Here is a 72,089-nt window from a genome sequence, read left to right on the forward strand (position 1 = left end):
GTATATTAAGAATAATTGCCACTCAAGTTTCTGATCACCTGTTTCCATCCACCTCCTCCTGTTAGTCTGCTTTGTATCCCTAAGTAGATCCATTACTTTCATGATATATATGTGGGTGTGTTTTGTACATACTCATGTGTGTCCATGTGTTTGTGGATTGGTATTTACTTGTGTAGGTTATTGGTTAATATCTTCTTTCATTGCTTATCATTTTAATTTTTTTCTTCCCTCCCTTCTTTCTTCCTTCTTTTCCTCTTTCCTGCCTTCTTTGATATTGTCTCTACTAAGCTCATCGATTCTGCTAGGCTGTCTGACAAACTCAAAGGATTTTCTGTACCTTTCCCTACCCTGTTCCTGAATACTCTAGCTGCAAAAATGTACCACTGTGTCTGATTTTTGCATGCATGCTAAGGACTTGACTCTGAACCATATGTTCTCAAAACAGAAATTCTCAACTGAACCATCAACATGTTCCACATATAGAATTTAATCTTTTTGATGACATTCTCTTTATTCAATAATTTATAGATCAAGTGTTTTAATTTCTTGATCTCTGCATATTTTGGTAAACAAATTAGAAAAGTTTTTCCTTCCACCCTTTAGCCTGTCTTTTCAATGAATTATTTTTCTGCTTATGAAGATGTTCTTCATATTAAAAGAATTATTTAATTGCCAGATATTGACATTAATTCCTCAACAACGAGAATATTTTTATAGAATATTTGTTTCTGCTTATATATTGAGGAGTTTTCCCTACTTTGAGAGTTATACCTGATTTCATGTTAGGTTACAGAGACAGTATCAAACACAGCATGTTACTTGTACAAAAACAGATATTTAGATTAAAGAAGAGATGCAGTGTTTCAAAACATACATTTATACAACTCTAGTTATTTTTTACAAGGGTACTAAAAATAATATTCTCCAACTAATGGTGCCCACAAACCACACATGTAGAAAAGTAAAACTAGACCTTCATCCATTTCCCTGCATTAAAACAGCTCCATATAAGACAAAGACCTTAATGTGAGATTGTTTCTCAAATTTAAACAAATATTGTTGACTACAAATAATTTTACAATGGAATAAAATATATGAAAATTAATAAAACTAAAAATATATGTAGATTTTATTTTTACATTTTGCAAAGAGTTTGACTTGATCCGTATTCAGAATAATTAGCTCATCCAGCAGCATTAACATGTGAATTTGAAGTTGGTTTGTAAATTCCATAAACGGCACTGGTTTTAAAGGAATTTTTCTTATTTTCATGATTACTTTATTTTATTGTTTTTATCCTATTTTATACACATCTTACCCATCCTCTTATCAATTATCTCATTGAACATTAGAATTAATATCTCACATGCAAGTACTAACCAGGCCCGACTCTGCTTAGCTTCCAAGATCAGATGAGATCCAGAACATTCAGGGTGGTAACTCTAACCAAAAAAGTAGAAGACTTGTATGGCAAGAACTTTACATCTTTGAAGAAATAAATTGAAGAAGACACCAGAAAGTGGAAAGATCTCCTATGCTCTTGGTTACGTAGAATCAACATAATAAATATGGCAATCTTACCAAAAGCAGTCTGCAGATTCAATGCTATGCCCATCAAAGTCCAAGCAAAATTCTTCACAGACCTCAAAAGAATGGTACTCAACTTCATATGGAAAAAACACAAAACCCAGAATCGCCAAAACAATCCTATAGCATAAAAGAACTTCTGGATGCATCACAATCCCTGACTTTAAACTCTACTACAGAGCTACAGTACTGAAAACAGTTTGGCACTGGCATAAAAACAGACAGGAGGACCAAAGGAACTGAATCAAAGACCCGAATATTAATCCATACACCTCCGAACACCTGATTTTTGACAAAGAAGCAAAAAGTATCAAATGGAAAAAAGAAAGCATTTTTAACGAATGGTGCTGGCATAACTGGATATCAACATGTAGAAGAATGAAAATAGACCTATATCTATCACCATACACAAAACTAAGTCCAAATGGATGAAAGACCTCAACATAAAGCCAGTCACACTGAACCTCATAGAAGAGAAAGTGGGAAGTACACTTGAATGCCTTGGCACAGGAGACAACTTCCTAAATATATCCCCAGAAGCACAGACACTGAGAGAAACAATTAATAATTGGGATCTCCTGAAACTGAAAAGCTTCTGTAAAGCAAAGGACATGGTCAACAAGACAAAACGACAGCCTACAGAACGGAAAAAATGATCTTAACTAAACCCATATCAGACAGAGGTTTGATATCAAAAATATACAAAGTTCTCAAGAAATTTGTCATCAAAAAAACAAATAATCCATTGAAAATAAATGGAGTACAGACCCAAACAGAGAATGCTCAACTGAGGAACCCAAAATGGCTGAAAGACACTTAAGCAAATGTTCAGCTTCCTTAGTCATTAGAAAAATGCAAATCAAAACAACTCTGAGATTCCATTTTACATTTGTAAGAATGGCCAAGATCAACAACACTGATGACAACTTATGCTGGAAAGGTTATGGAATAAAGGGAACACTCCTGCATTGCTGGTGGGAATGAAAGCTAGTACAGCCTCTTTGGATGTTAGTGTGGTAATTTTTCAGAAAATTAGGAAGCAACCTTCCTCAAGACCCAGTAATACCACTTTGGGCTATATATCCAAAGGATGCTCAATCTGCCACAAGGGCATGTGCTCAACCATGTTCATAGCAGCATTGTTTGTCACAGCCATAACCCGGAAACAACCTAAATGCTCACCGACCAAAGAATGGATAAGGAAAATGTACATTTACACAATGGAGTACTACACAGCAGAAAAAAATAACATCTTCAATTTTGCAGGCAAATGGATGGAGCTAGACAATATTATTTTGAAGGAGGTAACCCAGACCCAGAAAGACAATTATCACATGTACTTACTCATAAGTGGTTCTTAAACATAAAACAATGAAAACAAGCCCAAAAATCACAATCCCAGAGTACCTACACAACAATGCTGAAGCAAAGAGAAACATACATAGATCTTATCTACATGGGAAGTAAAAAAAGACAAGATCTCCTAAGTAAATTGGGAACATGGGGACTTGGGAGAGGGTTATAAGGGAGGGGAGAGACAGAGGGGAGCAGAGAAAAATGTAGAGCTCAATAAAAATAAAAAAAATAATAAAAAAGAATTAATATCTAGTAGTTTAATCCTTATTCAACACTTTTCTATACCTTTCTACTTATGAGTCATCATTCTTTCTAGCAATTTTCATTTCAATATTGCAGACCCTGTCATAGTTTTATGTTCTAAAACAAAGCACGGTGTTTGTGTTCTTTTGTAACTTGATTTAATTAACGTTCTTTAGCATGAGCTTTATTATTATCTTGAGTCTATTTTCAATTTTAATTTTCCCAGCTAATACAGGGATCCAAGAAACATTATAGAAATGTTTATCTCGAATGTTACTCAAAAGTATTTGAGATGAAATAATTTATATAAAAATAATATACATTTGCCTCAAAATCCTAAAGACCAATGAGGGAATTGTCTTTAAGGGACAATAAAATATATGTAGCAGTTTTACCATTTCTGAAAAAAAATTTGGAAACTTTCTGAATGATTGCTACTCATGAAAAATTAATAATAATGTTTAGGAGATACAGTCTTAGACTTTTGACAGCAATGAGGTTTGAAAAAGAGAAATCACAAGGAGTAAAATGCTCCCTAGAGGCTCCCAGGGTTGTTTAGATGCACATGGGTAGGACTCTCAATCACAGAGCTTACTTAAGAGCGTTTAGAACACAAAAATGTTCCTCTGAAAACTAAATGTATATTCTTAGTTATAGTTTATTCTTTGGTCAGCCAAACATTTCAGAATATTGACAGACAAGTTTCAGATGTTTTCCACTTAGTTTAAATGACTTTAAAAACTAGAAAATTTGATAAAATCTGGCATACAAGAAATTTAGAGGCCACATGCAATGAATCATGCTTAAATTTATGAGACTTGGTATTACTTATATTCCTGTTATTACCATTACCAAATGAAATTTAGAGAAAATGTTCTTATATTGCCTTATAGCTCAGGAAGGATAAACTACATCATGGTACAGAAGGCATGGCAACAGACTGAGAAAGCATTGTGGCAGGAACAGAAAATCAGCTGATCATATTTTCATCTGTACAGTGAGAGTGGGTGGATCAAGGGACAAAACTCTGAAACCCAGCCAGAGTGACCCTCTCCTCCAGCAAAATTCCAGCTCCCTAAGTCATTATTACCTTCCTAGGCAGTGCCATTAGCTGCTGACCACTTGTATCTAAGGGTCTTTTCTCATCCAAAGTACCCCAACTTTAGAAGCTGAGGAGGTAGAATTATGAGTTTGAGTAAGGACAGACTAGACTAAAAGAGACACAATCCCCAAATCCCAGACTAACAAACCAAATTTAAGGTACTAATTGTGCTCGAGAATACTAGATTAGTATTATTTGATTTAATGTTTTTATTTCTTAAGAAGCAATTCATTTATAGAGGTTAACCAAGATAAATTTAATATGCTTTTTATTTTAGTTGGGAATAATGTTGAAAAAAGAAGTGGTACCAAAAAAAATGTATCATTATACATAGCACATATTTAAAGCAGCGAGTACATGCCTGAGAAGATTCAGAAAAAAATTATTGTTATCCATACGTTTTTGAGCTCTTGTTTTTTTTTATTTTTCATCAAACTTAGTTTTATCAAATTCAATTTATAAAAATTTATCTAAAATGATCTTGACCCATTTTCCAATATACATTCTATTAATGATATCTGGCATTGAACAAATAAGGAAAGGTTGATCAAGTGAGTGTTTAGTAATGCATTTTTCTCAGAAATAATTCACAAACAAAACTGTGGCTGTGTATGATAATCATATATCATGTCTGTTTTATTGTTATAACAAAATTTCACAGTAATTCAATTTTTAGTAATTAAAAAGATAAATGAAAGTGTGCTAATCTTAAATGATTTTGTATAAAACAGAACATAAATTTTTTTTCTTTCTTTTTTTCTTTTTTTTTTCCGAGACAAGGTTTCCCTGTAGTTTCTAGAGCCTGTCCTGGAACTAGCTCTTGTAGACCAGGCTGGCCTCAAACTCAGAGATCCGCCTGCCTCTGCCTCCCGAGTTCTGGGATAAAAGGTGTGCGCCACCACCGCCCGGTCAGAACATAAATTTTTGAAAAAATGTCATCTTGAACTTGCAACTATGACTCACTTATTGTATTATTGTTCCTTGTGTTCTAATCTAATTTCAAATGGAAATGCAGATTAAATTTTATATTACTAAACTGCTAAATGTAGGTGTACATTTCACCTTTCTATAATGAACTCTGTCAAATTCAGCTTACATTACTTTAAAACTGACTGTTTACTCTGGCTAGCAGTCACAATGTATTTCATTTTATGACACATAACAAAATTGATTTTATATTTAAAACAATTGTAGAAAAAGAAAAAGTTTGTTGTATTTAGAGTAGTAAATTGTCTTCTCAGCAAAAAAAAAAAACAATAAGTAGAACCTGTGTCCTTTTGCATCTTCTCAATAAATATAATATAGAGCAAATGAGACAGATCACAGAGAAACAATTAATTTTACACAGAAAAATTCTTGTAAAAATTAGTTGTCAAAATTACTTACAGATTAATTCTATCATTTGCTTTATCCCAGAACTAGATTTTTGAGGGATACAGGAGTCAAAGGTTTAATGTCCTTGATCATCTGTTTTAACACCTGTCATCAGTGATTAATAGTGATCAAAAAATCTTTGAACTGCTACACACATCCCAAGGTAGGTGTAATACTCATTGCTGTTATGAAGTGAAATGAATATGTTACATTCTAATAACAGAGATTAGGTGAGAATGTTAAGCCCTTTAGTAACCTTAAGAAAATTTAAAGATTATCTACTAGAGAATTTTAATTTGCTAGATTGATGAGAAAACAAACCAATGATAAATACACTAACTGACAATTTGTCTGTTAACTGTATAATTCAAATGGAAGAATTAACACATCATCCATAGTGTTCCAGTGATGAAAATATAGGCCTTGGGGTGAAGAACACAAGACACAAGTTCAGAGAGAAGTTGTTGAACTTTTCTAAACTTTAGGTAAAATTTTTTAATTTCAAGATTGGAGTGAGTCAAGATAAATTAATTTTTATCTATAATTTGTCTGAATTTTAAAGTTATATTGTATTTAGAATGTAGCCTCAAATTTAGATAGTTCAATCACGTTTCTTAAATTTTTTTATAGTTTACCAATTGTCTTAATAGTTTGACCTGAAATTTTCATAAATTCCAGAATAAGCTTTGTTGTTTATTTTTTATTTTATATTTCTGATAATAGAAATAGAGTGGTCTTAGTTTTTTTTGTGTGTGTGTGTTTATATACCAGGCATTTCCTCTTAAATGCTGAATCTTTTTAAACTATGTCTGTAAAAACTACCAAGTTCATGGATATCACCCTTATTCTTCTTTTCCTATTTACTTCTACTTCTTCACCTTTCTTTCTTCTTCTTCTTCTTCCCCTTATTACGTTTCTTCTCTGTGGCCTTTCACTTCACTTTTGTTCCTTGCTTGAAAAGTGAAGAACATGCAGAGATTACATATTTGATTTAATTTTTTACACTCAGATCCTTTTCTTTTTAAAAAAAACTTTATATTTGTTATTTATTTTATTTTACTTTTAAAACAATTTATTTATTTATTTATTATTTATTATGTATATAATATTCTGTCTACAGTCAGGAAGAGGGCACCAGATCTCATTACAGATGGTTGTGAGCCACCATGTGGTTGCTGGTAATTGAATTCAGGACCTCTAGAAGAGCAACTACTGCTCTTAACCTCTGATCCATCTCTCCAGCCGCTCTCAGATCCTTTTCTGCAATAGACATCCAATTCTGAGCTCTGCCAGGATACTGAGATTGGTACTCAAGGCCCCTGATATTCTGGTGCCTGAATACAGGGAATCAGAAAAGATAATTTAAAAGACTACCTGGAAAGAGGTAGCTCTTGTTGGAAACTGTACTAACAGAGACAGTGTTTCCTGGGAGAACATATTTTGTGGTCTCCCTAATCAATGGTCTATAGCAGGATCTTATCAAGGTTTCTGTAAGACCCACCATGCCAGAATCTTGTTGATGGTGAGTAAAGAAAAAATTCCTACACCTCCTTAAATGTTCTCTCTAGGTAACATACGCTCTTACTAAAAGTCAAACAATACCTACAATGCAACAGGTAATTGTTGAGATTAACAGTTCAAGAGAGAATACTTGTAGATGGAGGTTGCTTGTTCATTTCTGGCAGTTCACATAAAAACTATATTTATGACAGCTGCTTGGTCAATGACTTAGACATGTTCATGGCTCACTATTATATCTTAAATTAAGGCAATCCTATTATTTATATTTTACCACGAGGCTCGTGGTTAACCTGTAAGATTCTGGGGCATATGTCTCCTTCTGCAGGTAAATGGTATCTCTCAGCTCCACCTACTCTTTCTCTACATATCTGTTTGGATTTTCCCACTGTATTTACTCTGTTAAGCTGCTGGCCTGAAGCAACTTCTTTATTAAACAATGGCAATAAAACATATTCTTAGCATACAGAGGGGAATCCCACACCAACTCCCCTTTTCTGTCTAATTAAAAAGGAATGTTTTAACTTTAACTTAGTAAAATTACAAATACAAAACAGGTCTCAAGCAAAATTACAGTTACAATATTTATATCTACTTTATCTTTTATCATAATTAAGGAAAACTATAATTATAACTATTCATTTTTCAACACCATCAAAGACCTAAGAAAGATATATTACCTAAGTTTACAGGAAGCGCATTGTAAACAACTTTCAAAACTCTAGAATTGACAGAGACATCTCACTGCCTGGACAGTCAAACAAAGTTCTTCTGTAATATTTAGGGCATCCATTTTCAGGTTACAAGCCCATAGTATCCAGCAGAGTTTTCCACGAAGCAGAAAATTTGACTGTTTTGTATTTATTGGCAGTTTGTCAGTCACTTTCTTCTGTATCCTGTAGAATGACTGGCAGACTCTTTACGAATCAGGATCCCTGAAGTACTGTCTCATCTTTAGGCAAGTTAAACAGTCATTTTTATGTAGGTTCTGCATGTCTAGTTCTTACAACATACCATCAAGCAGTCCAGGCAAAAGCAGTTTCTTGCTCAAATGGCTAACCAGTTCCATAAGGAGCCTCTTTGATGCCCATCATCCTCTTGAAGTAGATTGTTGCTGCCAGGAGTAGATGTGTCTCATTGTCATTAAAAGTCTTAAGTTCTTAAAGCATTTTAAATACCATATTCTGTTAGTCTTTGAAAGGATTGAAGAATATTGAACCATCTGAAAAATATCTCTGTACACCTAGAAAACCTAACTAGCATGACTACAAGCTTGACTAATATAGACAAATATCTATTAATCTGCATTTTTAAATTATACATTATATGTTTAAATGAGCTGCACAAATGCAATACCTTAACCAAGAGAAGGAATATAAATATAACAAAATTGACCTTCAATTTGTATAAAAAAACCAAGGTCCATAAAAATACGAAGTATTCATCTCTATAGCATATTCCCTTTAAATGTAAACAAATATTTATAAACACTCACTTAAGGAATTTTGTGTCATTCTCTTGACTATTTCTTGCTGACTTGGTACACTGTTAATCAGGTCTTTCATTGGTTATCCTCAGCCAGCATTCCTGCTGTCTTGGATGTTGAACCATATGGGTTATTGCTTTAGGGGATCTTGTTTGATCAACCGTATTAGCCAGTTAAAAATCCACAGCTTTCTATCCTCCATGGAAACAAAAGCAGAACCTCTTATCTAAAGCAACATATTCCTAGACCTAAATTTTGAAGTCAAGATACCTTTAAAATATATGTGTTTGTTTAACTTAGCAGTCCATACAATGAAATATCTCTCTGTATTTAGCTCATTCGTAGTTTAAAAAATCAAAGAAAACACAAAGTATGCATAATCCAGACTCTTCATGTATATTATATCTTCACATGGCTTATTATCATTATTTTTTACTCTTTTAATCTATGACTGTTTTATTCTGTCTCCATAAAGACCTTGTTTAATTTAAAAAAACTATTTCCGTTTTTATATAACTGTCTATAATCTTTTTTTCTCTCTTTCCTAAGACAATGTATATCTTTTGAACACAGTGTGACCTATTTAGATTTTTTTTGTATCTGAATTTGTCTTTATTGTGTGCATATCTGTCTAATTATTTTTTGATCAGAAAAACTTTTTTAAAATGGTAAACAAGAGTGGCAAGACCAACTCTGCATCCCTGCCTATAGTCTCTGCCAAGTCCAACATGACAGAGGCATATTTGCTGCCTCTCAAAGGTATCCACACCACCCCAGCTTCAGGGTCACAGTGGGTCTATGCCACCATTAAACATTTTGTAAACTGCTGCTAACAGACCCCATGTAAGTGCTCGGGCTCCTGAAAGAGTCAGAGTTATTTGTACAACTAGCACCAATCAGGAAATCTTCCACTAAAGAAGTTGCCTGCCTTTGCTGCCAATGCTGAGTCAGGAATATCTCTCTTAAAGGAGCTGTGGTGCCCCTTTGCCACCAGAAAATGGAGCCCATCTGAAAAAATTTGGCTACCAAGAAGCTATGCTAAACTCTGTTTTTATGTGTGTAGAATTCCTTTTTAAAGCTCTCCCAGGTTTCTAACTAATTCTTATTTCTTACATTAACTCATCCCTAATATTTTATATTTTACCACGAGGCTTATGGTTTACTGATAATGTTCCAAAGGAGCATCTGTCTCCTTTGGCAGCTACATGGTATCCTTTGACTCTGCCTACTCTCTCTCTTTGTCTCTGTTGGGATTTTTCATCTGGCTTTACTCTGTTAAACCATTGGCTGAAAGCAATTTCTTTATTACCCAATGGTAATAAAACATATTCACAGTAATACAGAGTAGAATCACACATCAGATACAGATTAATCAGGCATAGAAAATTTACCTTAGAAGATATAACTTTAAGTCAAATTTTCAGACAAAAAAAAAGCACTACTATTTTACTCAGGGTCTAACTCCTAATTGTTGTTCTTTGTTACTTCTAATTAACCATTTTAAACAAGACGGGCTATGAACATAGACAAGGAGCTATAACATTTTTGCCACGTTCTCCCCAAGTCTTAAGGGCTGGCCATTCAGATACCAACCTATTCCAAATGGCGTTCTTTACTATGACTCCTAAAAACTAAATAGTTAAATTTTGCTCTAAAACTAAAACTTTCTTGCAGCCACTTATTACGTGTGCTTCTCATTTAAATGACAAATCAAGTTTTGCTAACAGGCCTACAGGTTTAGGCTCTGTAAAGAGACTTATTTTAGCTGCTTTAAAAAACTCAAATGGTGATCTCTCAATATTTCATAAAGTATTCTTACATATATAGTATAGTTATACTAAAAGTCTGTTCTTATGTACAGATGAGGCTAGTCCCGATCTTGATTTGTTTACAAAACCATGTGGCCATGTACAGGAGCTTCCAGTTAGCTCATCCAAAACCAAATTCTGGAGAGTAGATATTCTCTCAGCAATTTGTAAAATTCTATAAGATTTTTTCAATTCTTTTGGAGACTATAATTATCTGTTCTTTCCCTTTAATAGACAAGCCACACCCACTTATTTCTGCTTGCAGCCTTAGTCTCTCACTCTTCTCTCTCCCCATCTTCCTCTCTAGGAGGCAGTTTCTGCCTCTCCTCACTTCTCCCCTTCCCCCTTCCTCTCTCTCTCTTCTTCTCTCCTTTCCCCTTCCCCTCCATAACCCACCTAATAAATGTCCAACTTCACTCTGCATGTTGTGCCTATCTGTCTACTTGCCTGTCCTCTGCTGCCACATGACTGGCTGCCAGGGACCACCCAACTTTGGAGATCTGAGGCATGGTCTCGTGCCTCGAACCTGCCCCAGACTGACTGCTCTCAGGACCCACTGCCCTCTCCCTGCCGGGGATCCTGCAGCAATTTTTAATAATCATTACAGGGACATTCAAGAAAACTGAATAAATCTTTCTTTATAATGTTTATTAACTCTATGTCTCTGGCTCTAACTGCTCTTTTACTGCCCGTCTCAGATTCAGCAGCTTGCATTTCTCAGGACAGTCAAGAAAAAAAGCATGCTGTTCCTTGCCTTAAAATTGAAATCCTACAATCTTTATTTTAACTCTAAAAATCTCTCATACTAACACTAGGGACATTTCTTCAATTGTCAAATGTTATCTTATTAAATACCATCTGCCTTACAGGTAGAGATAAAAATATAGCCACAAATATCTGTCCTTTTAAACTGATTTTTTAAAAGTTATGAGCCCATATTTTCTCTGTTATCCTGTTAGCCACATAAGAGTTTCAAATACATTCTTCCCTTTTCCTCACCTATAGAGGAATTGTTTTGGTCTCTTTATTGTGCCTAATTTAACTTATGATACATTATAAGGATTCATAATTACCAATCTCCTTATATATTGTTTTCTTGCATCATAACTTTTGTTTCCATATTAAAATAACCTCATTACTACTTTTTAGGTTATATTTAACAGAGATAAAATATAAAGTTTCAAGTTTATAAGTCAATTATCTTATAAACTGTTAAGAATAACCTTTCTTAAGTAATAAATCATTAAAAATAAGAGATACAGCCTATTGATTACCTAAAAAGCTGTTTGGATAATTTAGTTATCATATTAATATATTATATATAAGTATATAATATAGTCATATAATATATTATATATAAATATACAATAATTAATAAACTTTCAAAATAAACTTCCTTTAATTGTAAACTATACAACTTACCAATAAAAATTCTTAATTTATCAGCTAAAAATTTTTACTTAATTTATAAGCTATTATTAGATGAATGTACACATTATTGCCTAATTTTATAAAAATTATTTAAATATATTCAAATAAATTTTGAATATATTCTCTTATATCTTTAGAAATATGCTTATACATATTTATAAACATATTATTGTTGATATAATCCCTTATAAGCAAAACTATTCCTTATTCTAGTTGTTACAAAAGCTTTTTTAAAATTATATATGCTTTAGATGCATTTGCATTCCTTTATCCTAAAAGACAGGGGAAATTCACCAAGTTACTGCTTTCCAAAAATAACTTCAAAATTTTAACATTTATAATAATTATCCTCTACAAAGCTATGGAAAGTATACCGCTTTAGCTATAATATTAATATTCTATGCATCAAAATTTATTTAAGTGTAAAAGTTACCTTAATTTATACATAAGATATTTTGTTTCAATCTATAAGGAAGACTGAAAAAGGGAAACATTGTATATATTGAACAAATTGTGTATATGTAAGTATTGCATATAAAATATACATAAAATACCTATTGTAGTATTGATGATGAAGTATAGAGAAAAAGAAAAAAGGATATTCCTGAAATGTTGAGGAACTGTCTTCTATAAGGAAATGTTCAGATTATTCTAATAAGAGACACACAGAAAAGAAGACAGATACCTGTCTCCCTAGGTGATGGAGGGTTGGTTTATCTGGTCATCAGTGTGAGCAAAGAAATGAGAAGCTACTACAGAAAATGATAAAGCTATTATCTTACATTTCTTTGTAGAAAAATTTAGAAAATGCTAAATAATCAATAAACATGCACTCTTAGATTTCCTTATCTATTGCCCTTTTGCTAACCTTGCCTTTTTAAACTCTATTTTCTTTCATATGTAATGAAAGACATTTTTATACATTTTCTCTATTAATTTATTTGTTACCTTGAAATGTTACTTATATTATTTTGTGCAGAAAAGCTTGACTGATAATCATAAAAATATATCAGTAATCATATGATATATTTACAAAATAATAATGGCTTTCTACTCTTTCAGGAAAATATTGCATATAAGATTATGTAAAATTGTGTAGCTAGGTTTTTCCAAATTTTAAATAATTTATACAATTGCTTATTTAATTTTAAAAGATATCTAGTAGACTAAACTAATCTCACTAAACTACTTACAGTAGTTACAAGCCTAATACACTTTGGTAGGTTCCACCTTCCCAACCTTCTAACAGTGCTATAAACCCTTCCTCATCTAGGTTTCAAAAGTCTCAAATTTTATTACCTATGGTCAATTTTGGTGTAAAATAATAGCTGAAAATGTCCAGATGTGATTAATTCATAAATTTTAAAGTGATTTTCAGTACACTGTTATATATTTTTATTTTTTCCATTTTGAATTTAGTCATTAACTAACTAGTTATAACTAGTTATTATTTATTTCTTTCTGTGAATATGAAACTGTATTTTATCATTGGTATGTGTATACAGGGAAAATACAGTATGTGATGTGATTCTATTGGGATTCCTGATCTTGATATCTTGGGATACATCTTCCATTAATGACTGTAAGCTACTCTCTCTGGTGTAAGGACAGAACTATGAGGAACACGACCTGCTCTCAGTTTTTTTTCCTGCTCTCAATTTTACATGAAGCACATTGACTTCAAACTGGTTTACAATTTAGATGATTATATAATACCTGTGAGATGGGAGCTTGCTGCTAGAACTTTGTTAATTCATAGAGCCTTATAATTCGTAGTATGAACTTGGTCAATAAAAATTTTGATAGCCATTCATAATAAAAACATATATAAATCCAAGGTATTGCTACTAAAATGGTAGAGATAAATATTAGCATTAAATTTTATGATTTTTAATATTGTATTGACTTTTCTATGAGTCACATCCAAAGCAAAAATAGCAATCTCTACTATAGCTTAATGAATAAATCAAGGCAACTATAATTTGTCATCGAATTTCAATTCAATAAAATAAAATAAAAATCTTCAGATTTAAATTATACTTGCTTAATCATATTAATGCCAAATTTTCCAACAAACTATGATATAGATTATTAAACAATTATGTAAAAGTGAGCATTAAAGTTCGATGGCAATGATGTCCAAAAGAAGTTTATCAGCCTTTCTTTTGGTTTTGAAATAAATTATTATTCTTGGACCTAATTTATAGTATTTCACCAAAGGATTCCTACATTTAATATCATTTTTATAGGACTGAAAGAATTCTGTCTTTACTGAAGATTATAATGGAACTGTAAGCACTTTGAATCTTATTTGATTTTGACATTATTTGACCTCATCTTGAAGATTCTTCACAACCCCAAGCAGACAAACCTCTTAGTACTTTAACTAGCAGTACCTTTCAGCAAATTCTGGTTAAATCAAAATAGTATTTCAAGGCATAAAACACTTGAAGATTTAATATATTGTTTTCCTATTGTTTACTGCCACTTCTCTATCAAGTAGAATAAAAAGAAAACCAGAAACCTCAGGTTACATTTTAGCAGTTTAATAAATATGTTATAGTAAATAAAATACTTTATAATTTCCAGAGGATGCCAAATTAATTATTTTTATGGCATTTATATTAAAAAAGCAAAGTTTCATCTTCATCCTAGCATATTTTAAAATTGGTACCATATTTTCTTTTAACAGGAAAGGCATTTTTTATAACTAACCCTTAAGAGTTTGAAAATTAAGGCCCTGTAACTGCAAAAGTTGTAATTACTAATCTTCAGTTTGTTTGAGGGTGTTCTAGGAAGTGGAGCTGATGTCACTGGTGTAAATATCAGTCAAATTCTCTTTTTCTCCAGTGTAGACAGCTGCACTGATTAAAGGCTCCTACAGTTTTGTTAAGCAATGTTACTTTACTTCTGCTTTGTTTTGAGACAGGGTCATGTGCATCCCATACTATTCTGAACTCATTATACAGCTGAAAATGTCTTTGAATTCTGACCCTCCTTTCTCCACCTTCCTAGAATTACAATTACAGACCAGATATGGATCACCATACACAGTTTATAATGTGTTGGGAACCAAACCCAAGGCCTTATGTCCACTAGGCAATTTCTCTACCCACTGACCTGCTTCCCCAGGACATTTTTCTATGTTTTTATAATAAGGAGAGTAGCAAATAAACAATATGTATCATTCATGACATAATTTTACAGTAGAGTACAAGTTCATATTCAAATGATTTCAATGCAGACATTCAATGTCTTTATTCCTTGTCATTTCTGTATCAGAAGAACTGTGAAGTTAATTACTTCATGGTTTAGGCATGATTTAGAACCAAGAGTCATCAAATACATTTGAAAAGAACAGCAGGCATAAATCACTGATTTGAGAGAAGATATTTTCAAAACAAACGGAACAAAATATCCCTGGGGTAATATTTCCTCGAACTTCACAGGAGATTATAAGTAGGAACAACATTCAAATAATAAAGGAAAGTTTTATTCAGCCATTGAAGTTGATTCCAAACAAATTTGGTGAGGAATATAGAGGTCTCCAGTGAAGAAGAAGGAGAAGAAGAGAAGAGGAATGAAAGGGAGGGAAGATGGGAGAAGGAAAGAGAGAAGATTACAAATTACTCCTTGGTCGCTGAATCAAAGAATAACAAGAAGAACATAATTTGAAGAAAGGAGAGACAAATAATCCCACAGTGAACATACAAATAAAATACATGGTCCTTCTAATTATTACTCTACCACTCTTCATTTGAATAAATCATTAGTATCCATTAGACCTCCAGCTTTCTTTCTTCAGGCACTAACTGACAAAAATTAGATAAGAAGCCAGACTTCAAATGATGACTCAGCAGGGCAGAAAAACAAAATAACAAATAAAATTCACCAAAAGAAACGCCATCTAGTTTACATAGTTTTGATATAGATCCCAGTAAATTAATTCAGTTGCTTAATATGTTATTGTTCAAGTGTCCAAGGATTGGGGGTGGATCCTGAAGCAATTCTTGGATGTAGTCTTTTACAAGGAGTGTTCTGATCAACTTGACTTTGTTTAACCAAAAGTTTTGACTACGTTAACACGCCAGGTGGATCATTGGCAGAGCCAATCTAGGATGCTGACCAATGGTTAACCAATCTGCTGCCTAATTAAAATATTTCCATGTGACTCAGGATTCACGTATCATAGCAAATGAATTTTGTGATTGAGAACCAAAATAAACGCAAGCCTTAGAATTGTGTGTGTCTTCTTCTGACACCACAGTGTTGTTTCTAACAACCTCTGATGTCCCAAATATAACTTCCATCATACTATTAGCAGTGAACAGTGATCCCTGAGTCAGTTTCTACTTGTCCACAATTCAAAAACAGATGACTTGGGTCTTCTGTAATTTACCATATGAGGCTATGCTTTTTAAATAAAAAAAATAATAATATGACCTAATTTTAAACATTTTAGTCCTATTTTTATTGTGTTTTATTCCATCAAACCTGTTTCAGAAATAAGTTACCTTGGTGACTTCATAGGTGCATCAGATTAAAATGTTCCTTCAAAATCTCAAAGTTTTTATACTGCATCACTGTTATATATTAATCTAATACTTAAAGCAGTCTTTCCTTTCCCTTCAATTGATATTGAACATGAAATATTCTGATTTAAAAAAAAAACAGTAACCAACTATCCATTACACACTGTATCAACCTGACCCATGACTTTTCGGTATTTTATGCATCAACTCTCCATATCAATTCCTTTTTGTTGACTATGGAAAGCATCACACCTGTCTGTGCTGTGGAAGGCATCACATCTGTGTGATATGGAAGGCATCACACCTGTCTGTGCTGTGGAAGGCATCACATCTGTGTGATATGGAAGGCATCACATCTGTCTGTGCTGTGGAAGGCACCACACCTGTCTGTGATATGGAAGTCAGCACACCTGTCTGTGCTATGGAAGGCATCACACCTTTCTGTGATATGGAAGGCAGCACACCTGTCTGTGATATGTAAGGTAGCACACCGTTCTGTGATATGAAAGGAAGCACACCTGTCTTTCTCTTCTATGAAAAGCAGCACACCTGTCTATGGCATGCAGTTGCAATTGTAGCTTGTCTTTTTTTCTTCTTCATTACTGGAATCTGATATTCAGAAGCATCAGCCCTTTCCTAATTGCCAGCTTCCAGAGGAAGAGCCTGTGACTAATTTCTATCCTACCCCCATTTCAAAACCCGAGTCCTCTGGGAATTCTGTTGAAATATAGTTCTTATGGATTCCTGACTACGTGCAACTTCATTCTAGACTCCTAAAAATAAAAATCTGTATACTCTGTTCTATTAATCTGTTAGTACTGGTGGAGGCATGAATCGAATAAATTCTTATCTTCTGTAGAGAGTAGAAGAGTAACAGAAGCTGTACCTCGCTGTTTAAAGTAATAGTAGAACTATTTAAAGGCAGAAGGTGTGAGGACACAGACTTCCTAATTTCTCGGGAGCTTTCTACTGCATTAAAATTTTCTGTCTGTCATCAGAACAGTAATTTACAGTATAATTTGAGAAAATAAAATCAGTCCTCAGCAAATTTTCACAAGACCTATTACGTTTAGTTGCCTGTATATACCTGTAACTTAATGATCTTCTCATCTCACTTGCTGCTTTGGATGAGCTCTCCACGTTCCGTGCTTATTTTGTCTTCCACTCATGCCTAAGAAGTTGCTTTCAATAGTGCACTCATGAAGACTTTTTTCAAATGTTTCCTGCTTTTAAAAAGCACCCTTAAGGTCTGAGGATATAATTCCATGTTAACATGCATGCTTATCATATACAGGATTCGGGGCTTTGTTCTTAGCACTGAAAGACAATTAAAAATGATATCATCATTTGTTCATACTCAAGATCCTTCCCATTGGCCTGCAAAGTTGCTTTCATTTTTGTTAAAGGTATAGACTTGTTTTGATTCCATCACTCGATGTTCTCTACAATTCTCTTTTACTCCTCTCATGAGGAAATTTCCCAGAATTGTTCAGTCCTAACCGCTTTGTCCTCAGTTTATTCTTGTTCTTTATTCAATCCAGCAAGTCTGAAATTGTTGCCAAGGTGAACATTATCCTGTACAAGCTGAAGCCAAGGATATATTTTAACTTCTTACCTTCCATGACCCATGCTTTGGTTTGAATGTGTTCTGTTCAAAATTTATATTAGAGCATTATGTCTTTCAGGTTCATGCTGAGAGGTGGGCTCTGCAGGGAAGTCAATATGTCATGATTGCTGCATCCTTACAAGTGGATTGGTGCCCTGCAAAAACCATAGAGGAAATCAGCTTAGATACTTCTGACAGCTTCACATTTCTGAACTCAGGAAGAAGGTCTTCACCAAACACTGGTATACCCCTGAACTAGGGCTTCCAAGCCTCCATAATGATGAGAAAATGAATTTTTTTCAGTATATGATTTATGTGGTATATGATTTATATACTCTATTACAGAAGTAAAAATTGACTATGATAACACAGCATGAGTCTGTTCAGAGAATGCCATCGTCTCTGCTTTTGAAATATCAGTTCACTTGTGTTTGCCTCCAATAGCTCCAGTTTTCTTTTTCCATGATTACCCATTACTCCTCAGAATACATTACTGTCTTTTGCTCAGACTCTCAATTCTGTTTATCACTGAGTGCAGGCAAAGTTGTAATCTTTTGCTTTTTATATTTTAAAGTCATTCACTTGTTAATCTCTTCATTTAGAGAAGTTTAAATGACATGGGTTTAAAGTCCTTGAATATACTTTGGAGAGGCAAAATAGTTATTCTTACAAGTTTATGCTTTCAGGCTTACACATTCAACACTGTATTATTCAGGCCCCTTAATCATCTCATAGATGTACTCGAAATTGGAGGTTTGCCTTCCCTGCACCCTGCTACTGTTCTACATATGTTATGATTCATTTCAATTATTGGCTAACTTTTAAGTTAGAAAACTCTCAAAAATGTCCTCATTTCCATTTTCTACACACACACACACACACACACTCACACACAGAAAATTACTTCCAAACCCATCTGAAGTTGCCATTGTCATCTGAGTTACCATCACCCTCCATGCTCTCCAGATTGGCCTCCTAAACTCATGTTTTCCCTTTCATTAACAATATATTATTTTCTCATATAATATATTATGATTACATTTTCTAATCTCTCTGCTCCTCCCAGTTCCTTTTCACTTCCTCTTCCATCTGAATTCACTCCCTTTCTGTTGCTCCTTAGAAATGAACAGACATGTAAGAGACAACAATCAAACATATAAAGTAAAACATAATAAGATAAAACAAAAACCATTACCTTAAAGTTGAACAAGGCTCCTGAATTCTTAAGTTCAGGCTCAACTCAACAGAGATATTTTCAAGTGAGACCTTCTGATTCTTTAGTTCAAACTTTACCACATCTTTCCTGTTCTCTTAAAATATGAAACAGTATTCTTTTCATTGTTTACAAGCTCTTAGTCTACTCCTTCAACACGTCAACATTCTTGAAATCTTCCTAAAGGTACTTCTTAACTTCCAAAGCATTGTACAAATTGGATTTCCCTTCCTGGTCTTCTTAGAATAACTCAAGGGTTGTTTAGAACTAATCCCATCTAACAAACTATGTTCTTGCATCCTAACCCAGAATGCTCTTTTGTTGATTGAATACCTTGATCAATCATTTGCCTATGTGTTTCCCCAACTTTCACCTCTTCAATTAATTCTTCCTTCTATAAAATTATATTTAAAATCTTACTTTACCACAAAAATAGTCCCTATTTTATATATACTTATCATATGGTGTGCCTAATACATTTGTTAATTATTAGTATATTGAGCAAAATTTACAACAGAGATAGATTGATTGTCTAGAATATGGCAGGTTCTGAATTTGATATCTATCACTGAAAAAGGATTCAGAAAAATCCCAGGAAACATAAAACTACTTCTGAATTGCACATGATGGTGATAGTGATGCACATATCTCAATTTCTAGTCTCTGGAATGGTAAAACAAAAGGATCATCTCAAGTCTGAAGACAGTCTGGGCTACTACATAAAGAACTGAAAATCATCTTATTCTATAGAATGAAATCCTATCACAAAATATATTGTAATATAATGTTTAGTATCACTATTAAAATTTAATTAGTATATATCCTTTCAGTATTTTTTCAGAAGTTCATGGTGGTAGTGATGTGTCTCTTCGCAGATGTGACTTCAGTTAAAAGAGTAGGCACTAATACATAGGTGGCACTTGTACTAGTAGGATTTTGTGATGGTTCCCACGATCTTCAGTCCTTAATGTATATATTTTGTGCTTCAACAATGACGACTCTGGGTTTAGAAGATGAGAAGAATTTTGAAGATGTAACTAAGGCCACAACTTTATTGTAATTTTAAAAAATTTCCTAGATAAACCTGACCTAGTAGGATGACCCTGGACTTTGGAGCAGGGGAAGTTGGAGAGTTTTGAAGCATGGGAGTTTGATGTAAGAGGCTGTGTCAGCTTTTGTCTTGGGGTTGTCTGGGATAGATTACAGAGGATGAAAATAACTGCCAGACAGACACTTAGATGATAGCTCCCAAGACTAACGAGATGTATTTCTCAGTCTTACAACACTAAAATACTAAATTATACCAATTTCAAGAAAAATTTGTCATGTAGATCCTTCTAAAGAGAAATTTCTGCCAAATAAATAACGAATGCTTTGGTTTCAGCCATTTTTTTGTTTTTTGTTTTTTCTTCATGTTTGATAGCTTTTTTTATATCATTAAAAATTTCTGCCTCCTCCCCGCCTCCCATTTACCCCCCCCCCTTCCACTCCCCCTCCCTCTCCTGTCCAGAGCTCAGTAAGGGTTCCCTGCCCTGAGGGAAGTCCAAGTTCCTCCTCCCCTCCATCCAGGTCTAGGAAGGTGAGCATCCAATCCGGTTAGGCCCCCCAAAGCCAGAAAGTGTAGTTGGAGCCAAATCCAGTGCCATTGTCCTTGGCTTCTCAGCAGCCCTCATTGTCCGCCATGTTCAGTGAGTCTGGTTTTATCCCATGCTTTTTCAGTCCCAGTCCAGCTGGCCTTGGTGAGCTCCTATTAGATCAGCCCCACCATCTCGGTAGGTGGGAGCACCCTTTGCAGTCCTGACTTCCTTGCTCATGTTCTCCCTCCTTCTGCTCCTCATTTGGATCTTGGGTGCTCTGTCCGGTGCACCAATGTGTGGCTCTGTCTCTGTTTCCATCCATCCCAGATGAAGGTTCTACGGTGATATGCAAGATATTCATCAGTATGACTATAGGATCTGGCCTTTTCCGGCTCCCTCTCCTCAGCTGCCCAAGGAAGTAGCTGGAGGCATCTCCCTGGATACCTGGGAACCCCTCTAGAGTCAAGTCTGTTTCAACCCTAAAATGGCTCCCTTAATTAAGATATATACCTCCCTGCTCCCATATCCACCCTTCCTGTATCCCAACCATGCCATTCACCCACGCTCTCCCCATCCTCCCCTTTTTCTGAGACAGGGTTTCTCTTCAGCTTTGGAGCCTTTCCTGGAACTCACTCTTGTAGACTAGGTTGGCCTCGAAATCATAGAGATCCACCTGCCTTCCGTGTGCTGGGATTAAAGGTGTGCACAACCACCACCCAGCTGGTTTCAGCCTTTAAATTTCTAAGCAGGGAACGCATACACCGCACCTTTTCTTCTGAGCGAACTATGTGAATATGAAGTGGTTGTTTGAAGCCATTATGTTTTCAGAAGTCAAACAGTTGTAGGACACTAATACAGCACTCACTGGAAATGACTATCTTATAGTTTTATATTTTGTCTTTGCCATGCACTTGATTTGTTTTGTGCCATGAATGCTGACTTTATATCAGACCTAAGAATTTATTTCTCTATAACATGAAACATCTCTTTTCTGTTACTTGCTGAATGTACATTATTATTTTGCAACCTCACATCATTAAAATATTTGATGATACTAGGCATCTGTTCATTGCTATAAATTTCATTAATTTTACTAGAAGTCTGCTAGTCATTAAGGTGTTGGAATTCTGATATTTAACTCGCAGTGATCGACTTAGAATTTACGTTTTTCTACCGCTGTGAGTCAAATGTATCTTTTATTTCTTTTATTAAAACTGCTGGAAAGTAATAAGAGCTGTTGCACTTTATATTAGGTGATCACACATTGAAAATGATTGAATGTGCTAAATGAGAAAGCTATGTGTTAGGTTATCACCCAGAACCACTTTCCAAGCCCGTGCCTCTTCTGCACTGTCTTGGCAATAGGCAAGTGTTACATTTCAATCACACTTTCAAACATGTACTTTTCTCATCTCTTAAAAAATAAACCAGGCCTTATACCCATCTGCACTTTCTGTGTAAGGACTATGATTTAGCTAATGGATGTTACCTTGATTTGAAATTATATGAATACTATTATTTTGAGAGTATTTTAATTTTTATAAAATATGTAAGAAATTATTTGCTGATTAATCACCTTTAAATTTTTTTCGATTCACCAATAAATAGAATACATATTTAGAGAATAGACTTAAATATTCATATTATATGAAAAAACCATGGAAAAATGTGATTATGTTGCTGTTGAATTTTGGATATCATCTTTCTCCAGAGACAGGAAAATTATTGTAATTTTCTACTTGTTTTCTTCTATTGGTAGAAAATAATTTAAGTAATTTTAAATATTCACATGTTTATGTTAGATATGATTACAGGCATACAGTATAGACCACATGGCCTTAAAATTAACACCATTCTCTTATTACTTTGTTAGCTAATATTTATTCTATATCATTGCTCATAATTCTTCTAGTTAGCTATCTTTGAAAACTGTATTTTCCCCCTCTGAGGAAATACTACTTGTCAATGTGAAATATTCTGTTTTTCACACTGAAAAAGTCGTAACATTTCAAAAACATTCATGGAGAGTCAGCAATATTTTCCCAGAGGTATGATCCAAAATAAAAATACCAGAAAGTTCAATTCAAAGAATATTGTTGGCTTGATTACTCAATAATCTGATTTGATTTTACCCATGGATGGGATAAATATGACAAAATTAAAGAAAATGGAAATGTCAGTTTTTGCTATCAACAGCAACAGTGAACTGAGTTGTGTTGAGGCCTGGATGCTGTGAAACTGAAAATCTTCATGGTGTGTCATCTCTTTCCTCTCCAAGCAGTTGTGCTTTCTTCCTTCTTACATGCTCTGTCTCCACAGTTCTCAGCAAACTGTCTTGATCTTTTTGGTAAGAAATATAATGAAATAGTCATCATCTCATCTGCCCAGCACAGACAGCAACAACGGAGAAAAAAATAATTGTTAATGTGTTACAAAGACTAAACATTCAAGGAGAACATAAAATCATGCTGCAGAATTAGCATTTTCTTTTAAATATAGGATGTCATCTGAAGCAAGCTTTCAGATAGTAGAACCTATGATTTTAGGTTTGTTTATATGGCATCAGAAGGGGTAACTCTGGTTTTTATTATCAAACTGATTTTTACAGATTATTTTATTTTTAAAATTATGTTCATTAAGGAAAAGTATATGTGCATATGAGGGCAAATGCTCACAGAAGCGAGAGCTCTCAGATGACCCTGCATTTGGGGTTACAGGAAGTCATGAACACAGAAAAAGGGTGGTGGGAACCAAATATGGGTTCTTTGCAATTGGAATACATGCATTCCAGTTCTGAGCCATCTGTCTGTTTCTGTTTTTCAAATTCCTGTGTCTTTTATTCATATTATATTATTTAATATAGTAAAAGTAAACTTCCCTAAGTAGTTCTAACAGCCTTAAGAAATTCTCTAAACCAAAGTATTTTTATAATGTCCATTCTTGAGAAATAAAAATGAAACTTTCATAATTATGCAGAGGAAAAAATGAAGTGCTCAGTGTTCCTGCTCATTGCTGTCCTGGATATGTCTACATCAATATAACAACAATAAAACAAAACTTTTGGGGAATTTCAAGACTCTTGTGCATAAAACTAGGACAGTGCCCCAAAATTTGGAGAAAGCAGATGTGCATGGAGTTAAGAAGAAACTGTAGGATGGATAGATAGATAGATAGATAGATAGATAGATAGATAGATAGATAGATAGACAGACAGATTAGTCTCTTTGGCTGATTAAAGTTTCTAGAGTCTGAAAAAAAAGCAAAAACAAACAAACGAAAAAAAAAACAGGCAAACAATAACAAAGCTATAAAGTCCAAAGTTAGCAACAGCAGTATCAAGGCTGGAGGAGTAAAGGGAGTAGGGCAGTGCAGGGGTGAAGTTACCCAGGGAGGTATCAAGTCTGGAGGAGTAATGAGGGTAGAGTTGTGCAGAGGTGAAGTAACCCAGGGAGGTATCAAGGCTAGAGGACTAAGGAGAGTAGGGCAGTGCAGGGGTGAAGTTACCAAGGGACGTAAGGAGAGTTGGGCAGTGTAGAGGTGTTTGAGATGAATGTGCCTAGTTAGATAAGGGGGCATGTCAAAATGCTGAAATGTTCCTGAATCTCCCTGCTCTCTGAATCCTAGGATCAAAAACTCTGGATGTTCTCCCAGGGTATTAGGTCACCTTTTTCAGCACTTGTGTTTATGTTGGAAAAAAATGATGATTTAGTGATTTTAGTTCTCAATTTAAAAAAGCAGTATTCATATTTGAAAGAAAACAACAGCTTTTCTTTGAAATCAATATAAGGATTAATTTGGCTTATTCAGATATAACAGTTCAAAGCAAAGCACTTCCTAGAACGTAAGCCACAGTGTTTGGGTGAAATAATGTAGCACCATTGAGAGTCTATTTTGAGAATATTTCCAAACCATGAAGGGCTCTTGAGTTAGGTATTTAGATAAAACTCCCTTAGTGTAATTAATGTATTCCAAACTGCTGAAATACCACTTTTGTAGAGTCTTTCCTAACAATGCTCTCACCTCAGCTGCTCTCCTGGCAGAAACAAATTCTAAAACTTTGCTGGTACTTAGTTCTCTAAAGTAGGATTGATTCATGTAGAACCAGCCTTAAAAGACTCTGGACTGTTTGAGTAACAGTAGATATAACTATGTAGCATCACCGTCTTTATTGTCCAAGCTTGATTTATGCTTTATGTAACAGCAAGATATTTAATAGTCACTGAATACAAAAATAAAATAGAAACTATGAGTAGTTCTTAGCCCAATTTATGTGAGTTACCTTGGGGTGGTTTGAAATAAAATTGCCAGAGTGGCACTATTAGAAGCTATGGCCTTGTTAGAGAAAGTATTTCACAGTGTGGGCAGGCTTTGAGGTCTTTGTTGTTCAAGCTTCCCTCAATGTGACAATCAGGCAACTTCTTCTTGCTTACCTGTCAAGTTGTGAGATTCTCAGTTTCAAGACCCCATGATGTAAGCAACCCCAATTAATTTTTTTCTTCTTTTATAAGAGTTTCTATGGTCATGGTGTCTATTTACAGCAATAGAAATCCTAAGACATAGTGCCATAGAATTTCTACTTGGTTTTGGATAAAATCCTAATAGACTCAATAAACCTTAGATACTTAACAAAAGTTTATAAGATCTTCAAATTTACTTATCTCCCAATATACATACTATAAATCTGAAATGTTTTCTCAGTATGATTTTTTTTAATATATACAGAGATCAAAGTACATATTTCAAAACCTGGATTTATTATCAACTTATGAAAGACCAACCTCTGATTTCATGTTTTAATTTTACCAACTTGTTCACTTAAAGAAATAAATTCATTTTGATAATATCCAGGAAAAACTCTACCTTCAAATTTAAATTATGTGAATTATAATAAATAACCCACTTTTGGTCACATAATTTGGAGGCCTATCAACTGATAACAATTTAATCTCATTTCACTAAAATGACTGCTTTACATTGCAAAGTGAAAGGTTGTAAGGTTGTAAGTTTTTAAAGATTCAATTTAATTATATGCCTGTGTCCCTATGTATATGTTGACATGAAAGTAAGTGCCCACAGAAATCGTCATAGGATGGTCAGTCTTCTGGACCTTGAGTTGCAGGAAGTCCTGAGCTAACTGATATAGATACTTGAAAATCAAAATCAGGTATTTTTAAAGAGAAGCACTTTTGTACTGTCTCTAGACCTACTGTTAGTGTTGAAAACTAAGCATCACAGAACTTAAGTTCAGGGCGTTATGCTATATAAATTTAGAGCAAGGGTTACATAAAAGTTCAGTCATACACTTATGTTCCTTTGTGCTTTTCCCTGCGAGAACTATGATTCTTTACCGCTGATTAACTTTTGTTGTTTTGAATTGTATTGATCTTGAAAGGCAAGAGAAAATATATTCTTTTTAAGATCAGAAGTAATAGAATGGAAAAGGTAACAGTATTTTAAGATTGCTGCTATTGTATTGCAGATCACAACTTTGTCACACTGAAAAATTTTTGACTATCTAAGACCTGGGATTTTGTTCTATTCATCTTATAGATAAAAAATTGTAGAATTGTTGTAAATAGTAAAAGAAATGACTATAAAAAACCTTCAAAAGTTATTGGATAAAGGGCCAGTGAAATGACTTTACAGCAAAAGTACTGTTGCCAAGCTTGTTGATCTAACTCAACCCCTGGAGCCTACATGGTAAGAGTAGAAAGTTCATACCTGTAAGCTGTCCTTTGACCTCTGTGCATGTTCTGTAGCAAAAGGCTGTGTGCACAAATATACACATGTACAAACAGATGTAAACAAACAAATATATCAAAATATTGACAAAACTGAATGGCATTATCATGCTACTCTTGTCTTTTATTCTTGCCTCTTGGTCTTTCTTCTACCAACTGGCTTTTTGTTTCTTATCATTTTTAGTCATTTTTAAATTCGGGGTTCTCAGTTCAGTTAATAAATGATTTGTGTTATTTGTTGGTATCATTCTGAAAAATCAGACTTGAGACTAAATATTTGACCAAAATGTGATACAAAAGTATAAAAGACAGAGAGTGCAACACTCTTCTTATATCGTCTATAATCAAAGCTCTCTCTCAATCTTTCTTTCTTTCCCTTACACTCCTGTCAATATTGCTAACCTGGAAAACACAATAAACATATGAAAGTCCAAATTTAAATGTAACAAGGATTCCATATTTCAGCACAAATGGATAATGCTGTAATAACCATCAAGTAGTGAATAGTTAAATGGAATGTGATATATTCATAATGAAAAAAATATTTCAACTGAGAGAGAATTAAATCCCACAGTTTTAGATTATGTGGATAGACCTAGAAGATATTAACTTAATTAAAATAATACACTCACAAAAAGACAAATACTATATTATTTCATATCTGAAATACTTGAGTCCATAGAAATAGAGAGAAAAATGGGGATTACTAATGAGGTTTGAGTGACAGGACATTAGGGAGATGTTGGCCAAATGCTCAAAGTTTCATTTAGATAAATTCACATCTCTTAATCAATATTTCAGTCATGACCATTAATGATGTTTTATATTGATAAAAAAGCTAAAATAAAGTAGATTGTAAATTTTAAATCCGTGAAAACATTTCTATTCATGGTAGCTTAGAAATGTAATTCTAACATTCAGAAGGCTGAGACAGAAAAATATGTTGTTCAAGGCCAACTTGGGCTATATTGTAAATCTAGAGCCCAGTGAGTTCACAAGAAAGTGTTTCAAATTTATGTAGATGAAGACCAAAATAATAGTTTCCAAAATATGCAATGAATATTTAAAATATTTAGAAGGCTTCAGAATTATCTTCATATTTTAATATATTTACGTTCTAGAAAAAAATAGTCCAATTCAATGCTGCAACAAAGATAGGCTCAATTGCCACCATAACAAATACAAAAGTCTTTAAAGTATAGTATCAGGGAGATCTTAAAATGGTGGGCATATCATTCTTGTTCATCAGAATCTCTTCATTGTTGTTTTAACTTCTATAATCCAGCCAAGACTCTTCTCTGGGTAACTTTCCTTCTGCTTTACAAAGCCACAATTGTGTCTGGTGAACCATGATGTTGCACTGTCTGTTTCCCTAAATCTTTGCTTCTTGTCTGTGGCTGGCTGAATCACAAAGATTCTTCTTTATTACATCTTTATTCCTCAGCATTTTTACAGAAATCATGTTGGATTTTATTACAATAGTAATTAAAAAAAGAAAGAAAAAATAAAAACGAAAATCAAGGAAACCAGAAAAGCCTGATTGATTGTAGCTATGTTATAATGGAAACCTTACGCTGGCTCAATTTGAGAAATTTTACTAAAACTAAAATTTGGGAGTTTCTTTTTAAGAATCCTAAATAAAACTAGAACACAAATTAAATAAATTAAATATTCTGAATTTTCAACTCATTGAGATAGGTTATTTTCTTTAAGTATGCTTTGAATTTACCAGCAAAGAGTTTGATGTGGAAACTGCATCTTCTAAGTGTCGTTTCAACTTGGAGAAGTGCTTAACTAATTCTCATTAAATCAACCCATATCATAAAACTTTACACTGCCACAGAATGTTGACTTTTCTATTCTCTGCAATGTAAAAGGTTGGTGACTTCTACAATTTCTATATTTTAGAGAAAAATTTTATTGCCTACATCTGTCACTACCAGTATTATGAAGATAGTTACAAGGGTAGAAGATTAAACTGTGATGTAAGCAAATGATGCACTTAAGTAAACATTTGTTGAAGAGAATTGTAGGGGATGAGGGGAAACAGCAAGCTTATAAAAGACAGCTATACTTTTTTTCCTCCAAATACTGACATTGGAGATGAATGAACACCGCAGCATAAGGAGACACTCTAGTTTTCTCAGTTCCTTAAAGTCATTGCAGTCATCCATGTACCAAATATAAAAAGGAGAGAAATAGAAGACTTCCCAAGTCTTCAGCTTTAGATGTGTAGTCCAAAAAGTTTAAAGACAATTTCTTTTGAAATACAGGTAATTCTTGAGAAGTTCAGAAGATATCAATATTAAAAACATGTGAGAACTCAAGTTTTGTTAATGGCATTTCTGGGAAGTTCTGAAAACTGCGAGAGCTGGAATGTAATTGAAATAAGTAGACATTCTGGAAAGCTCTATCTCATCATTAGACTTCCACTTTCCCTTCTCGTCCTCTTTTCCTCATTTTTTCTTTTCCCCCTCACTTTCCTCCTTTCTTCTAACATGATCTGAAACACTTTGCACCAACCATCTCCCTGCCAAATAATTTTTTCTCTACACGCATAGAAGCACAGTCAAAGAAACTAAGTACTGTAGACTGAACTTGGAACTATGAGTCACAGGAAATCTTTTATTATTTAAGCTGATTTTTTTAGGTATTTCGTCATGGTGATAGATACTGGATCAACAATCACTAGAGAAACAGAAGTAGAGTGTTTATGCATCCAAGGTAATAGACCTAAGAAACAGTGAAGTACATCTGAAATTAAGCAGGACATAAGTAAGAATTTTGCAAAAATAGATCCATAAAGAATGCTTTAAAACCAGTCAACAAAATATGGTGACAATATCCCCTGACCATTGAGGCTTTTGCCAATGTTATTGCTTCCTCTCCACAACAATAAGCCCCTATTGCTGAAGAAAACATTTACACAACTCCTTGAAAATGGAAATATGAAGTTGACAGCTACCTAGACCCTTTGCCCTACTGTTTAGTGTTCATGGTATTGGAAGGTACTCTGCATGCTACCAAAGGGGAAAGATAAATACCCACCCAGCTACAAACTTTGATCTATAATGATGACCTGATTACAAGATACACTAGTACAATAGTGTCACAAAGCTTATGTGAGTAATCAATACTGATTGGATTTAAGGCCCACTCCATGAAATGAAACACATTCCGAAAACAGCTAGGGTAGTCAAGGACCTGATTCAAGCCAGGGGCCTAGGAGAAAACTGAATGCAACTCTTCTGCTCAGGGACACAGCCATAAAAGAACTGCTAAAATATTATATTATATTATATTCATAGATCAGTGCCTTGCTCAGCTATCATCAGAGAAATTTCTTGCTGCAAGAAATCAGAACAAATATAGAGATCCACAGTCAGACAAAGCTCAAATAGTGAGAGAGTTTGGAATCCTCAGTACAAAAGGAAATGCCTCCGTCAAATCCTGGCCCTTCTCAGATCCATAGGACCAGAAAAGCCTATGGAAGAAGAAGCAGAGAGATTGTAAGAGTCAGAAGGGATGGAAGATAATAAGAAAACAAGGCTTTTGAACCCCAGCTGGACCTATGTTCTCACAGAGAAGACTGAGGCAGCATGCACAAGACCTGTATGGGACTATACCAAATGGAGTCCCTGAACTGAGAGGAAAAGCTTACAATAGGCCCCAGAAGCTATCGCCAATTGATAACCAGTCATAAAGGAACATTTATTCTCTTAAAGAGTCTCATTGGAAATACAACCATTCTTAATGCCAGGCCTCATACCCACTTGTAGATGGCCAACACAAAACAAACTTAACAGCATTTTTGAAGATTCTTTGTTTTGTAATGTTCTGTCAGTATTTACCTTATTTTGTTTTTTTACTTTATAGGTCCCCTTTGAGTATATGTAATGACTTACTCTTTGTATTTTAATGGGATTCCTGTGTGCAAGCATGTGTGTTTCTGTGTCTGTATGTGTTCTCATGTGTTTTGTTTTGGCTCTTTTTTAAACCCATATTTCTTAATTTCATCATATTGTAGTTTCTTTTTTATTTTATTTAATTATTAGATATCTGCTTGTTTTATAAGGAGGGACAGACGTGTTTATTTCGTGGGAGGAAAGAAGGGAAGGATCTAGGAGAAATTTGGGGGAGACCAAAATCAAAATATTGCACAAAAAATATTTTCAATAAAAATTAAATTAACCAATCATTAAATAAGCCAGATCAAACAGATCAAGCAGCAATAACTATAAAAAGTTTAAAATAAAAAGTGACAATTTTCTTTACAAGAGAAAATACCAACTAAACACCAGCATCTGTTAAATATGTTCAAAAAACATAGTGAAGGGAACCCTGATGGCTCTTTGTCTTGGAGAGGGGTGGAGAGGGGGTATGGGTGGGAGGGAGGGGAGGGAAGGGGGAGGAGGAGGGAAGAAGATGGAAATCTTTAATAAAAAAAATGAAGAAAAAAAAGAAAAAAAATATATAAACTAGAAGAGACAAACTTGATAAGGCTGTCCCCAAAGGGCTAGGAGAAATCTATTAGGATCTCGTAGTCTGGTGACGATTCCTATAGGCCTGCATGCACAATTGCTTACAAGTTCCCATGTGTACATGCATGTGTGTAAGTGTTTGTATGTATGAAAATGGCATTTTGTTGTTGGGAGAAGGTACCTACCAGGACCTGACCTAACCATGTATGTATAAGTAGTTGTAAGGGAAGAGATAAATACCAGAATCTGACCTTTGACTTGCATAAATGCGGCGGTGCTGTTTATGGATATTTGTTACGTGGCTGGATCCCCATTCCTCTCTTTGCAGCCACCTTAGCTTCTGCTTCTACACCCCATGAGCAGAGCTTCTGGGTGCTCAGGTCTCTGCAGAAACTGAAAGAGGAGAATAAAGTATCTATAACAGCTGATTCATAATTTCATCTAACAACAATTCTATGTTCTTTGGGCCATGATATGATTTATAACAGATGCAGTCCCATGTTGTACTACCAAATTATTTTTCATTAATATTTGGAACAAAATCATTATTTTCTAACCTTTACATGAGTAGGGAAGAATTAAAGAGTGAATTTCTCCCATTATTTTCAGAGAAGTACAAACCAAATTGTTTGTAGTTATTATTCATGTTTATTCAAGCTTGACATTCTATAGACAGAGAGAAAGAATAAGAATATAAAGTTGAGTAGGTAGAGAAGTGGAAAAATCTGAGAGAAATGGGAGGGTAAAATTATAATATATGTAACTTTAAAATAATTAATCAAAAAGAGAGATTTTGAAGATCCAAAGTTAACTCTATTAGTTTCACCTTTCCAGTAGCAATGATTTATAATTTATATATTGATAGTTTAAAACATTAGTGTTATAGTAGCTTTTAATGTGTATTTTACTTAGGACTTTCTTTTGTTTTATTGGTACTATAACTTAGTTTGCTCTGGTGCAAGTTATCCTTTGAAAAGGCATATTCTATCTTCTCCTTACAAGGGCAAGACTAGAAAGGTACTGTGAATGCTTTATTCCTGTCAATTTGATGATAGTAATTCTTTGCTCATACTTGGATAGTTGCAAAACATTAAGCATCTTATACAAATTTATCATCTCTGGTTTCTTGGATTGAGTTAATTGCTTAAGGGACAGGTTAGTTTGTCCTTTGTTCAGAGTTTCATGATACTTAGGGTATAGTTTCTGGGGTAATAATCATGTATAACACCCAAGCTCAGGAGATGACTTTAGTCGCCCAAAATAAAGGAAAATTCAACACAATGCAATGAATACCTCAACTAAATGTTATTCTTCTGGGAACAGTTTAAGGTTTACAAATAAGTAAATTAATAATAATAATAATAATAATAATCTGTTTTCGAATTCTTTCAGGTTGTTGGCAGAGATAACTTCTTCTGTGTGATGCAGTTTTCAAGACTCTTGCTGTTAACTCTAAGTCAGATGGTAGAGACAACCCAAAGGCCTTCTCCACTGACAGGACAAACAGTTGCTAAAACTGTTTTCTGCTTCCTCAGAATCACTAGCGAAGCCCCCCTTTTTTACCTCCTCCATCTCTACAGAGTCTTTCTCTTGTGTTAACATTGCACATTTCTCTTTGTTTTGTTTTTAATTGATTTTTTTGGGTCACTTCTTTTGAGACAATACTATAGTGGTGAGGAGAAGATATGACGGAACTGAAAGGTGAGAAGAATTGGGGTGTATGATGTAAAATTCCCAAAGAAACAATAAAGAATTATGTCATTAAAAAAACAAAGGAACAAACAAACAAAAGAGACACTGGTATCTAGAAAGTATTTGTTTGAGTGTTTAGTATTAATGGTTATAAAAAATTATTGCTCTAATGACTTAAAATAGATTGTATATTTCTAATGCTTACTTAGGACTGTCTAGAAAACAAAACCAACATGTACATAAGCTATAGGAGAAGTATATTATAGAAAATTTCTCTTGGTAATTTGGAGTTCCACAATAACCATTCTTCAGGCTAAAGAATCAGGGAAGTGAGAGGTCTAAATTAGTCAAAGTCTGAAATCATAATAAATGGGATACATTGGTTTAAGTGTGTATTCATATGCTATCTTGTAGAAATGTGATTATTGATATGGTGTTACTGGGATATGAGGTCTAATAGAGGGAATTTATGCATAATAATCTCACCCTTGAAAATGCTATTGTGCCAGTTGCCCTTGTAATATACCTGTGCCATTCCCACCCTCTGAAACGGGACTTGTGCCATTTTCACGAATGGGTTCTGTGCTGTAGATCCCTTTGGAAGGCGATTTGGACCTCTTTTTCTTTCTCCTGTTCTTTTCACCTTTCTGACATGGGATGATACAGGATGAAGTCCTTTACTAGATGTTGGTCCTTTGGTCTCAGATTTCAAATTTTTCAAAAAACTTCAATAATCTGTTTTCTCTGCAATTTCTGGGTATTTTGTTATTGAAGTACTAAAATACAAATTCAGGGCATTAGAGTAAATCTCAGAGTTTAGCAGTCCCATACTCAGAAACTCTTAAGCCTCAGACACAAAAATATAACCCAAAAGACTCAGCTCAATAATCACATAATTTATCCCTCCTCATGTTGTTAAAGGTCCTATTTGGGTCCTCAACATATTTGAATATGACCTCCCCATCTGAAACAGTGGATTCTTGTTTTTTTAAATTCAAACCCTTGAAGCCCTAACAAAAATAATTTTTGTTGTTGTTATCAGAGCATTCTGTAGTCCAGTGAAGTTTATATAGGGTTAACATATCAACACCATTTTGTGTAATAAACATGCATCATTTTGGGAGTCAAATTCTCTTGACTTAAAGGCCATGAGAGGTTTTTCCAGCCCTAACTGCGATGAAGCGATCACACAGTTTAAGACTCATACATAGAGTGCATATATTTATATGTGAACTAAGCTTATATTTTTAAATGTGTTATCCCATATACAAGTTTGATTTTTTTAATGGAACGTGTAAACATGTCACTTAAGTATTATAAAATAAGAAACTCTTATTTGATTACCACATTTTGTGAGAATTGCATTCCATTTGGCTCTCCGTTCTGGTTTTCTTTTTCCTTCTCTTATTTCCTGAAACAGGAAGCAAAATTGTAATATGATCCTTTTTGCATTTACTCATATCCTTTGGTCTAGGCATTTTGTGGTAACTCAATTTTCTAATCTTCAGAAATGGTTTCAGCTACAAACTGTCTGTGTTTTCCTAGTGAACGGGAAAGGGAGATATAGCTGTGACACTAGGAATAGCTACATTCAGCATAACAAAGTCAGGTCTTGAAAGACTTTCCTGGATTGACATCAATAGCAAAAACACAGCATTATTTATGAAGGCAGCCTGGCTACAACTTTCCAGTGGTCTTTTAGTTCACTGACTCACTCTCCTTTACTGTACACAGTTAATGAAAGCATTATGGAACCAAACCTCAACACAGTCAAATGCCAAACACAGTTACGTATTGCTTAACATGGTGGAAAATATTGTAAGAACAAATTAGAGTGACTGGGGTAGGAATGGAGGAGCTACCACTTGAACGTGACTTTGAGTTCAGAACTCTGCAAATCAGGTAAACAAAGCAGCAGCTTTTGCTTTTGTGCAACACGGAAAGCCATGCCTTTTCCTAATTGGAAAGCTAACACACTTCCCATTTCTATGAAGGCTGGAGCATTTGTTCTCCAAGGCTGTTTCCCTGTGGAAATTATCACAATGGACCAGACAGCTGAGATAATGATGTAACCAGGGTTACTGAACATTTCCCTGCTTGCATTAGCAAGAAGATTATAGAGTTAATCAATCCACAATACTTCCTGAGTTCCTATTAAATGCAAGACACACAGTGGCAAACCAACCACTATAATCAAATGAGATAATGCTAATGATAGCATGCTGTGAACTGCAAATCCTGTTGAAATGTGAGTTATGATAGTCTAAATGTCTCAGTGCAGTGATTCCCCCGTGGGAAAATTGTGCTCCCACCTGTTCTGGTAGGAAGTAACCCAAAGTCTCCAGTTAGAAGGACATGATTGATGCCAAGGGTTATAAAATGCAAATCTCATTTCTCCTATAGTGCCACCAAATAACCATTGTTTTCACAAGAAAACAAACCAATAACTTTGGCCTCTCAGTAAATAAAAAGATCTATGTGAGCTGAGATTGGGGCAAATCTCAATACCTAACATTCTAGACAAACATGTCTCTTCTAAATTATTATGTTTTTGCTGTGTAACATGTCTTTAAGTCAACGTGTTGTCACGTTTACTTCTGATTGGAAATACGTTGTTTGGCATAACTTTGGCACATTTTATACAGAGATCCAGGGAGAAATGCCATTTATTCATATCACTGCTAAGGAAAGGAAAGCTATACTTTAAACTTAAGCTAACATCCTGCCTTCAGCTCTTTGCAATTCATTTTCCTGTTTTCTATTGCTTTATTATTTAGAGAGTAACTTCTGTTATTCTTCATTTTGCTCCTACAGTTGGAGCCTGCATTCATGCTAGTTTTTATCAGAAAACATCTTTAATCTCAGCTACTTTTAAAGTGAGATTTGAATGTCCATCATTCAGTGTCATCTTTTAACTTATAAAGTTCAATGTTGCTCAAGGTCATGAATATGAAGCCTTCCCTTCTACCCCTTCTTTCTACTTTGTACTCAGGAACAGTAATTTCAGAATATAGGCAGCTAACAGCTCCCTTCCCAGATGGCTCTGGCTTGGGTTTCTTGTTCATAAGTGAAGGAGATGCGACTCAGCAAACCATTATAATATCTCTCCAATCTGCACAGTACCATTTTGATGCTAATGCAGCTTTCTTAAGAAAATTGTCTCCAGACTTTGAATTGTTTAACAGATACATTTTCCTTCATTCCTTTTCATTTCATAGGGAGTTTGAATTTTAAGACATACAGAAGAGTCTTCATGTAGGAAGGCGTTTGCTTCTATACTCAACAGCTAAAAGTACATACGTATAGGTAAAAGCTAATCTGTCTTGATTTTAAATTTAATTACTGTCTGTCATTAAATATATGAAATGAAGATACTATATAATTTGGTGTTTCATTAATTTAATTTATAGAGGTTTATTGTCTAGTTAATTTATACCTTATGATTCCTATGTGTAATTTGTGTGTACAATGCTAAAATATAAAGGGGATAACCCTTTAAAGTAGTTTTATAAAACTCAATAATCTCCGTTCCACAAAGTCGTTTCCCAGTATCCATAAATTCTTAAAAAGTAGCTTTGGTTTTCGGAAAGTTTCTTACTACATGGGCAATTTCATAGTCATCCACTGTTTTTGTTCACTGACTTGGAAACTCTTGATCAAAAGGAATACAGTTTAGATGCCACTATAAAATATATCATGCAAGACAATGGTGACTCCATCAACCTCAATAAAGAAAGACAACTGCCTTTAAGGAGAAACAGAGATTTATATGCTGTGCAAGACATGTCCAAAGTTGTAATAAGGGAATGAACGTCAAGGAGTATCAAACAATGACTGTATCAAAAAATATGATTGGATTTATAGCGCATTGCACAGAGTGAAACCCATACTTAGCACCTTTATCAAGCCAAGCAACTAGTGGTAGGCATATCATAGACCATAAAAACAAAAATGTCAAATAATAAGTAACTTTTCTATGTACTCTTAGATTAAAACATCTCTCCACCCTTATCAGATAAACTTCTGTTTGTAGTAAATTATGATTGGCACAGAGACTCACACCTGGACAAGATCTACAGAATAAGAGACCACAGAATGTTCAGTCATGGATGAAAGGTGTATACTGTACCCTCTCCTACAAAGACTCTGGAATTGTTTTGAAAGCTTTGGAAAGATTGTAAAAATGAGGTAACTGATGACCTCTGGGGTACAGTTACTTCTAGACACAGCAGAATAAGTTCACATATGAACTTACAACGGATATGATAGCACGCATATGATGTGCCCAAGACACATCATGGCCCAGCAGGGACAGTCAAGGTGCACATAAAATTTCACTTCTAGTTAATGAATTAATGACAAATGCCAAAAAAGGGGAACAGTTTTTTCTAATGTTAATGTCAATGATGAGCCAGTGGGAAAATATAAATACAAAAATATTTAGGCAGCACAAATTGGCTTTGAGGGGACAGAGACAAAAATCCCCACAGAGTTAGGAGGGAAAGGATAAGCAAGAAGAAGAATGGATCTATAACAACTTGAGAGATGGCTGGTCGATATGATTACAGAACATTGTACAAAATTCTTAAGTAACTATTAAAAATATTTAAGACAACAAATTTAGTGGTATTTTTTAAGAGAGTCCCTCCATTGTGCTACCAAACTATACATACCATTTTTAGTCAGAATAATATTAAGAACATAATTCTACTAATGTGTGTGACAAACCTGTTGGGAGATCTGGAACAATTCTTGATATAAGACTGGTTTATTTTTTACTAAACTGTTTGTAATAAATAAGTAAAAAATATAGCAGTCTATATTGCAAAAGTATTAATGAAGACTTTTTCCCTGAGATGAAAGTCAAATGTTAATTTTTAGTGATTATAGATTGAATATATTTGAGCTTCTTGCATATAAGTAGAAATTTTAAATTAACAAAAATAAATATTATGAGTGTTTGCCTGCACCTATATATGTGTATCATATTTATGTCTTGTGCTTAAGAATACCAGAAAATATAATTCCTAGAAATGCAGCTACAAACAGCAGAATATTGTATATTACTTATATATAAAAGTTGGTTGTTTGTACCCAAAACTAATTTTGAATGTGCTAATATCTAATATCATGCTTTTAATTTACTGACGAGCATATTTTTATTATGAGACAGAACTTCATATCCCTTTGAACTTAATTATTTGAATGAGAGATTCTTTTAAATAATTAGTAAAGTGATTCTTTTAAAATGACAAGACAGTTACATTGTTAGCAAATTACTCAATTTAAAACGATGTTACAAACATGTTATTGAAATTCTAAGATAATCTTAAGAAACAGTAATTTTTAGTAATTTTCACAACTATTTGGCATGAATGCTGTGGTAAAATTCATATTAATCAGATCTCAAATCATTAAAATAAAAAGTTCTGAGCCTGTGTATTGATATTAAAAAACAATGTATTTCAATCAATTGTTGAGATAATGAAAAAATATTGTAGCTATATAATAAACACAATGAATGCCATACATTCTTTCATTCCTTGACAAATTTATGCTTTGGTCTTTGAATATCTTGTCATGCCCTTTACCGCTTAGTGACTTGCACCAGCAGCATGAAGCAGCATCCTTAATCCAAGATCCTTGAAAAATATTTCCCTATCTGTAAGTTATTCATAATTCTATGCCATTTTGAGAATAGTAGCCCATGAGTCCTACTTTGCACTCTCTTTCATGTCCTTCCTGCCTTTTTTGGCTGCTTTCTATCACTGACATTTCCCCATCATTAATAATCAGAATCTAAAAGACGACTTCTTCTCCCCTCTTGCTTTATGCTGGATTCATGAATTGAATAATGTTCACAAAATGAAACCAATCACAAGTCCAACTCTGGGAAGGTGGTTTTTCAGAATAAATCCATTCAAATTTATGAATTCTCCATAATACTAATAATTATTTCCTCAATTTTTCTATGATTGATACAAATATTCCTTCCAAAATACTGTACTAACTTCCACCACTTGTCACTTGTCACTATCTATCTCAGGGCTTAACAGTGAGTTTTGTAGAATGTAAATAACTATCCATCACTCTCATGCTTAAACTACTTAAGCTGTTTTCAATTTTCACCAAGTCCTGCTGCTTCACTATCTTTAGGGTAACTTCAATATTCTAAAGCAGGTCTTTTCATTTGTTCAACTATGTTCATAGCACATTAGCCATAATAGTCAGAACCCAGAAACAACCTGTATATCAAGCTCAACTGAAGAAAGGATAAAGAAAATGTGGTATATTTATATGATGGCCTACTACTCAGCGGTAAAAACTGATGCCATCTTGAAATTTGCAGGCAAATGGATGGAACTAGAAAAAGTGATCCTGAGTGAGGTAATCCAGACAACTCCCTGAAATAATGGTATGTACTCACTCAAAAGTAGATATTGGATGTAAAGCAAAAAAGAACCATCCTATAGTCTACGACCCCAGAGAAACTACCTGGGAAGGGGAAACAGACAAGAACTCCTGAGAAAATTTGGAGTGTGTGTGTAGGAGAAGGGAGGGCAGAAGGGGAGGGGGAGGGAAGAAGGGAAGTGGGGAGGAGTGAAGAAGGTCATTGACCTGGCCTTCTCCTTTAAACATGTTGATGATTACCTTAATTGTCATCATAGGACCTTCATCCAGCAACTGATGGAATAAGATGCCAAGATCCATAACTAGCACTGGGTCTACCTTTGAGAGTCCAGTTAAAGAGAAGGAGGAGCAGTAATATGAGCAAAAGGGTGGAAGACCATGATTGGGATACCGGAAGAAACAGCTGACCTGAGCTACTGGGAGCTCACTGACTCTGGACTGACAGTGTGGGAACCTGCATAGGCCTAAATTAGGCCCTCTGAATGTAGGTGACAATTGTGTGGCTGGAGGAGTCTGTGGACCACTGCAGTGGGACCAGGATTTGTCCCTAGTACATAAATTGACCTTTTTGAGTCCATTTTCTTTGGAAGGATATCTTGCTCAGTCTAGATATAGTGGAGAGGCCTTGGATGTGCCAGACTTTGTTGACTCCCCCTGGGAAGCCTTACCCACTCTGAGGCGTGGATGGAGAGGTTGGAAGGCAGGGGGAGCAGGAGAATGGGGAGAGGAAACTGGGATTGGTATATAAAATGAGAAAGGACTGTTTTAAAAATAAATAGAACAATGTTAAAAAAAAATTTCCCACTCATGGTCTCTTTTCTCGAAACAATAATCTATATATAAGAGAAAATAAGTGGTGTTTATCTTTTAGGGGCTAGGTTAACTCATTTAGTACAATATTTTCCATTTTGATCAATTTTGTTTCAAATTTTATTATATATAAGCAAAATTCTTTTCTGTATACATTTATACCACATTTTCATTATTTATACATTAGCTGGTAGATATCTAGACTATTTCTTACCAATATCAATAGAACAACAATTAAAAATTCCAGGTAAGAACTCAAATAGTTCTTTTTTTTAACATTGTCAAACCAAACAATTCAGAGATAAGGTAATTTGATATTGGTTCAATATAGGTATACACACTTAACTGCAGGAAACAGGATAAATGTTTCTGTCTTCACAAATGTGTAATTTATTTAAAAAATAATTCTGTAAATTTTTTCTTTTCTTTTCATGTTTTCTATTTATTTTTACCTGATATACAGTAATATAATGATAAAAATTTTGAAGGTGATCCACATGATATTTTCATAAATGCTTACACTGTATAATATACAAATTAGTTTTAACATATCTATATCACAGGCATTTTTTAATGCTTAATGGTAAAATTTCAAAATAATTGTCTTTTATTTGTTGCTATATATAGTACATCATCATTGTGTATAGTCTGTAGCTCACATGAGCTATGATTTACTGTCTACTGATTAATGTCTCTTTATTGCTTCCTAGTAACACACAGTCTTGCAACAACCAGTTTATACTAAAATTATTAAGCTTTGTTCTTCATTTTCCTCTTCTTCCTCCTCCTGTTCTTTCTCTTCCTTTACATCCTCTCCCTCTGTCTGTCTGTCTGTCTGTCTGTCTGTCTGTGTGTCTGTTTCCTTTCTGTCTCTCTATGTATGTTTTCATCCTCTGCCCACAGCTACATGTGCCATAGCTTACCTAGATATAAAAGAAAACTTTGTAGAGCTCACTTTCTCCTTGTAGCTTTATATATGTATTATATATATCAGTATTCCCAACAACTTATATAAGTTGAGTCATCTTGCCCATCTATTTATATTCAAAGTCTGTATCATCAATTGTTTAAGTCCCATTTAATAATGAGATTACGAGGAACTTTTCCAAGCATACGTTGTTTAGCATATTTGTATTATTACATTTAATATTAAATGTATTATACATATTAATATTTGTGTAGCTTCCTTATCTTTCTTGCTATTTATTTCTAGTTTTGTTTCATTGTAAACAGAAAAAATACTTTTAAAGGACTTATTCATTTCTGAATTTAATGTCTTTTGATCACATTCAACCCACTTCCCCAAATTCTTTCCAGATCCACGTCTTTCTCCTGTCAGCCCAAGATTTTGTCCTTATTTTCTTTCTTTTTTTTTCTCATGGTTTATTTTTTTTTATATTAAAAAATTTCCATCTCCTTCCCTCCTCCTCCCCCCTCCCTCCGCTCCTCCTCCCCCTTCCCTCCCCTCCTTCTCCCCCTTCCCTCCCCTTCCCTCCTCCCATACCTCCCCTCCCTCCCTCTCAAGGCCAAGGAGCCATCAGGGTTCCCCACTCTATGCTAAGTCCAAGGTCCTCCCAACTCCCCCAGGAAAGAAAGTCAGGACTGTGAGGGAACCTCCAGCTGGCGACAGATGGGGAAGGTGACTGAGCCCCACATTGGAGCACTGGACTGAGCTCCCAAGGTCCTGATGAGGAGCAGAAGGAGCGAGAACATGAGGGAGAAAGTCAGGAACGTGAGGGGTGCGCTCACTCATGGAGACGGTGGGACAGAACTAAAGGGAGATCACCAAGTCCAGTTGGAATGGGACTGATGGATCATGCGACCAAACCCGTCTCTCTGAATGTGGCCAACAGCGGGGGCTGACTGAGAAGCAAAGGACAATGGTGCTGGGCTCTGATTCTTCTGCATGGACGGGCTCTGTGGGAGCCTTCTCAGCTTGGTCGATCACCTTCCTGTCCTTATTTTCTAAATCTATCAAATCCAACTGTGCTGTCCACAAATAACTTGATGTCCGATCTTCCATTGGAGCTTTGCTAACTTACCAAAAAACTGTTTTTTGCAGAAATTGTCTCCCTGTCACCCAACAGCTAACAATTATCAATAGCTTCTTATTTGTGGATGGAACTTCCAATCTACCTCCTTTCTTCATGAGGAAATTTGGACTGGCTTGAGTTTGCACTGGTCTTTTGCACTTGCACGTGCTGTCATAACTGTTGAAAGTCTGTATGTATGACTTCACTGCTTATTCAGAAGACGCTGCTCTCTTGTCATTCATGGTCTCTGCTCTTAAAATATTTCTTTCCCCTCTTTTATAGTGAAACCTGAGCCTTGTAGGAGAGAGTGCAATAGAAATGTCTCATTCACAGCTGAGCATATTGTAGTCTCTTTTTCTACACATTTTAGAAAATTGTGGATCTCTGTGTTAATCACCATCCACTGTAAATAGGAGCTTCTAAGGGCTCAGAGACACCTTACTCTATAAGTGTAGTTGTAAGTCATTAGGAGTTTGTAGGAGTTTGTTTAATACTGTGTCTGTTTTGCAGAATAATGATAGTGTGTTTTTTCCTGGGGTTTTTGATATATTTCTACATAATTTCTTGCCTTGATAAAGGTGTCAGGTACAGATTTCATTTTGTACTTTCATACGTGTTTGTGCATATGCATGCATATGTGTATATATTTCAGAAAGTTTTGGCAGCAGTATGTTCCACATGAAGTTTGTAAAATGTTTTGTTTATTTACTTTTTCCTGCATTCCTTCCTATATCATGACCTTTTCTCTCAAGTAAACATTTTCTGCATTATCATTCACTTACAATTATTTATAGTATGTGTTCTAGATCTCCTCTCTTGTAAGCCCCATCCATGGCTTATTATTAATTTCCTGACTTCTATGGATATCCTAATTGAATATAGTATGGATATTCTAACATCTGATATTTAAAACTAGATTCCCAAATGAGATAAAACCGTGTAAACTTCATCTTTGTGTGTTCAGATTACCTTACTCAGAATGTCTGTCTACCCCATCCATTTAATTGAAATTTTTCATAATTAAATTTTCTTAATATTTGAATTAACTTTCTCTCTCTTTACACACACACACAAACACACACACACAGAGTTTCATTATCTATTCATCAGTTGATGGAAATACAAGCTATTTTAATTTCCTGCTACCATGAGATAGCAACAATTAACATGAAAGTAGAAATACAAAGAGAAAAGGAAGAAGTAAAAATATTCTTATATTGTTTACATAAGACACTAAGAACTCCACCATGAAATATGTTTAATTTAAAATTATTCTTTATATCCTGATCATGATTTTTCATCCACATTCTCCTCCCTAATTCCCCACCCATTCAACTCTACTTATTTTTCTCCCTGTTTTAAAAACAAACATAAATTTTTAAAAAATTCAGAATAAATAATTTTTTTAAAATGACCAAGAAAACATGCACATAGCCAAGAGAGAAAGAGGGACAAAACAAAAAAATAAAAGCATAATTGGAAACCATAAGATATCATCTATTCTGGATAGATTTATGTCAACTTGAGATGAGCTGAAGCCATTTGAGAGGAAGGAACTTCAATTTTAAAAAAAATGACTCTATAAGGTCAGTTTAAGGACAGGTCTGCTAGCCATTTTTTTTTTACTTATTCTTTTTGTTTTTCAAATAATACATCTTGATTCCATTCACTTCCCATTCTTTAGTAACTGCCCACTACCTTTGCAACCTTCCCCCAAAATAAAATATTATAAGATTTAATAGAAATCAAAAGAATAAGAAGGAAAAAAGGAAAAACGTCATCATGAAAGTTGAAGTGTGATACAGTGAGTCACACAGTAAACCCTTTAACCAAATATCCTTACTTATATATCTCAATGAACACAGAAGAGACATCTGATGACTAACTAGAATCTTGACCCTAGCCTTGATCATTTTCTGAGTTGATTGCAGTTTCCATGGGGAATCTTTGGCTGACAACAAAATTAGTTGTAACCCACTTATAGCACTCGAGGTTTCACTTCGATGTATAAGATATGTAGTTGGAGACTAGTCACCCTAATTATTTGGTGACTCCATTTGTGTTTCTTGAACACATGTATACATTTTAAGAAGACTCTACAGTGATAGGTTTCCATGCAACCCCACATACGACTCTATTACTTTCCTCCCCGTGTTCCATCTCTCATTTCTTCTTGCCTCTTTCATGGTGTTAGCAAAAAAAACCAAACATACTGATCACAGAAAGGTGTTAAAGATCCAGAAGTATGCTCATATAGCTGTGAAAGCCTGGTTTTGAGAAAGAATCCAAACAAACAAAGAAACTGAAAATTACAAAACAAAACTGAATCTTCAAGACATAATACTGTCAAACTGAGAGTTCCAAGAGAGGACCGTAGATGGCTTAGGAACACTTACTCATCAACATCCTTACTCATCCTTACTCATCAGGTAAATACAAATGCACATCAAAACTACTTTGAGATTTCATTTTACACCAGTCAGAATTACCAAGATCATTGAAATAAATGATTACTCATTCTAGTGAAGATGTTGGAAAAAGAGAATTCATTAATTGCTTGTGAGGGTGGAAACTTGTACAGTCACTATGAAAATCAGTATGACAGTTCCTAGGAAGATGAGAATCAGTTACTTTAAGAACTAACTATACTACTCTCAGACATATACCCAAAGATTCCAGCCTCCCATATAGACATTTGCTTATCAATATTCATTGTTGCTCTATTCATAATAACTAGAAACTGGAAGCAACCTACATGCCTATCAATAGATGAATGGATAATTAAAATGTTGTATATTTACACAGTAGACTACTGTCTGGTAAATATGAAATTATTAAATTTCCTGGCAAATTAATGGAGTTTTAAAACATTATCCCAAGTGGCAGTATGAAAACTCAACGTTATTTTTCTTGGCTTCTCCCTGAAAGCTCAAGGTGATAAATATTTTTAATATTTTTATTGGACTTTATATTTCATCTTTTGACAACTGTTCATTTTATTATTACATTTATTGGCTGTTATGTTTGTGGGCTTTGGCATTTAGATGTTTGAGCTCTCTACATCGTCTATTTTGTTTTCTCTCTAGAATGCACACCTGACAAAAAAGTTCTAAATATTTCTTTTACTGATTGTTCATTCATTTAAATTTTCTTGCTTATAAAGAGTGTTTTTAAAATAATGTACTTATGTCTATATATATTCATGTATATGAGTGCTTATGAGTGGACACAGATGTCATGGTGTGTGTCTAGAGGGCAGAACCATCTGGATTCTTGGTCCTTATATTTCACACTCTTTTGAAGTAGGGTCTCTTGCTCACTGTATATATCCCAAGCTGTATATCTGATGTATTTCTGGGGCTACTTTGCCTCTGCCTCTCATGGATTAGAAGGGTATGTAAAAGAATTTGGCTCTATGTGGATTCTGGGAATTGGAACCTGTTGATGGAGGAGGGTCAATGGGTTGGACTGCTGAGTTCAGCTCCTGCCTGGAACTGTGCACAGCTCAGGGGCACCAAATGGCTCTGAGGCAGGAGTGGCTCTGCCATGCTGAACTGTGCTGAACTCAGGCAGGATTTATCATAATTACTATAGTAACAACGCAGTTAAGGTTTAGACTGGGCAGGAAACAGGCTGTATGGTTTACTTCTTCTCCAGAGTGGCACCCAACATGGGGCTAAATCCACTTAAAAACCTGAGAGAGCTTTAAAAGGGGGGGGGGGGAGAAGAGAGTTTAACACAGCTTTTTGCTGTTTGCTAGGATGTGCCATAGAGAGATTTCCCATTTCAGCAATAGCGGCAGAAAAAAAGCTGCTCATTTTCTTTTCTTTTTTTTCTTTTTATTTTTTTGGTTTTTTGAGACAGGGTTTCCCTGTAGTTTCTAGAGTCTGTCCTGGAACTAGCTCTTGTAGACCAGGCTGGCCTTGAACTCTGCCTCCCAAGTGCTGTGATTAAAGTTGTGTGCCACCACCGCCTGCTCATTTTAAAGTGGCTTCCTGGGGCTGTGCTGCCAGTGCAAACTCTGGCTTTAAAGAATTTCAATGGCTTTTATAGGACTGGATGTTTGTGTTCCCACTCGGGATGGGGAAGAAAGTACCCTGAGACCATGCCAATGGCTCAGTGCTCTCCGCCTGCACCTGGGCAGACTGTGGGATCAGGCTTGGGCAGGAGGGAGAGCATGGCGGATTCCTGCCGCCATACAGAGAAATGTTTCCAGGCGGTGCTCTGCCTGTCAGATTTGTCTGTAACTTGGATGAAAAGAGTTTCTGTGCCACATGTTCAGTCTCAGTTAAAGTGCTGAGTGCAGCTCCTACCTGGCAGCCCCAGAGCTAGTAGAAAATGGTACATCCTCTATTTTGAAATTGGAGATAGGTGGAGCCAACATCCAGAGCAGCCTACCACTCTGCAGCTCAGAGCTCAACTGATTCAGTCACAAGCGGCTCCTCCACAATGTTGGACTGGGTGGGGCAAGCTGACAGTACCTATTTTTGACCTAGGAATGTCACAGCTTAGATTCTTAAGGGCTTTGTGAATTAAAACTGCAAAACAAAAATGCTCCTGGATAGTAAAAAATTACAGATTCACAATAGGACAGATTCAGACATAGAAGACCTTTTAATGGGTCACAGTGTTGGATGAGTGTATGTAGGCTTGGGAGAGAGAAGAAAAAGAATATAGAGAATAAAGTTAATGCCTTAAAATAGAGTAAAGTCTTTAAAGAGAGAGTACAGATAGTTATAGATTAAAAGAAATAAAGAAAAATAAGCCATGTAAAAATGAAAAATTAACAGAGTGTTTGGATTCTGTATATTGTGTTTTCTTTAAATTTTTTGACTGTAAAGGAACTAAGTACAGAGAGACATTTCATTATATGGGGTACCAAGCTAGACCACAATGGATATCATAGGGGTATGACTTCAGAATTTGGATTAAGAACATGATGCTTTGGAAAAGAGGGTCTTCTTTTGTTTTCACAGAGGATAAGACCCTGTGGATTGCCTCTATCCCAATATGGTATGATAGACCACACCCTCCTGTAAAGTTGCTGTGAACATCCTCAAAAAATTACTTTGCTCAACTGCTGACTGAAATGAACATGGCACACAGGTTATACCATGAAAGATCTGATTAACAGCGCACCCATAGAGCAGGAAGCAGTTTGGAGAGAAATAACTGTGCCCATATTCCCAAATATTGCTTATAAATGTTCTTTTACATTTAAAGGGGGATATGATATTGATATGAATAATTTGCATTGATATGGATTTTGCTTTAGTGATTTCAATTTATGGTCAATTTTGTTATATGTATATGTATATCTGACCTTGATTAAGGTATTGTGATTGTGTAGTTCACTTAAAAATGTAATGTTTAATTAGGAAATATAGGTTGTTAATGGATAATCATCAATAATAGTCATGCTTGTAGTCATGTTAGTTAGAATTTCTAGATATATAGAGATATATTTCAGTTAGATAGGCATTCTTCATATCTTTCAAAGACTGCTGTATATGGCATTTAATGTTTTAATAACTTAGGGTTTTCATGACAATGAGACACATCTGCTCACGCAGCACCAATCTACTTCAAGAGAAAGATGGGCATCCAAGAGGCTCCTTATGGAGTTGGTTAGCCATTTGGGCAAGAAACTGTTCTTGCCTGGACTGTTGCATAAACTGGAAACAAAGAACCTGCAGAGAGAGGACTGCAGAACTTGCCTAAAGGTGAGATGATCTTTCGGGATTCCTGACTCATGAAAGAGTCTGTGAGACATTCTGCAGGACACATTAGATAGTGACAGTCTTTGAAATTTCCTGCTTCATGGAAATGTCTGATGGATTCTATGGGCCTGTAGGCCAAAGATGGATGCTCCAATGGTACAAAAGAACTTTGGGTGCTTGTCCAGGCAGCGAGATGCCTCTGTCATTTCTAGAGTAATATTTTATCCTTCTGGAGTCTTTGATGGAGTTGAAGAATAAATAGATAGTTATAGTTTTCCTTAGTTATGATAAAAGATGAAGTAGATACAAATATTGTAACTGTAATTCTTGCTTGATAACTTTTTTGTTATATGTAATTTTACTATGTTAAAGTGAAAGCCTTTCTTTTTTGTTTAAACAGAAAAAGGGGAAATGATGGAGGAGGGTCATTTGTCTATGTGTTACTTTCATTGGTTAATAAAGAAACTGCCTTGGCCCTTTAATAGGACAGAAAATTAGATAGTCAGAACAGAATTGTGGGAGAAGGAAAGCAGAGTCAGGCAGAGGCCTCAGGCAGTCGTCATGCCTCTCCTCTCTGAGTCGGTTGCAGGTTAAGATTTTTCTCGGTAAACCACCACCTCGTGGTGCTACACAGATTACGAAATATGGGTTAAAGACGTGAGAATTAGCCAATAAGATGTTGAAACTAATTGACCAGGCAGTGTTTAAAAGAATACAATTTGTGTGTTGTTATTTCGGGTATAAAGCTAGCCGTGCAGGAACCGGGTGGGAATGCAGCCCGCTGCTTCTTCTACAAGCTGTTCTTCATAATCACAGCGCAGACACTGTCCACTAAACCACCTTTCAAGCCCATTCTCAAAAGCTGTTAAAATTCAGCACTCCATTTGTTTATTTTTGGTGTTATTTTAAGATTGATTGGAGTCTTTTTCTAAAAGTCCTTATGTGTTTGCCTTTATGTCACACATCTGCAAAAACTGTTACTCCCTTGGAATACTGTTCAGTACATATTTGCCCTATGTAGTATGTATTGGGTTGGGATATTTTAGTTCATTTTTTGTTCTTTCTCAGATTTTATCATGACTTTATTATGGATTTTATCAATGTCTTATTTTTCAATTGCTTTGATAATTATGATTGTTAATCTTGCATCTATAAATGTGATATATTGAATTTATTCATTTCCCCTTGTTTACCCTTACTTACATGTTTGAAATACAACCAAAATGGTCACAGGAGGTGATCTTTATATAGGTAATTGAGTTAGTTTAACATGAGTTTTATCCTTTTGTGGGAAATGATTTTCAACCATGTTCTTCAAGCCAAATTCACCTAGAAATTTCTTTTTTATTGTCATGTCCTTATGAAGTTTTGATCAAGGAACAATAATGACTCTATTAAATTAGGTTGATAATATTTCTATCAATTTACTTTGAGTAATAAAATTTTGAGTTGAATTCACTTTACTTTCTTTAAAAGATGGCTAAAAGTCAGTATAAATATACTTGGGGCTTGGCTTTCTACAATTAATTCAATCACATTTTTATGAATTTCTTTATTTTTTATTTTTTATTTTCACTTTAATTTTACTAGGTGATACTTATATTCAAATTCGTCAATTTATTTTATGTCTTCTAATCTTCAATGACTCTGTGTCATTTGATTGAAGAATTACGATTATTGTTTTGCATTGTTGTACAATCTTTGTATTATTTCCTATCATTTTATAATTGCTGTGAATTTTGGCACTTTCCTCAACTTCATTTGATTATTTATTATTCTTCTGCATTCATTAAATGATTTTTTAAAAATATCATAATGATCTGATTTTTGCAAGTATCTTTTAGAGTGCTTAGATTTTGATCTATAAGTTTATTAATTTAGGTTATAGCTCTACTTCTTTTAACTCATTTTGATAAATGTTAATCTTTAATATCTTTTTGAAGAATTATATCTTTCTTATATTTAATCTTTATTGTTCTTTATAAAATTCTATCAATTTTGTTTTAATCCTTATTTTTTTTAATCTACAGATATGGATTTGGAAAGGTTGTACTGGGAGTAATCATTTTTTAAACTTATTTGTTTCATGTGTATGAGTGTCTTGCCTGAATGCATGTCTGTGTACCGCTTTCATGTCTGGCCAGAAGGAACAGAAGAAGGCATCAGGGTTCCCTTGAACTGGAGTTACAGACAGGTAGGACCCACCATGTGAGTTCTGAGAATCAGTCCTAGGACCTCTAGAAGAGCAGTCAGTGCTCTTAACTGCTAAACCATCTCTCCAGACCTGGATTTGTCATTTTAAATGGGAATTCTGCTATTTGTATAGTGAGTTTGTTCTGTGCATGACACAGTTCTTTTCTGCTGAAGCTTTTTATAATCTTTCATTGCTCCACAAGTTTAACATTTTAACAATGATGTATGGGGTTACTTTTCATCCTATTCATTTTTGATTTTTTAAATATCTTCTGTATTTGGATGGTGATATCTTTCCCCAGATTTGTCAGTTATTGACAATGATTTCTGTATATATTCTACATACCACTAGTTTGAACTTTTTCTTTTCTAATGTTTAATAATTTCATCTTTAGATGTTGTCTTCTGCCTCTGTTTTTCCTTTCTTACCATGTTATGGTTTTCATTTCTCTAAATGAAAGCTCATCTACCTTGTCTAATTTGTCTACTTTGACCATAATATCAGTTCTACTATTCTGTATTTTTAATTATTTATTGTATTAATGAAGCTATTTCCTGAGTTTTAAAATTTGACTCAGAGTTTTTCTTTCCAAATTATTCAATGTAAACCTTTGTCAGTATTTATCTCTTTTTTGAATGCCTGTTTCATATTCTTTGCTGAATCCTTATTTAATTCAATCAGTTGTGTTCCTTTGGGAGTCATTAAAATATATATTTCTGTCGTCTTAAATATTATTGAATATTCCTAGTGTTATACTTTTGAATCATTTGTCTGAAATTTCATCTATCTAGTTCTTATTATAGTCACTCCATAATTGTATATTCAGTAAATTTTGGACAAGTAATTTTACATAAATTTTTTTAATTTTAATTTTTCTTTAATAAGAATCTTCCATATGGGAATAGCAATCATTGTTTAGACTTTTTAATCAGTCATGGTCACTTAGTAGAAGTATTTGAAATTTACATAGCATTTAGGCACAGCAGATGTAATGTCTACCTACTGACGAAGATATATAACCCAATTAAGGCCCCAGTCTGAACTCTCATGGCATCTTGATCAATATGTAGCACTACACCAAGAGTAGAAAGTTATTTGCAAATGTAGTCAAAACTGGTGGGTTGAAGAAACTATAATAGATTCTTTCAGGCAATAACCTCCTCAAACTTAACAATTTATCATGAGAACGAATTAAAGGAAAATATGTTGTACATAAAGAAATTAGTTCCGAAGTGTAGAATTTGAAACCAAAGTCACAACAAGACTGTCAGTTGGTATTAGAGAAGCACAGAAAAGAATTGAAGAGAGAAGAGTAGCTGGAAGGAAACAATAATGAGATCAAGGATGCGCTATTCACAGGTAAAATAAAAGGAATAAAGAGACACTGAAACAAAATGAAACACTGAAAACAACCTTAGCATATAAGAGACAGGCATAGAGAATGCCAAATTCTGACTAACCTGTGTCCTTTGGGATAATCTATCCAAAAAGATGAAAGAAATATTTTTAAAATGGAAGGAAATAGAACAGGATGTGATAGAGATGAACGTGAATGATGGTATAAGAAAAATAAAAATGCAGGAGAGATGACTGGGTGTAGTCAGCTCTGTGTGTGCTTCCTCACCACATTGCCAGATGCTAATGCTGTCTGTTCAGTCCCTTGTGCCACTACGGACACCAATTCTCCCTTTGTGTGGTTCACTCAAGCCTGGTTCAGATCATTGAACGCTATATGGGTTTGATTCATTTGTTCCTCCAAGCTAGAAATATTCTCTAGGTCACGGCAGTAGCTCTGGATTCCTAGATTTAAATACACAGGGATGGTTATGTACTTCTATGATAGCCTAGCTGACTACCAAACAGATGTCTCATAAAAATGGCTGTTGTTGCTGCTCTCTGGCTCACTGCTGAGATGCCTTTCCTCAGCCATTGCCCCTTCCACTTCAGTGCCGGTGTTGTATGCAGCTTTAACTCTCAAGACCAACCCCCAGTTAAAAATATTCTTTCTGAATGAGTCTCTCTTTGTCTTAAACTGCAATCTGAGCTGAAGGTTTGGTTACATGCACTTACAGGAGAGCCTTCTCTAGGCTTGTCAAAGTCTATGGAAGAGATTCTCAACTTTCTCTTCTGCCTTCTAGGGAATCTTTTATTTCTTTGTTACTGAAACTAATGTTTTCCTATCATCTCCCATCTTACAGAATACTTGCTTTTCAATTATCCCAGAGTTACTTCCTAAAAATTCTAGCAGCTTGTACATAGCTATCATCTGTTGTCTGAGTTCTGAGAATGAGGCAGGGCAATAGCGCAAGCACAACCAGCACAGGCAAAGAGGCAATGAGTAAGCAAAATTGGCCAAGACAGCCTGTCAGCGAACCAAAAGCCTGGTAATTAACTAATGATGCAAGCTCCTAGCTAATCACAATATGACGGCAATGACTGTGAGTTTCCAAATGACCAACCAGAAGCGTTCCTGTGGCAGCTTACTTTCCCTAACCCCATAAAAAAACCCAATCTGTTTACAATAAAGAGATATTGCATTGGAATGTTTTGGAGTCTATGTTGTTGCCTTCCTGTCTCTCAACCCCTGTCCCCTGGAAAACAGGGATCACACAACAGACAGCAGCAACAAGCCCTGAAAAACTACATGAGAAAATCCTTTATTTTGCAAATTTGACTATATATGCATGCTTTGGAATGAATGCTATTGAATTAAATTAAACTGGTAACTTTGACTTCAGTATGTTTGAAATAAACTTGTTTGTTTTTGAAGCATTATGAATGTAAATTTCTCTTTCTTTAAAGACTTCTTATTTTAGGTGTGTTGTGTTGGTTTATGTACACTCACATGTATGCACGTGTATTTGCACATCATGCATGCATATGCAAGTACTCATGAAGGTCAAGGGGAGGCAGTTGTGAGCCAGCTAGGATTGGTGCTGGAAACCAAACTCAGGCACTCTGCAAGAGAAATGAACAAACCCTCTCAAGCCCCGAGCAGTCTCTCTAGCTCCCCTTTTGTGTTTTTGGTTTTTTGTTTGTTTGTTTTAATAGGTATCCTGCTTCTTGTCATGTTTGTATTTCTCTTGAACTCAGATAAGAAAATGCAAGCATTTTTAATGTGTCCCTGAATTTCCATAAGCGCTTTTCATTCCCCTTCTTTTTTCTTATTTTCTTTCTACTTTGCCTGCATAATTTCAAGTAGCGTATTTTCAAGCTCACTAACTCTTCCTTTGATTGATGTAGTCTCTTGACTCTTTTTTATCATGACTTTAATGTGCTTAATACACTTTCAGCTCAAGGATATCTGTTTAATTATTTTTTAATTACTTTAGCCTCTCTTCGTAGTTTCACCAATAGAATATCAAATCGTTTCTCTTTGTCTTCTTGCATATTGCTGACTTTTTTTAAGGTAACACTTTCAGTTTTTCATGTGAGAGTTTATTTTTATAGGTTGCCATTTCATCATTTCTAGTACATTATTTTATCCTTTGGGGAGTCATTATTCCTTACATCTTGATAATCTTGGTATATGTAACTGTAGTATCTTTAAATAATTATGTATTAATCCCAGTCTTTTTAATTTGATTATTTGAACCTATTTCTCAGAAATTCTAGACATGCTAGTTATTTCTCATGAGTTTGGTACCATTTCTTCTTTTCTCTGAGCTTGGTTGCGCCTGCTTGCATGTTAATTGTTAAGTCCATTAGTTAAGTGTTGTTATTGTGTTAGCAGTAAGGGAGCATTAAATCCTGGTTTGCTCCAAATCCAAATTGGTGTATTATTTGAACTGAATAAGGAATCCTAAATGATATTATGTCCTGCTTACTTCCCCTGGGATACGTATATGTCCACAGACTTCATCCATAGTCATTAGTCCCTGCACTGTCTTACTTCTTTCAGGGCCTTATTATGGTGAATCCAGCAATGCTTTCTATAACAGTGATTGGTGTTTATCATAATTTTTAATGCTATATGTAACAATGTTGTGTGTTTCAGTGCCTGGAATTTAAGGATCAGTGCTCTAGACTATCCCACCAGTTTCAAAATGCTGGATATTGCGCATGTCTTTAGAGACTAAAAACAATGCTATGACCAATGCCTTTGCTACTGTGGGAAGTGGACTCATGACTGAAGAATGTTTCAAAAAGTGAGAGTGATACTAGCTAGAATTTAGTCCTGATAACCAAGTATATATTTTCTCAATTCCTTTCTCTGCTACTAAGTGGGAGTTTTCTTTCCTCATACTGCTGAGGCTTGTAACTGGGAGAGCGGTGACACAAGAAACTTATTTTTGGCCTTCTAGAGCATGTTTTTAAAATTCTTTAATAGCTAACACTGGACATTATCATTTTTCATCTGGTTTTTGTAGTCTTTTAAAGAAGTTTGGTATGCAAATAGCTATCTTAACTAGTTTCTCTCTTAAAAAAGATTCTGAAGTGTCCTACAGCCACCCTCCATCTTTCTTGATTATAGCTGGAAATTAGATCAAGTATGTTAAATTAAACACGCCACAGATCTTCTGGAAGTGATTTATGCAGGGATATAAAGAACAGTGTTTTCATTTGAAACACTGCCATTTCCAAAGTCTAACAACTGTCACTACATCTGGACAGTAAGATACATTTGGAGAGTGTCCATAGCACTGAAAATTTGCAATTCTCCCTTGTCCTGTCCCATTGTGCGTGTGCACGTGTAGGTGTGTTTCCTTCTAGAACACATCTTTCAGTGGACTCACAGTGGTACCAGAACTTTAATAAAATACCTGTCAGAGCGGTGATTTGTAAAGAGGCAGTGTCATTTGATTAAAATAAAGTGCTATATTTCATTGACACAGGCAGCGCTCTCGAGTTCTAAGACAGAGACAATTGCATCCTTAGGCCATGGTGCTTTGATTTATAGTTTTATGAAATCCCATTCTTATTGCCTTGTTCATGTCTTTACTCCATGCCTTCTATTTTCTTTTTATTTTTCTTCACTCCTAAAGAACAACATTTACTAGCAACTAACTTCTCATTCAGAGGTGGTTTTGCTTGTCTTTTTAAAGTTTGTATTGCTCTTCTTCCCACTTAGTGGAGCTGTTATGTAGAACTACTCAAGAGCATTAGTATAAGTTATTCATAACACCTGTCTCTGCATACAAAGAAGGTGTGAATAATACACTTCCTTCCACAATGGCCTGGCTGCTTTCATGTACACAGCAATCACTTCACAAATACCTTGAGCTACAGGATATAAGACTATTATGAGGTAAAAGCCTCTATTGTTTCCTTAGGAAGGTCAAAATTCAAAACTCAAATTTTGGAAAGGAGATCATAATACTAACCCTATTTAACCTGTGTAATTATTGTGAATGTCAAAGACCATATTCCTTAGAATGCGGTTTGGAAAAAAGATAAAGGATGAATAGCAGGACAGAATGGTACATCCCTATGTCATTTTCACTATTTATTGGGCAGCAGACATAAGCACTTTCATGTTTCCAAAGAAAAATTGGCAGAGTTTTGCTGGTTTTACAAAAAAAAAAATCCTGAAATGTTTTCTGTTAAAGATGATGGCAGTATAGCATTCCAGATGAATAGGGGACACTTACACCTAACTTGTCAGGTGAGGTAAAATATTTTTATTTCATTAATTAGTTGTTGCAAATAAGCAAAATGATAGGCATGGGAGGCATCATATGTTGCATTTTAATTGTTTAGTGGGGCAAATCACAACTACCTATTCTTAAATAGTGTACCTCTTCCTAAGTTGCTTAATACATTTAGAATAGTTATATACTTGATGGCCTTAGTAATATTAGGGGCACCTTAACAAAATTTATTTAGAATCATTCTTTGAACACTAAGTACTATATAGTATTTCAAAATAATTCTAGTGCCTCAGTATACTTAAACATTTTGCTTGTTGGTAAATTTTGATCATTTATTAATTTCTTTGGGATTATAAATATAATTACATCATTTCCCCTTCCCTTTCCTATCTTCAAATTCACCCATATGCCTTCCTTTTTATTAAATATTTATATACCTATATGTATATTCATCTACACATATACTCCTAAATGTAACCTGCTCAATATGTATGGTTGTTAATTTTATGTATGTTTGCGGGGCTGACCATTTGGTACTGTATAATCAATTGGTCTGCTCTTCTCTGGAGAGAACTATTTCTCTCATCTCTGAGCATTCTCCAGTTAGGCAGCTTTTTGTAGAGTAGTGGTTCTTGTTGTAGAGTTGAGACATCATGAACATTTCTTTGTGCCCCTTGGCATATCTTTATACTTGTCCTTGTTAATCTCTTGCTTAGCTGTCATGTTGGTGAGAATATACAGTTTCTGATGTTCCTAGGAAACATAATTTGACAGCAAAATCCCTACTGGTTTGACTCTTCAATCTTTTTGCCACTTTTCCACAATGTTTCCCATACTTTAAAAAATATTAATAAAGAACTTTAGGGAATGGAAAAGTGGAGATGGAAGAAGGACAGATATGAGAGAAAGGAAATAAATATCTTGATTGAGGGAGCTATTATGGGGTTAGTAATAAAACTGGCTCTAGAAAAATTCCTAGGAATCCACAAGGATGATCCTCAGTTAAGATCCTAAGCAATAGAGGAGAGGGAGGCTGAACTGGCCTTGCCCTATATTCAGACTAATGATTATCTTAAATATCACCATAGAACCTTCGTTCAACAACAGATGGAAACAGAAGCAGAGTCCCACATCGGAGCACTGGACCGAGATTCCAAAGTCTAGTTGAAGAATAGCAGGTATGAGAATATGAGCAAAGAGGTCAAAACCATGAAGGGTTCGTTCACTGAAACAGTCTGCCTGAGGTAATGGGAGCTCACCAACTCAAGCCGGACTGGGAAGGAACAAGCATAGAACCAAACTAGTCCCTCTGAATGTGGCTGACAGTTGTATGGCTGGGGCTGACTGAGGGGCCACTGGCAGTGACACTGGGATTTGTCTCTACTGCATGTACTTGCTTTTGGGGATCCTTTTCTCTTTGGATGTATACCTTCATCGGCCTAGATGTAATAGGGAGGGCCTTGGACCTTACACAAAGCACAGTGCCTTATTCTCTTCTAGGATTAGAGGTGGATGGGGTGGGAGGGTGCGTGGAGGAAATGGGAGGAGGGGAAGGGGTGGAAATTTGGATTGGTATTTTTTTAAAAATCTAATAAATAAAAATAAATAAATAAAAATATTAATATACAAGGCCACAGAGATGGATCAGGGATTAAGAGCACTGGCTGTTCTGAAAGACTCAGGTTTAATGATGAGCACACTCATGGTATTTCCTGTCTGTTGTTTGTTACTGTAGTCACAGGAGATTCAATGACCACTTCTGCACTACTTGTGAACTATTATGTGGTACACAGACATACATGTAAGCAAACTACCCATATACATAGACATAATAAATAAAAATACTAGTATGTGAGTAATTAATTCTTTGTTAGACTTAATTAAAATAAAAATGCTGATACAATCAATTAGGAATCAAAGCATCTCTAGTATCTGACAATTTAATTTATATGGTTTTATCTTCCTAATAATTTGAATACTATTAAAATATTAATTTTATATTTTAGTGTGTGTGTGTGTATCATAACATGGATGTGGTGTCAAGCACAGGCTTTGATACAGCTCTTTGACTTCTGTTTTGACTGAGAAAGTGTCTCTTGTCCATTGCTGCATACTTTTGAGCTTCTTGTGATTCTCTTGTCTCTGCCACCCATCCCTAGACAGAACGATGCTGGTATCACAGACTTATGCACTACTGGATTATCTGGCTTTTGCATGGATTCTGGGGTTCTGAGCTCAGTCTATCAGTTTTGCACAGTGATTCCTTTACCCACTGATCTGAAAATATTTTTGTGAGAAATAATGTAGGAAGCATTTAAAGTACTAAACAAACTACACATAATTTATGATGGAGTGCTGGCTTAATACATAGTTATCCTAGTATCATGAGATCCATTAAATTCTGTAGCTAATTATTTCATCCTCTGTCCACCTCAGAATATTTCCATTATCACTAATTGAAATGTTATTAAAGACTTTTCATATCCCCCATTAACAGCTGTGTCACTTTCTATCTCCTTGAATTTCACTCTTCATCACATAAACAGATTTGCATGGTTATTCTCGCAGGGATGGCATGTTTTACTTAATGCAATATTTTCAAGTGTTATCCATGTTCCAACATATATTAAAAAGTTTTATTATTTTAAGCCTAAATAATATGTCAATATATCTATAAACCATATTTTAAATAAATTATTGATGTGTTTTCACCTATGGTTCATCATGAATACTATTACCATGAACATGAGTCTTTAAATAAAATTGATGAGATACTTGATGTAGGATATGCTTGAGATGGTTTAAAAGATTTGATGTCAATTCTTTGAGGAGTGATATAGCATCATATTTTATTTTAATTTTCATTTTTAAATTTTATTTAAAAAACAAAATAACTACTTTTTTATTTTACACACCAATCCCAGTTCCCACTCCCTCCCTTCCTCCCATTCCCTCCAGCTTCTTCTCACCCCACTCCAATTCACTCCTCAGAGAGGGTAGGGCACATTTCTTTGAGAAAGGACCAAGGCCCTCCCTACTATATCTAGGGTGAACAAGGTAACCCTCCAAGGAGAATGGGTTCCAAAAAACCAGTGCAAGCAGTAGGGATAAATCCTGGACCCACTGCCAGGGGCCCCTCGGTCTGCCCCAACTGTACAATTGTCAACACATTCCAAGATCCCAGTTTTGTCCTCAGCTGGTTCCTTCCCTGCCCACCCAGAGTTGGTAAGTTCCCATTAGCTCAGGTAAGCTGTTTCAGTGCGTGGACCCATCATGGTCTTGGCCTCTTTGCACAAATTCACACTCCTCCCACTCTTTGACTGGACATTGGCAGCTTAGCCCAGTGCTCCTCTGTGGGTCTCTGCCTCTGCTTCCATAAGTTTCTGGATGAATGTTTATAGTGACATTTAAGATAGTCATCAATCTGATTACAGGGTAAAATCAGTTCAGAGGCGCCCTTTCCACTATTGCTAAGGGTCTTAGCTGGAGTAATCCTTGTGGATTTCTAGTAATTTCTCTAGAGCCACATTTCTTGCTAGGCCCATAACAGCTCCCTCAATCTAGATAATCTTTTTCCTTGCTCTCCATCTCTGTCCTTCCTCCATCTTGACTATCCTGTTCAATCAAGACTCCCCTCCTTTTACTCCCCTGCGCTTCCCCTTCTGCCCTTCCTTCTCCCCCTCACAATCCCAATGCTTCCATTTTGTCAGGATATCATGTCTAATTCCTCTTCCCAGTGGGATCTATGTATGTTTCTCTTAGGGTTTACTTTGTTACTTAGCTTCTCTGGGGTCGCGGACCATAGGCCCATTATCCTTTGTTTTACAGCTAGTACCCACTTATGAGTGAGTACATACCATGTTCATCTTTCTGTGTCTGGGTTAACTCACTTGGCATGTTTTTTTTATGGTTCCATCCTTTTGTATGCAAATTTCAAGATGTCATTGTTTTCACCATTGAGTAGTACTCCATTGTGTAAACGTACCGCATTTACTTTATTCATTCTTTAGGTTGTTTCCAGGTTCTGACTATTACAAATAATGCTGCTATGAAAATAGTAGAACAAATGTTCTTGTAGTATGATTGAGCATCCTTTGAGTGTATGCTGTGTTCTATGGTAGGTTAATTTCCAATTTTCTGAGAAACATCCATACTGATTTCCAGAGTTGTACAAGTTTGCATTCTCTCCAGCAATGAAGGAGTGTTTCCCTTTCCAACATAATATATCATTGGTGTTTTTGATTTTTGCCACTCTGATAGATGTAAGATGGTATCTCAGAGCTGTTTTGATTTGTATCTCCCCAATGGCTAAGGATGTTAAACATTTCTTTAAGTGTTCTTCAGCCATTTGAGATTCTTCTGTTGAGAATTCTCTGTTTAGATATGTACCTCATTTTTAATTGGATTATTTGGCATTTTGATGTCCAATTTCTTTAGTTCTTTATATATTTTGGAGATCAGTCCTCTTTCTGATGTGGGGTAGGTGAAGATCTTTTCCCATTCAGTAGGCTGCCTTTTTGTCTTATTGACTGTGTCCTTTGCTTTACAGAAGCTTCTCAGTTTCAGGAGGTCCCATTTATTCAGGAGGTCAGTACCTGTGCTACTTGAGTTATATTTAGAAAGTGGTTTTCTTTGCACATGCATTGAAGGCTACTTCCCACTTTCTCTTCTATAAGGTTCAGTGTGGCTGGCTTTATGTTGAAGTCTTTGATCATTTGGAATTGAGTTTTGTGCATGAGGATAAATATGGATCTATTTTCGTTCTTCCAGATGTTGACATCTAGTTATGCCAGCACAGCTTGTTGAAAATGCTCACCTTTCCCATTGTATAATTTTTAGTTTTGTTGTCAAAAATCAGGTGATCATAGGTGTGTGGATTGATATATGAGTCTTTGATTCAATTCTATTTGTCCACCTGTCTGTTGTTTCTTGTTTTTTTTTTTTTTCAAATACCAGATTGTCTTTAAGACTGTAGCTCTATAATAGAGCTTGATCTGAGGGATGGTGATGCCTCTGGAAGTTCCATTATTGTACAGGATTGTTTTGGCTATCCTGGGTTTTTGTTTTTTCATATGAAGTTGATTAATGTTCTTTCAAGGTCTAAGAAGAATTGTGTTGGGATTTTGATAGGAGTTGCATTGAATCTATAGATTCCTTTTAGTAGAATTGCCATTTTCATTATGTTGATTCTACCTATCTGAGAGCATGGGAGATCTTTCCATTTTCTGGTATCTTCTTCAATTTCTTTCTTCAGAGACTTAAAGTTCTTGTCAAACAACTCTTTCACTTCTTTGGTTAGTGTTACTCCAAGATATTTTATGTTATTTGTGGCTATTGTGAAGGGTGATGCTTCTCTGATATCTTTCTCAGTTTATTTATCATTTGTACATAGGAGGGATACTATTTTTTTTTTTAGTTGATCTTGTATCCTGCCACATTACTGAAGGTATTTATTAGTTTTAGGAGTTACCTGATAGAGTTTTTTGGGTCACTTATGTATACTATCATATCATCTGCAAGTAGTAAAAATTTGACTTCTTCCTTTCTAATTTGCATCACTTTGATCTCCTTTTGTTGTGTTATTGCTTTAGCTAGAACTTCAAAAACTATGTTGAATAGATACGAAGAGAGTGGACAGCTTTGTCTTGTTCCTGATTCTAGTGGAATTGCTTTGAGTTTTTCACCATTAATTTGATGTTGGCTATTGACTTGCTATATATTGTTTTTATTTTGTTTAGATACGATCCTTGTATTCCTGAACTCTCCAAGACCTTTATCATGAAGGGGTGTTGGATTTTGTCAAATGGTTTTTCAGTATCTAATGAGATATGTTTTTTTTCTTTCAGTTTATTTATATGGTGGATTACATTGATAGATTTTTATATGTTCAACCATCGCTCCATCTCTGGGATGAAGCCAACATGATCATGGTGGAATTTTTTTGATGTTTTTGGATTCAGTTTGCCAGTATTATATTGAGTACATTTGCATCAATGTTCATGGGGGAGATGGTCTGAAATTCTCTGTCTTAGTTAAGTCTTTGTGTGCTTTCAGTATCAGGGTAACTGAAGCCTCATAAAACAAGTTTGGTAATTTTCCTTCTATTTCTATTATACAGAACAATTTGAGGAGTATATGTATTAGCTCTTCTTTGGAGTTCTGGAAGAATGTTGCACTAAAACCATTCAGCACTGGGCTTTTCTTGGTTGGGAGGCTTTTGATGACTGCTTCTATTTCCTTGCAGGTTAAATTGTTCACCTGGTCTTGATTTAATTTTGGTATATGATACCTATCAAATAAATGGCCATTTCTTTCACATTTTCCATTTTTTTTTTTTTTTTGGAGTACAGGATTTTGTAGTATGACCTAATGATTCTCTGGATTTCCTCCTTGTCTTTTGTTATGCCTCCCTGTTTTTTCTGATTTTGTTAATTTGGATTTTCTCTCTCAACCTTTTGATTAGTTTGGAAAAGGATTTTTCTATCTTGTTGATTTTCTCAAAGAACCAGCTCTTTGTTTTATTGATTCTTTGTGTTGTTTTCTTTGATTCTATTTTTATTGAGTTCAGCTTTTGTAGCCATTTTGTATCTATTCTCTTAGACTGTGTCTTTTTATATCTGAATTAAGTTTATTGATATTAAGAGATATTAATGATATTAATGACCAGTGATTGTTAATTCCTGCTATTTTTCGATAGTAGTATGTGTATGAGTCCCTTCTTTGTGTATTCTTGGTGTGAGGTTATCTGGTGCCTGTGTTTTTGTGGGTGCAGTTAACTTCCTTGGGTTGGAGATTTTGTTTAGTACTTTCTGTAGGATTGGTTTTGTGGATAGGTATTGTTTAAATCTAATTTTATCATGGAATATCTTGTTTTCTCCATGGATAGAATTGAAAGCTTTGCTGGGTATAATAGTCTGGACTTACATCCATGGTCTCTTAATGCCTGCTTCACATCTGACTAAGACCTTCTGACTTTCATGATTTCCATTGAGAAGTTAGGTGTAATTGTGATAGGTCTGCCTCTATATTTTATTTAATCTTTTCCCTTTGCAGCTCTTAATACTCTTCATTTATTCTGCATATTTTGTGTTTTGATTATTGTATTTCAAGGGAACTCTTTTTTCCATTTTGCTCCAGTCTATTTGCTGTTCTGTATGCTTCTTGTAACTTCATAGGCATATCCTTCTTAAGGTTGGGAAAGTTTTCTTCTATGATTTTGTTGAATATATATTCCTTGTGTTTGAGCTGGAGTTCTTCCTTCTTCTATCCCTATTATTCTTAAGTCTGGTCTTTTTATGGTGTCCCAGATTTTCTGGATATTTTGTGTTAAGAATTTGTTGGACTTAACATTTTCTTTGATTGATGAATCTATTTCCTCTATAGTATCTTCAACACTTGAGATTCTCTCTTCCATCTCTTGTTTTCTATTGGTTATTCTTGCCTCTGAAGGTTCTGTTTATTTACCCAGATTTTCATTTTTCAGAATTTCCTTAGTTTGTGTTTTCTTTATTTCCTATATTTCAGTTTTAATGTCATGAGCTGTTTGAACTGTTTGCTTCACCTGATTGATTGTTTATTCTTTGTTTTCTTGGTTTTCTTAAAGAGATTTATTTATTTCTTTCAATTTGTTATTTGTCTTTTTCTCTATGTTTTAAAAGAATTTTTATTTCCTCTTTAAAGGTTTCCATAATCCTCATAAAGATACATTCAAAATTGATTTCTTCTTCTTCTTCTGGGTTAGGATCTTCAAGTCTTCCTATTGTATGACCACTGAGTTCTGCTGTTACCATGTTTCATTTCAGGTTGTTGAATGAACTTTGCATTGGTGCCTACTCATCTCTTCCTCCAATTGGTGCAGGCAGTGTCTTTGCCTCCTAGTCCAATCCTTGCCTTGGCTGTTTGTGTCTTAGAGAGCTGCTCATAATCTGAGTTGTTCTGTCACTGTCTGTGTCTCATGGAGCCCCCGAGGTCTCTCTTGGTCCACTTGGTCTAGTCTCCTTGATCTCATCTCTTGGTACTCTCTGTGCAGTTGCAGTCTGTGCTTCAGAGATCCTCTGAGGTTGCAGGGGTGGGTGGATAGGAGGGTTTGGGTTAAAGTGGGATTTGTAGCTTATAGAGACTGATCAGTAAGGTGGGGCTGTTGGAGCAGAATACCTGCAGGAAGCCTTGACTACTGGCTGACTAAGGCAGGTAGGGGAGTGGTCCAGAGTTTGACCCAGTACCAGGAGCCTAGAGAGTGGGGTGCGCCACTGTGTGGGTGATCACTGACCTCTTGGTCCTCTCTGTGCAGTCACAGCCTGCTTGTCAGATTTCTTCTGAGATAGTGGGGGATAGGAGGGTTTGGGGGCAGAGTGGGACTTGTAGCATAGGCTATCATTGGTGTTTTTGATTTTAGCCATTCTGACAGGTGTAAGATAGTATCTCAAAGTTGTTTTGATTTGCATTTCCTTGATTGCTAAGTAGCTTGAACATGACCTTAAATGTCTTTTAACCATTTGAACTTCTTCTGTTGAGAATTCTCTGTTCAATTCAGTCCCTCATTTTTTTAATTGGGTTAATTAGAGTTTTAATGTCTAGTTTCTTTAGTTCTTTATATATTTTGGAGATCAGACCTTTGTCTGATGTGTGGTTGGTGAAGATCTCTCATTCAGTAGGTTGCCTTTTTGTCTTAATGACAGTGTCCTTTGCATTACAGAAGCTTTCAGTTTCAGGAGGTACTATTTATTCATTGTTGTTCTTATTATCTATGCTACTGGGGTTATATGTTGGAAGTGGTCTCCTGTGCTCATGTGTTGCACACTACTTCCCACTTTCTCTTCAGTCGGGTTTAGTGTGGTCAGATTTATATTGAGACCTTTAAACCATTTGGACTTGAGTTTTGTGCATGGTCCAGATGAAGAGCAGAAGGAGGGAGAACATGAGCAAGGAAGTCAGGACCAGGAGGGGTATGTCCACCCACTGAGACGGTGTGACTGATTTAATGTGAGCTCACCAAGGTGAGCTGGACTGGGACTGAACTAACATGTGATCAGACCAGACTCTCTGAATGTGGCTGGCAATGAGGGCAGACTGAGAAGCCAAAGATAATGGCACTGGGCTTTGATTCTACTGCATGTACTGGCTTTTTGGAAGCTTAGTCTGTTTGGAAGCACACCTTCCTGACCAAACAAAGCTTTTAAACTTTTTTTATGTCCTTACATTTCCTCCTTCCCTTGTAACTTGGGTTCCTCTTAGGGCCAAGTGGGAGCAACATATCTTTTTCTCTATTATATTGAGGGGGAGATAGTTTCATAAAAACATTTTTCCCTAAACCAGCACAGAGTCTATGTAAGGGAGTTCCCTTTTGACTTAGCATCTCAACTAGATATTATAGGACAATGTATTCTTTTAACTGCTTCTAGCTGATTTGGGGCATCATTTTCAAGAGTTAGCAAAGGTGTAATGCTAGTCAAAAACAAAGAGAAAATTTAGGCATTTGGATATTTATTAGGAACAGCTAGTTTGTGGACTCTGTTGAAGAGCCAGGGAGTATTCACATCGGCTACACTGGTCCACATCAGTTTTCAGCAAGTCCAGGGTCCATAGTCATTTGGAACAGATTGTAGTCAGCAATAAATACTTGGCTGCATCTGCCAACCAAGGGGAAACCTATTGAGACAAATTCAAACTAGGAACAGAAGTTTAATACATTTGAAACTTTTAGGCACAAACTGAATTCCATATTATAGAAAAAAAACAACAGATATCTATAAGACAGCAAAAATAGACTCATACCTTTGAGTCTTACCAAAAACATAGGTTTGAATTAAAAGTGTGTAGACAACTAAAAGAAATTTAAAATATTGAGCTTATGACCCAAACAGTAAGTAGTCATTTTTAATTAATTTATAATTATATCTTAAAACTTGATGCTATCAAATTAACAAAGCTATAGCTAGCCTAGCCATCAATACTGTCAGAGATCTCAGAAAGATAAATAAATTATATTTAAGTACAGACAAAACAGCTATTAAAAATATTAAAAAGTGACAGAGAGCAGCCTATGTACAGTCATACCCAGGTCTCCATAGCATTGGAGGCAGAAGTATCAGAACAGCAGACTTTACCAGGCCCATGAGATGAGAGGTTCCTCTCGAAGAGGGACATGGAAAAGACTGACCTTATTTTGTCTAGGCAAATGCGGTGTAATCAATTCTCCAGTGTCCATAGTCTGAGCTGGTCCTGGCAGCAGGTGGTGCATTGAGCATCTTGCCCAGTGGTCATGATCGTCATTATCCAGGTGGACACATTGTGGTGTCCCATAATATTTTTTGGAGATCTTGGGTTACTGCTAGGATCTGGAAGCCTCTGTCTGAGATAAGCTTTTTAATTATTATTTTAAATTCCATATTCCATAGATCTCTTAAGTATTTAGGGCTATCCAGGTATATCTGATGAGACAAACTTTATTACTAATTATTTATTTTAAGCTCAATATTAAAAAATCTGTACAGAGGACTAAATAAGGCTTTTCCCTGTAATTCTATTAAAGCTAATAAACCAAAATAGCCTTTCTGAGGGTAAGAACAGAACAAATTTGTATTATATTCCCATATACTAATTGAAGAGCCATTAGTTTATATACATATATATATAACTCAGTTTATCCAAATAACTTAAGTTTAACAAAGTTAGAAAGACAATGAGGCTAAAATCTAAACATTAATAATACAAAACATCTTATAAGCCCATATGTTTTATAACCTATTGTATTCTATTTTAGCTGATGCTTCTGGTAACTATCATTTGGTGTTTCCGAAACTGTTAAGGTCCATCCTTGAAGCTGTTTTTTCTTTGTGACTCTAGTCTCACCTGCTCTCTGTGATTCCTTTTAGTCTCTTACCTGGGTGACTCTTGAATTATATGGTTTAATTGAAAGAGCAAGGCACATTTGTGTGTATAAAAGCATTGAGGTGTAGCTTTTCAATAAAGAGAGTATTAGTATTATCTATATCAAAAAGACATCCAAATTCCTGCTGACCCGAATCTAGTGACCAGAGCTCAAAGAACAAGTACAAAATTTTCAATCACCATAGGCTAGCTTTTCAACAAAACAAGCATACAGATTTTTCTCAAGAAATAGACATGACGTTTTAAATAGACAAGCAAGACTTTTTAAAACCAGAATTAACCAAGTATGTTAAATATTTAGCTTATTTTTATGTTTTACTTTTTAGATTTAGTATTTTCAGGTACAAGAAACTATGAGAAACTATAGCAAACATAGTTCACATCCTCTGGCCTTTACCTTTTATGACTTTTTATAGACAATTTTTCCCTTCTCCTTCCTTTTCTTGCTTTTCAGACAACAAAATAAAAAACTTCATCAAAAATTTTCTTGTCTTTCCTATCATTTCCCAGACAAATTTCCATCAAATTTCCATCAAAGACTTTTTCTGTGATTTTGTCCAGAAGAGCATTGCAAAAATTTAATATTTAAAACAAAAGCAGAAATGTATACATATTAATTAAAGTTGATAAGTATTTGTAACCCATTAGATATAAATTACTAACACCCATATATTTTTCTTTTCCTGTGAAAACAAAAGTATAATTTTTCCCAAACATAATGCATCTTTGACATTTACTTTAAAATCAATGCTTTCTAAAGTAAACAAGTTAGTGTAATTTAACATTTCTTATAAACAGTATCAAGGCAGTAAGGGTTAAGATGGGGAAGTGCTGGCCAGCAGAAGAGACCTTGAATGTTATCACAGTGAAGAAAAATTTGGCTTATAAAAGAGAAGAGGGAAGCACAAGAGAGTGTCCTTGGCTGCCAATGTTCCTTTAAAAAAATTGATATCTTTTTTTAGGCCATAATCTCAGATTCCCTGTTTTACATTTGCACGGTTGTTTCAATTGTAAGCAGTCAATACCTTATGCACAGGCGTGCAGGTTCTTCCCTCCTGCCAGGACTGTTCTAATCTGCATGCCTTGCCTTTACCCTCTGCCCTCCGCCAGGTACACACCAACTTTGCCACTCATTTCACCTCAGGTACTTCTGCTCCGTGGCCTTGGAGCCCTGCCATCCCCAGTAGAACCCCAGGACTGTGCATCCAGCATGCACGGAGCTTGCCAAAGCCTAGCCCCAGGTCCTCTGCCACATTACACTTCCTGCAGTCTCATGGCATGGCTCTCCTGTTGTACATTCTCTTTTACCTCCTCACATTTAATCCCTGTCCCATTTAGACAACAACCAGACTCTCAGGCTTCCAGGAATTCCAGGGGAGTAGAGGGAATCCCCATGATGGTAGAGGTAGAGGTGGAGTGGCTTAAAACAAAGACACGGATGCCAACTAGGACGAAGAAAAGACAAATCCAAACTCTAACAATGTCCCAGGACCAATAATAAAGTGGTTTCTCTTCCTTTGGTGGTGGTGGGGACCCAAAGGCACTTTTAACCGGGAACCAGACCTCCACAAGAGGTTCCTAGTCATGCCCTATTAGAGGCTGCTGATACAAAATGACCACATTTGTGGCCTTTTCAAATGACTTGATGCTTGCAACCTCAGTCCCAAAGGGGATTGAGATGTCTCTCTTTCCCTCCAGGATAACTGTCTAGACATGGATGTCCCAGTGAGAGCCTGCAAATTATGACTTTATGGCCAGACAAATTAGAATAACATATATTACTCTCAAACAAACAGTACATATATACATATATCTTACCAGTATTAGAGTAAGCTTCTAGACCTTTGCGGGTCCCAATGAAAGTCTCTGGGAGTCCCGGACAAGCCCCCGAATGTTGTGCCCAAGTTGAGACCCCCTAGAGAGACCGCCGGAATCCAGTCAAGTCCAGAATGCAAAAGCAAAGTTTAATTCTTTTGTTAGCTAGCTGGGAGTTCCCCACTACTTCCAATGCAGCACAGTAGGGAGAGCTCCTGTTCCTCATTTGGGGTTTACATATATAGACAAAAAACACAAGACAAATTTACTTAGGGTCAAGGGGGTTGGTTTTGCTCAGTACAGGGTATGGACTCCTCCTGCAGTACAAAGTATGGATGATTTCTGCGGTACAGGGTATGGATGATTTCTGCAGTACAGGGTATGGACTCCTTCTGTAGTACAGGGTATGGACAATTTCTGCTTCTGTTCATGCCCCCTGCCCTCTCCCCAAGTAGCTATTTCTGCTCATGTCTAGACCACAAAGCTGGGTGTTGACAAGGGGCTAGCTGCTAGGGACAGTTGGTCAGCACTTTTGTAAAATTCCTGTTTCCAGCTAACTCTTGATGCTGCAAAGAGCTCAAAGCCAGTGTCTTAACTAGCTCTTGACCAAGCAAAGCTTTTTTTTTCAGTTATTAAGTGTCTTTATTTAGACAGGCATTTTCCAGATGTTATCATATAATGCCCTGACAAAGAAGGGGTTTATTTTGTTCACAGTCCCAGGTTACACTTCATCAAGGCAGTGAAGTTATGAGAGCAGGAGCTTGAGACAGCTGCCCTCCTCAAATTCATAGTGGGAAGCAAAAATGTGAATAACTGTGATCCTCTCATTTTCTCCTCTTTATAAAGTTCAGAATCCTAGTTTAAGGAATAGTGACACCCACAATGTATAGGCCTTGTTACTTTGATTATCTTGATAAAGATAAAACATACATACTTAGAGGCCAATTTCAGAGGTGATTTTAGGTCTCAGGCTAATACTTGAGATTTTTAAAAATTTTATGCCCTTACAGTAGAGCTCTCAGCAAAGATTATAACTGTCTTCAAAACAACTATATTAATTAAGATTTTTTATGATCATAACTTCTGAGGGAGCTTCTTGTTCTTGGTTTGGCTTGTGTTTGTTTGTTGGTTTTTAGATAGGATCTCACTATGTACCAGGATAGCTTGATATTACTGCTACCTTGCCTTCGAATGCTGCCATTATGTGACTATACATTTAATTAGTATGATTGACTCTTGCTCATTTCTTATACAATTCTTTTAAAAAATCTGGAAATATTTTTTATAGGTTAAAGTAAAGGGAGTTAAAAAGGCTCACTATTCTGGACAAAGTTGGAAGGAATCCATTGTTGTGAGATGAAGTCAGAATATCAGAAAGAGTTAGGAACAAGACTTCTATAGTCTTGTAAATGGCCATGATTTTATTTTGAAAGTGACATGAATACCCAATGTAGTTGCAATCGAATTCCATCAACATGAACTGGATTCTATCTTTTTAAAAATATTTTTGTTTTTAAAATTATAAGACATAATTTAACTATATTTCTTCCCCCTTCCCCAGCGTTTGCCAGATTTTTCTCACCTCCTTACTGCAGAGGTCCATCTTCACCAACATCAGCAAGTGAGACTGTGCCAGCCTTTGAACTTCTCAGCCTTGCAGAGGATTGATGCAGCTCAGACTTGTTGATTCCTATAACCCCCTCCCCTCTCTGAGCCTAGGATAATGCTTTGGGCAAGTCCATTGCTTTTCTTTTGGACAAGGGAGCTACTTACTCTGTTTTAACATCTCACTTGGGACTTATGTTCCCCTCACTAATTTCAGTTATGAGGTAGATGGGACCCGTTCCTCCCCACTTAAAACTTTGCCACTGTCCTGCATTCTTGCAGGGCAATTTTTCTCTCATTCTTTCCTAGTTATATCTGCTTGCCCTGTACCTCTATTGGATCAAGATATTCTCAGTCATTTCAGGACCACATTCACTTTGGCCCCTACACACTCTCCTGAGTCACACTTTCTTCTTACTTTAACAGCCTCTCAGGTTCCTGCCCCAGACTGTTCTGTCCCTACTCTTCCTTTATACCCTGACTCATACTTCCTCTTTTCTTTTACTTGGGAGGACCCTGACACCCAGTCCTCCAGACAGCTTACATGGACTGTTCTCCCTCTGGGTTTCTGGGGCAGCACCCATTGTGTTGGCCAATGTCTGGCTCAAGATCTTTCAAACTTTGACGCAAGTTCTAGAATACTCCTCCAGTATGTCAATGACCTCATTCTCTGCAGTCCTACATTGTCTCTGTCCCAACAGGCCACCTCTGCACTCCTCAACTTCCTTGGATCCCTGGGATATTAAGTCCCACCAGCTAAGGTTCACCTGTACTCTCCTACAGTGGTATATTTGGGAGTTCAACTTAGCCCAGGCTCTAAGACCCTCAACTCTGACAGGGTCCAGGCTCCATGGGATTTACAGCCTCCAACCACAGAGGCTCAAATCCTCTCATTTTGGGGCTTGCTAGGTTTTGCCATTGGATCCCAAACTTTGCCATTACAGCCAAGCCTCTGTACCAGACAACCAGAGACACCCCTGCTTCTTACCTACCCGGTGAGCACTTCTCTCTACTGCATGATGCCCTTCTAACAGCACCTGCTCTTGTCCATCCAGACCCCACAAAGTCTTACCATCTCTATTCAGATGAGAGATCAGGAGTAGCCATGGGAGTTCTAACCTAACAAGCTGGGCCTTCAAATTGGGCCGTTGCCTTTTTATCCTCAGTGTCTGTGGATTACAACCATGCCTGAGTACCCTGGTAGCAGCATGTAAACTCACTCAGGAGGCTCTCAAGACCGTCTTGTCCAGGCCAATATTGGTATATTCTACCCACTGCCTCTCAGACCTTCTGAGACCTCTCTCTCTCTCTCTCTCTCTCTCTCTCTCTCTCTCTCTCTCTCCTTGGGCCTTCACAAGTCCAGGCTTTTCACTTACTCTTTCTAGAAATCTCCCAAATTACTTTGGCTTCCAGTACTGCCGTAAACCCGGCATCTCTCCTTTTTGTTACCTTCCCCTCTGGCACCTCCTCTTACCCTTGCCCAGACACTGTAGAAGCTTTAGCCTCACCTTGGCTGGGTTTTCTAGACTAGCCACTTACAGATCCCCAACTCACCTTGTTTGTTGATGAAGTTCCCTTATTGATAAATTAGGAAACCACCAGGCAGTGTATGCAGTGGTCACTTCCACTAGCAGAGTTGAAGCGACCCTCTTGCAATGGGAACCTCCTCATAAAAGGCCAAATTAATTGCCTTAATTAGGGCACTCCAATTAGCCAAGGGACAACAGGCTAATATCTATACGGACTCTAAATATGCCTTCTTAATAACCCATACTCATTCTGCACTCTAGAAGGAAAGGGGCTCCTTAATACCAAGGGCACTCCCATAGTTAATGGATGGACCCCTTATAGTTAACCTTTTGGAGGCCCTCCAGCTCCCTGCAGAAGTAACCATTCTTCACTGTCAGGGACACCAATCCTCCAAGGATCCAGTGGCCTTAGGCAGTGCCAAGGCTGACTCAGTGGCCCAGGGGCTGGCCTCCAGCTCCTCAGATTTCACTCAGTATTTTATTTAACTCTCTCGTATCAGCCCTGTTACCAATCAAAAGAGAGGAACAAGCTTTAAAAAAGGGGGACCACAAAAAATAAAGGAGGGATGGTTCTATTCAAATAACCACCTCATCCTTCCTCAAGACCAGACATCCACCAGACCTTACACAAAGGCCCCAAAGCTTTGTTCTGCTTCTTGGAGCCCCTATTTGACCCCACCCATCTCCGAGATCATATTTCACAGGTTCACTCCTCCTGCCAGAAGTGTGACCAGGCCAACCCAC

Source organism: Arvicola amphibius, chromosome 3 (assembly GCF_903992535.2).
Source record: "Arvicola amphibius chromosome 3, mArvAmp1.2, whole genome shotgun sequence".
NCBI lineage: Eukaryota > Metazoa > Chordata > Mammalia > Rodentia > Cricetidae > Arvicola > Arvicola amphibius.